At 50.1% G+C, this 72,089-nt stretch overlaps 3 protein-coding genes across 3 annotated transcripts; all 3 read left to right on the top strand.

Moving 5' to 3' along the window:
* Positions 1–13,595: 13,595 nt before the first annotated feature.
* LOC136500591 (lysine-specific histone demethylase 1 homolog 2-like) lies at positions 13,596–23,119 on the top strand. The gene is made up of 2 exons (XM_066495977.1): positions 13,596–15,217; positions 22,154–23,119. The coding sequence occupies exons 1-2, from the start codon at positions 13,678–13,680 to the stop codon at positions 22,894–22,896; spliced, it is 2,283 nt and encodes a 760-aa protein (XP_066352074.1). The 5' UTR covers positions 13,596–13,677; the 3' UTR covers positions 22,897–23,119.
* A 5,335-nt stretch (positions 23,120–28,454) lies between these two features.
* LOC136499551 (uncharacterized) lies at positions 28,455–28,994 on the top strand. The gene has a single exon (XM_066495165.1). The coding sequence runs from the start codon at positions 28,455–28,457 to the stop codon at positions 28,992–28,994; it is 540 nt and encodes a 179-aa protein (XP_066351262.1).
* Positions 28,995–47,676: 18,682 nt separating this feature from the next.
* LOC136502214 (cytochrome P450 89A2-like) lies at positions 47,677–49,470 on the top strand. The gene is made up of 2 exons (XM_066497675.1): positions 47,677–48,789; positions 48,907–49,470. The coding sequence occupies exons 1-2, from the start codon at positions 47,677–47,679 to the stop codon at positions 49,330–49,332; spliced, it is 1,539 nt and encodes a 512-aa protein (XP_066353772.1). The 3' UTR covers positions 49,333–49,470.
* Positions 49,471–72,089: the final 22,619 nt, after the last annotated feature.

The following is a 72,089-nucleotide window of genomic DNA, read 5'->3' as shown; positions in this document are numbered from 1 at the left end:
GATGCATTAGATCGAATCCATCTTCGAGTAAGGGCTGCACAGTCAAGTAATGGGACTTTCTGCTCAAAGCATCTGCCACTACATTGGCTTTGCCAGGATGATATTGCACATTCAAGTTGTAATCTTTGATCAATTCCAACCATCTACGTTGTCTCATGTTTAGCTCTGGTTGGGTAAAGATATACTTAAGACTCTTGTGATCCGTGAAAATATTGCACACATTACCAAGTAGGTAATGTCTCCAAATTTTTAGGGCGTGCACAACTGCAGCAAGTTCAAGATCATGTGTTGGATAGTTGACCTCGTGCTTTCTCAATTGACGTGATGCATAAGCTATGACTCTCCTTTCTTGCATAAGAACACAACCCAATCCAGTCTTTGATGCGTCGCAAAACACATCAAATGGTTTCTCTATATCCGGTTGTGCTAGAACAGGAGCAGTGGTCAACAGTTTCCGCAAAGTGTGGAAAGCTGCTTCACACTCCTCTGTCCACACAAACTTGTGATCCTTCTGTAGGAGACTCGTCATCGGTTTGGCGATCTTTGAGAAATCTGGTATAAAGCGACGGTAATAACCCGCTAGTCCTAAGAAACTTCTAATCTCAGGAACTGAGGTCGGTGTTTTCCAATTCATAACTTCTTGCACCTTACTTGGATCGACTGAAACTCCATTCTCTGACAGAATGTGACCAAGGAAAGGAACTTCCTTCAACCAGAATTCGCATTTGCTAAACTTAGCATACAATTGATGATCTCTAAGTCTGGTCAAGACAGTTCTCAGATGCTCTTCGTGATCTTTCTCATTCTCGGAGTACACCAGAATGTCATCGATGAATACTACCACAAACTTATCCAATTCTGGCATGAAAACTGTATTCATCAAGAACATAAAATATGCGGGAGCATTTGTCAAGCCAAAAGACATGACAAGATACTCATACAACCCGTATCTGGTGGAAAATGCAGTTTTTGGTATATCCTGTGGCCTAATCTTGATCTGATGATAACCGGATCTCAAATCTATTTTTGAGAACACCTTGGCCTTGAATAATTGGTCAAACAGAACATCAATATGTGGCAAGGGATATTTATTCTTGACGGTCACAGCATTAAGTGGCCTATAATCTACGCACATTCTCAACGTGCCCTCTTTCTTTTTCTTCACAAACAAAGCTGGACATCCCCATTCAGACTTGCTTGGCCGAATAAACCCCTTTTTCGACAAATCTTCTAATTGCTTCTTTAGCTCAGCTAACTCGTCGGGAGGCATCCGATAGGGTCTCCTTGAAATCGGAGCTGTTCCGGGGACTAACTCAATTCCAAACTCAATCTCTCTATCTGGCGGAAGACCAGGTAGCTCATCCGGGAATACGTCCGGGAATTCACACACTACCGGAATCTGATGAATAGGAGTGACTGCCGTAGCGCATGTAACACTTATAAGGTCTGTTCTTCGAGGCAATGGTACTTGGAAAGTACCCTCACCTAGGGGATCCCTAAGGGTAAGTGCTCGACCCCCAGTATCTATGACTGCTCCCCATTCCTTCATCCAATTCATCCCTATAATGACATCCAAGACTAACCCAGGCATAACTATCAAGTTCACTCGGAACTTCCTGCTACCAAATTCAAGGGTTGCCCCTCGAACCATCCGGTTGGTCAAAACATCAGCCCCTGCTGAACTTATACGGTAACCATAACCCAATTCTGTGCATAGTTGTTCATATTTCTGTGTAAATGCTTGACTCATAAAAGAATGCGATGATCCGGAATCAAATAGAACAACTGCAGGGTTTTCATTGACAGTAAACTTACCAGCAGTGACGGGCTCTCCCTCTGGAATTTCATCCACTGTTGTACTGTGCACTCTAGCATTATAAGTCTGCTGCTTCTTCTTGGGCGGGTATGGACAAAACCTCGAGAAATGACCGGGTTGATCGCAGTTATAGCAGGGTCCTCTCACTGTCCCGGCAGATCCCACAGCTCCCTTGGAACTGCCTTGTACCGCAGTTGCGGCTGCTTTGTTGGGCTGTACTGCCATCTTGTACGGCTTTTGAGGTCCACGGAAATTCTGGCTTCTTGGCTGAGGTGGCCTGAATCTAGCGCCAGGTGCCGATGGGCGATAAGGAGGACGACCTCCCATAGGTGCTCTAGCTTGAGACGGCCCACCTTCGAAGGCTCTCTTGCGTGTCTTGGCTGCGGTGCTGGCGTTGTTATTCTTCTCCTGCTTTAGACAGTCACTGATGAAATCGTTGAATCTGACGCGGTTGTTGGTACCAACATGCTTCATCATTTTTGGATTGAGACCCCTCTTAAAACTGGCTATTCTCTTAGCATCTGTGTCAACCATGTCGGGAGCATAGCGACATAAGTTGTTGAAAGCATGCAGGTATTGCGTCACGGTCTTGGTACCCTGGTTCAATGCCAGAAACTCTCCCAACTTCATCTCTGTCAGCCCGGGTGGAATATAGACTCCGCGGAAGGCCTCAGCAAACTCTCTCCAAGAAATCTGAGCATTTGGAGGGAAGGTGGTGCGATGGTGCTTCCACCACATTCCCGCCGGTCCTTGCAATTGAAGTGCAGCATACTCCGTTTTTAGCACCTCAGTCATTCTCAACACACGGAATTTATCTTCCATCGTGTTGATCCATTCCTCAGCATCAAGTGGCTCTGTTGCTTCCTTGAAGACTGGTGGCCTGGTGTCCATGAAATCTTTGAAGCTGCTATATTGGTTCACTCCCATGCCACCACCTTGATTGTTACCACGTTGAACGTTGTTGGCGATGGTTCTGAGAAGATCCTCCATGTTCTTCTGAGATTGTTCTGTGTTGCGCTGACTCCCGAGTAGCTGTGCGAGGAACATTTCGGGGGTAAACGGGGGCGGAGGTGGCAAATGCGGTTCATGGGGAGGTTCATTGTTGTTGCTGTGGTTTCCACCACCACCACCACCACCACCGGTCCCTGCACCGTTGGCACCGGGCTCAGCGGCCTCATACGTGGTTCGGCGAGTGTTTGTCATCTGCATATTTCAGCAACAAGTATGATTGAGTGAAGCTGTAATAATTGCGAGTGAGGGAAAAATTATGCCATACTGAATTTACTGGAGAGAATAAATTCATACAATAAAAACAGAGGCACAACAATCGCAATTCCAATTAAAACAACAGCACTTAATCGAGTTACTTAAACGGCAAACATCGCGTCCATACAATCACATTGCCAGTATACATACACTGGACTTTTTATGCGTTCAGATATCGCATTCGAAAATCAAGTTCCAAACACATGCCAATTCTCATACGTTCGAAGCAACATACGATAGATTACATGCCAACAAAAGAAAGGTCATCGCGACAAGACCTAGATACTAGCGCAAAGCTACTAGCCTACTCCTCGGGGCCATCGTCGGGATCGGAGACGTCACCATCGCCTCCAGGTGAAACTACAGGCTCATCCTGGTTGTCGTCGTCGATGTCCATGCTAGCGGCGTTCGGTGGAGCATATGGGCCAACCCCATTGTAGAGCGCGTGAAACTCCTCGTGCAAGTAGCCGTTGTATTCCTCTAGCTCATCGACTCTCTGCAACAGAAGGTTTCTTGCGTTCCAGGCTTCATTCCTTTCCTGAACCAACTGTCCAATCATGCGATCTGCATTGTTGTTGGCTTGAGTCAACGTATGCACTCGCTGCATAGCTCTATCACCTCTTTCAACCGCCTGATCTCGCTGTAGATTCATATCAGCCAACTGCTCCTGCAAGCTAGCTATAGCTCGAGCCTGTCTCTTCTTCTGCTTCTTCCCTTTGAGCTTATCCTCACTACGCAAGCCAGTCAAAGTCCAGTAGGTACTCTCAAGACCCTCATACGCTCTGATGGCGGCGAACATAGCACTCATTGCCTGGTTGTCGCTAGCCTGTCCCTCAGCTGGACCTCTGACCAATGCGCTTCCTTCAGGCTGAACCCAAATGGCATCGCGGGGATCATCCCTAGGAAAAGTACCAGCTAAAGCTGCTGCAAGCTCACTGGGAAATCTGCTCATAATGTCCCTGATGACACGGAAGGCTGCTCCCTCTGCACCCTCAGCTGGAGTGCGACCCTCAAACTCCAAATGCCAACCATCCCAATCTGGAGCATCACCGAGAGCAGGAACCGTGATCTCCACCACTGCAAGTCCATCATCTGCTAACTGGCTCTCATTCCAAGAGTACACCGGCTCCTGACCCTCTGGGTACCCCACATCATGGAGCACTCTCCAAAGCAAAGTCGGCATGCCAAACTTGCTCAAGAAGGTGTCCGTGGTGCGGTGCTCCCTCAGGGCCAACGGACGTCGAGGTGCTCTTCCTCCGGTGGACTTACGGGCGGTCTGCTTCGTGCGGGCCATCTGTAGCAAAAGTTCTCTTATTACCTCGGGGAAACATATTTTAGGTGATACAACTTTTATCAAAATGAGATAATCAATTTATAAGGGGAGGTATGCATGAGATGAATGAGATGCACAAGTACATGATGTATGTACGGGTCGTACGTTCTCACAAACTTAGGAAATAAATAATTTCTAACGACGAATTCGGTGGCATAACAACGATCTCTCATTTACGTAGCTAATACGTTCTACACGATAGCGTTGTTATGTACCTGCAGAAGATTCATTTCAGCCCAATTCCCAATGAATGCATAAAAGCAGTAAAATTTTATCTACACGCTCTACACGAATCCCCAGATACGTGTACAACGGTAGTAACTACCCGAATCATCATCCTAATGATGGCATCGCCTCCACAGACGGAAGACCCTCACATGAGATACCTTGGTAAAACATGCGTAGAACATGTAATTACTCCAGTATCATATAAGCATTCACCCTAGATCGGCGGTGTATCCGATCATGCTCTCACAACTCACACTTACCGAGGCGTAGAGGCAATTGATCCATTCATTACCACTCAAACAAGTGGCACTCATACAATAGCACGCCGTATGAGCGACGAAAGAGAAATATGATGCAAGAACCCCAGTCAGTACTTAATTAAGCCACCTAAAGTCCTTAACTGGGCATAAAGGATATGATCACTGGCACACTTTATAGTTTTAAAATCACGTTTTCCAATGCCTTTTTGTTTTAAATACACTTGTGAACAGTAACACGCTAAACCATGCTCTGATACCAGCTGTGACAGAACCGACCAATTATACGAAATTAAGTAAGAAAATCATCCACCAGAGCAGACGATTGAGCAAACTTAAACCCGTATAACCCGGTAGTCCGTGAAATCACGAAGGATTTCAAACCAACTCGTGTCCCAGCCATGATCGTAATAAGTTTAGCGGTCACCATCACATATTACATAAAAGTTCACATAACAGACACATCAGAGTTTCAACGTAGTTATTACAAACCAGTTCGAATAAAAAGTAGCGAAAGTCTTTTGTTCAAATCACACACACACACAGAGAGTTGAAATATAGTGCCAGCGGACGATCATCTCCAACAAAAGCATTAGATGAGACGTAAGGAATGACCATGCCCATGGTCCTAAGCATCACCCATCGCAGGATACAGGCAGTTGATACAGTAGCCATAGTACATCTGCCCATCTGCAACAAGTGGGAATAAAACCCTGAGTACGAGAAGGTACTCAGCCAGACTTACCCGACATAACCGAAAATAATGACACCAAGGATTATGAAGGGCTTTATAGTAGGGTAGCTGACTCATTTGCAAAAAAAAGCATTTTTAGCAATTCAAGAACCTGTCTAAAAGCATTATTGCCAAGTTAATTATTATTAACCTGTCAACTAGGTTTGCACCTATGCTAGAGTAAACATGTGATTAAGCAGATAATGATAACCAATGATCATTAAACAACTTCCATACTGTCATATTCACTATAACTGTCCAAGTGTTCCATAGCATTTACTACGATGAAGTAACTCAAGTCAAGTGCTCACTATCCAGGAGCGATGGCGATTCGAATCGATTCCTAACCAGCTGGTGATTTATTCCTTACACAAACCTCACTCACCCGCTAAAGTGAGATATTGATCACCGAGTCAACTTTCTAGGAATCTCGAGTTTGCCAGGAACCACATGTACCCGGGGGCCGACCGACTGCACTTTGGTCTTATCATCCCGCCCCCGTGTCCTACCACACCTGCTCCGGTACAGTGCGTTGCGGGCAATCTACTCGGCCCGAAAAATCTCCCAGCTTCGCGGTCGGAAGGTACTTTATCCGGCCAGCTAAATGTAAGGCATGCGTTCAACATGACTCGAGGCCCAACAACGGTCGGTCCTTAATCGACACAGACGGAAACACTACAGTCCAAAACTCTGCAAGTCTCCGTCCGGTCTCAACTTCATTTAACACTTAGTTATACCATGACTTCATAGTCATCCAAGCAGATCCAGGTAACCACCTATAGCTCGCAGGTGACAGGAAATCACCCGACTTCTACCGGTCTAAGCCAGCTAAGCATTGACTCGACTGCGGATACCAGGGTAACAAGGATATAGTATAACAAAGGTAAACAAGGTATAATGCAGCAACGGTTGCAAACAACTCCTGAACATAATGCATCAATTAAAGTAAAGCATTTAATTGATTAATTGCAAACCGGGAGAAAAATGCTCCGGGGCTTGCCTCTCTCGAAGGAGCTCGGACGGTGATCGGGGCACTCCGGAAGTTCCTCAACGTCCTCCTCGTCGGCTTCTGGCACTTCCTGCTGCTGCACCTCGAGCTGCTCCTCGGGCTCCTCGGGTATGACGACTGGGTTCTCGGTTTGCGATCCTGTATGATGCAATGCGTGAAAGTGATTATGCAAACGGTGCATCGAAGGAGATGAATGCAATGGATATGTTGAAATGCAAGGTAGTCAACATCATCGAAGAACTATACTACAAGCACATGTCATCTACTGCATTCTCTTCTACTACTAATATGTTAAGTTAACCTATCTTATGAAATGCTTCAAAGATACACCAAAGCTTTACGACTTTCTTAATCACACTTAAAGCGACACTGGCTTAAACCCTAGTTAATAATAGGTTTGAATAGCAACCTATGTTTCTGATGCTCCTAAAAATCTGAGAAAATTGCAGTAGCATACTACTACCCTAAACAGACTACCATAAAAATTTCATGGCATTTGGATAAGTAAACCATCCTACACAAAAATGACAAGCTATAGCATAAAAATGAGCATGAAATTACTTTGTACTATGAAAAGTGTCAAACAACAGAATTAGTATTTTTCCTAAGTTCTTAATAGCATATAGTGACTGTACAAAAATTACCACATGCATGTTTTATACAAAGTTTGCTCTCTAGCAAAAATAACAAAAATCAGTTATAAAAGGAGCTTGAACTACACCTCAAAATTTTTCCACAGCACATGCATGAAATATATTTTTCCTAAGGAGTACATGACACAAGAAGATTAACAAACTTGAAATCATATTTTTCTGAAGCCTATATATTTTTCTACATATTTTTCAAGTTATCAGCAATATTCATGATTAAATAAAGTTCTACAGAAAAGTATCTCAAAAATGACATGCATAATTTTTCCCAAGTAGATCTGGTGATAAGGAACCTAGCAAATTTTGTTTCAACAAATTTGGAACAAGTTTGATCATCCAAACATTTTTCAAACCATTCTTGATTTCAAATAACAAATAATAAATGGAAAACAATTCGCTTAAGTGTTGCTGGGCCGGCCCGAAGGAACCCGACGGCCCACGACACGACGCAGCCCAAGCCTGGCTCTCTTCAGCTCGGCGGCTGACACGCGGGACCCCCGTGTCAATGACACAAAACAGGGGAGACGGCACACGTCGGCGCGGCGATGATCGAGCTCGCCGACGGTGATCTCCCCGGCGAAACCGACGGCACCAACGTGACCTACGTGAAGAACCGCGTCGATTGGTACCCTAACCTTGCTCCCTACTGACCCCTAAGCACTCCAGCCACGGAGCGCGGCGGCTCGGCCATGGCGCACGGCGGTGCGCGGCCGCGTTCCGGCCAGACGGAGCCGGCGAGGACGGTGACACCATCACTCGAGCAATAGCGCGCGACGGAGAAGACAAAACAAGAGGTAGGGAAGGCAGAGAGAAGCTGTGCCGTGCTAGCCACGGTGAGCTCCAACTCCGGCGAGTTGCGGTGGCGGCGGGAACTCAATTAGACCACTACCTTGGGTTATCCGGCTCGACGGTGAGATGGAGTAGCTAGGGGAGGTGAAGACGGAGCTGAGCGCTAACTGGAGGCGGCAACGACACGGAGGCGAGCGAGCTGAGCAGCGGCGACTCTCCCTGCGGCAATGGCGGAAGCGCGAGCTCGGCTCGGAGGGGACTGACGATGCGAAGGAGCGCGGGCGAACCAAATAGGCCAGCTGCGGGGCGCGTGGCGATGTCGTGGCAGCGACGGTCTGACCTGCGGGGGCTGCGACGGCGTACGGACTCCACTTGGCGCACTGGGCCTGACGGCGGTCGGCCACTCGGCCTGACGAAGACGATCATCAGACCCGCGATCAGAGCCTGACGACGCCATTTGACAACGTTCTTTCTACTAAACCGTGAAGTATTAGCTCATACCATCTACACAAGAGTTGTAGCTCTAAGTACCATCTGTAATTCATCTTAAATGATCAAGACCTAATTCGCAAAGGACAGAGAGTAAAATCATGTCAAAGTCGGGTTCAAGAAACTGAAAACTGAAACTTACACTTAGAAATTTCTAAGTGTTGAAATCAACCCAAATTCTGACTTGTGGGACCATTTTGAGCATGTTGTGCACATTTTCATGACTTGGTCACAAAATAACTTTTGTTCCTTATGTAATTTGCTACAACTTTGTTTTAGGTTGCTCTGACATGTAAACATTCCAAGTGGTACTTTTTAAACAGTCAAACCAAAAAGTCCTAGGGTCAAAACAAGTCAAACCATGATTTGAAATCTTAATTGGGCAAAATGATCAACTTGAACATTGTTCCTAATGACTTTCTAAGCATAGCTAAGATGTTTAACAATAGATTTAGCTATATCACACATTGGTCATACAATAATCAAGCACATAATGCACTGAAACGATGAAAAACAATACAAATGTTATATTTGTTTCAAGGCCCTGTTTCACATGTTTCAAGTGACATATGCTCATGAATATGAAATGCAAGTGCAATTAGGCAAGAATAACACCAGGGGTGTTACAGTACCATTTGGCACTTGAGCCTGTAGTGCTTGTATCCTTCCAGCACGTTCCCAGACTGCATTGTTTGGAAAACTTAGGGAGCCATCATCGTTGTAGGTCATCTTTCTTGCAAGAAGATACCTCAACGAGCGAGCATCCCAGCCTTCAGTCTATGGTGTAACACCTTTTTGGAATAGCTCTTGTAACTTCTTCTCCCACTCAGGAACTTTCTTCGTGTACCCTTGAGAGCTGGTGCGGTGGGGGTTATCATTTCTACGGTAGTTGATGGTATTTACTTTGCTAATTCTTCGAGCTTCCTCTAAGTTCTTCCAACTGACAAAATCTTCCCAATATGGTTGCTGAGTAGGGTGCTCACTGTTTTGCCAATTTGGCTCCATTTCCTTTAACACATGTTCTTTGTACAACTCATACTTGAAATGCCTCCATTGTTTCCCATGCAGTGCATTGTCTGTTTCTTCACAATTTTTGTATCGGTGTGGTGCAAGTTGAATTCAAACAATTTTACCATTTGATCCCAACATTTTTTCTTGATTTTGTCGGTAACACACCAATCCTCTTGACCTTTCCTCTTCTTCTAGTACCTGAATTTGATTGGGACAAGTTTTCTCATAATTGCACCCTGGGTGATGTGGTACGACGCTTTCACAGTGTCAAGTTCCTTGGGTTCTCCAATGTAATCGAAGTGGTTGATGACAAGTCGGTAAGCATGCAGCTTGTTGCCACGTCGCTTGGTCCTGTGTTGAACTATTGTGTTTCGAACCTCGAGCACACCCGAATTGGTCACGGTGATGAGCCGGATCTGCACTGGCTCAGATGCACTGAGAAGGAGCAAGATCCTGAATCGAAGTCTCGAAATTTCAAGAGGAATTGCGCTCACTAGGGAGGGAGGACAGCGAAGGCGGCCTCCTAAACAACCCGAGGTCTCGCTCGCGACGAGCAAGTGAACTGGCGAGGCGCGCAGGTAGCCGCTGTTCAACAGGCAGCGAACAGGGACCGCATCGCCGTCGCGCACATGCGACGAGGGCAAGACCCGAATCCGGCGCCGACCAACGAGGCGAGTTCGTGAGGTCGCCGCGCACGGCCCCTTCAGCACAGCACCACGGCTCCGCTCCTCCCCAGTGGACCACTTGGTGCGCGGTGGCGCTGGACTCTTCTCGGGAGACGGTGGCAGCTGAGCTGAAGGTCTCACACTGTGTGAGCTGCAGCCAAGCTTCAGAACCAAATGTCCTATGGGCCCAACAGCTTGTTCGCTGGTTGGTTTCTAGACTGATAAGCCCGGCTGGTGCTAGTTTGTTGTGAGAGAAAAACACTGTATTATGGCTGATAAGCCCTGACTGAAACCAATAAGCGAACAGACTGATTATGGTTGGGCTCGACCAAAAGTCATATGGGCCAGCCCACAGAACCACAAGGCCTTTTTTAGCGATCATCATTTCTCTTCGAGTTTTTTTACAAGACCCACTGTAGACACAGGGTGTGTTTGGGAGGGTTTGTCTCACACTCCTCCAGAGGAGCCAGTGCCGTTTTAGATAGCTCCTACAAAAGAGCTCTGATTCCTTATTTTCCACTAAAAAAAGGTTCATTTTACTAAACGGTTTGGTGGGGTTTCTCCGGAAGAACCGGAGCTTGAAAGGAGTCCTACCAAACGGGACCATAGACTTTTATATACATGAACATACACTCAACTGTGTGAACACACGTATACTCTGACCATACGATGGTTTTTGTAGTTGGTGCATATTTGGTATTGATGAAAACGGGAAATTCTGAGATGGCACTCCATCCCCATTCCCCTCTTCTACTATGAGAAAAATGGCTGTTTCGTCAAAGCTTTGCAAGAAAGATATGGTCCATGTGACCATGTGTCCATCTCCGTGTAGGAGGGGGGCATCTAGAATGGCTCCCCCGTCCCTGTCCCTGTCCTGTAAGAAAAAAAAAATCCGAGTTTGCGCCCAAATTTGCGAGAAATATTTGGTCCATATGCCAAACTTTGCGTAGGGAGTAATCTCCATAGGAGATCTCTGTCTCGAATTAATACATCACGGGCATATAGATAAAAAACTTAAATTTATCTTAGCCCTCTTCGGTGGGACTTTTGTCGTGACTTTTTTTTATCAGCTTAATCAAAAGCCGTACCAAAGAAGCACATATGAGAAACAGCTTCTGAAGGCAAAACCAAAACAAAAATGGTAAAATAGAAGTCATTTTTTGCTCAAAAGCTGAAGCCACCAAAGCGTGTTTTTTCCTAGCTTCATCTTTTTTAGAAAACCCAAACATTACCAAAGAGACCCTTAGAAACAAGCAAAAAAATTTAGTACAAGTGTATAATATAACTAATGAACTGTAGTGTCTAGTTATACAATAGTTGTGTCTATTTATCTACAAACAGTTTTTAATTGCATCACACTACTTTTCACTCAATGTCTCACATTATCTTTCTTGTTTCTTCTTGCATCCACTTGTTATCATCTGGATCTATCAATGTATATATATATATAGGCTCATGTGCCTAGCCTGTTGCTTGTATAGGAGTCAAGTTCTTCTATCTATTTTTCCTTCTCTCATTTGTATGAGCAAAATACTGTGGCCTTATTCTGCTGCACTGCTTCAATAGTACTTTTCAATGAACCAATAGTGTTTTTCTCTCACAGCATTTCAGCATAAATATCATCATAAGCCAAAAATTCAGCGAAACGAATAGGGCCATTGATGAATTCAGCTATAAACTATTGCAATACATTGTCTAAGAAGAAGTTGCCACATATCTATAGGAGTAATTTTTTTTGAGAGAAATCTATAGGAGTAAATAAATTGGACACGGGTAGTCTCACCAATTATTGGACACTCACGATTTCATTGTGCACTAGAACAATGCGTGGGGTTGCCGCGCTTGAAAAGTGCCCGCACATTGTTTCAACAGGTTTCGTAGTTAGACAATATTTTAATTTAATGAAACGAAAATTGTAGGTTAACTAAAAGCTCAGTAGCAGTTGGGCTTTTGTTTCCGGCTGTTTTTCTGATTTTCTTTCTTTCTTTAATTTTTTTATAAACTAGATATATATGCCCGTGCTTTGTATCAGGGTCATGATTATTTTAAGTGAACCTCAATAATCGGACGCAAACGCGTAAGCTTCGAGGACTTCATATCGGACACAGATGCGTGGACCCGGTTTTTGCATCGGAACCGGGTAGGACGCGGACATATTGAGCTCCGAGTGGAGGATTTCGTATCGGACGAGGACACGTGAACATGAATCGATATTTGGTATCACCGGATAGATGATGACGTTAGAGTTTTTTTAGGTGTAGAGAAGTTCGCGTCTAGGTTTGCTCAGAAAGGATGAGTGGCAGTAATAGCTTGTTATATTCATCTACAGTACTTCTCTATACTTTTCTAGAGTCCACTTAACATTTTTTAAGTAGCTACAGTGCCGGTCGCGGAGTATGTATTTTTTGGTGGCGTCCGGTCGCCATACGCCAGGGGGAAGCGTATAGATTTGTTCAATCACCCTGTTCGCTTGTTGATTTCAGCCAGGCTTATTCAACTAGCCAACAATGTTTTTCTCTCAAAAAAACAAGCACCAGCCAGCCTAAATCAACACCAGCACCAACCAGCGAACAAGGGGTTTATTTACTTACCCTACCAGTAGCTCTCTAGAGTTTTCTGTATCACGAGAGGTCAAAAGGTACCGACTGTTATTAGCCTGACTCGTGCCGATAGATTGTCATCTCACGTTCAAATTTGTCAGATTACATCGCGATGATGTGGTGAAATTCTTCTTCATTAAAGATTTGTGCTACTAACGCTGTGTTTAGTTCGCGAAATTCGGAAATTTGGCTACCGTAGCACTTTCGTTTTTATTTGATAATTAGTGTTTAATCATGGACTAATTAGGCTCAAAACGTTCGTTTCGCAATTTCCAACCAAACTGTGTAATTAGTTTTTTTCGTCTACATTTAATGCTTCATACACGTATCACAAAATTTGATGTGATAAATACTGTAGCACTTTTTGAAAATTTTTTAGAAACTAAACGATCACTCAGCTTTCTTCAATTTCACCACTTCAGGCGGTGGAGCCCAACATCCACATTAGCGGCGCACCTCCACTGCGCGCATACCGACGTCACGGCATGACATGTGGGCACCACACATGGGCCCACAGCCCATTCTCATGCGCGGCGAAAAGAAGATATGGGTGCCCATCCATTGTCGTTGCCGAGCCAGGCAAAAGGCATACACTGTCAGTGGCCCCCAAAACGGAACACCCCAGTACTCCACGTCATCCGCGCAGGCGCCACTCCACGCGTTCCCACGCTGCAACTCCGGGCCCACCTGTCATTATCACGTCACGCCACCCAGCATTGAGTTCCCACCCACCTCTCCATCCCCAAAACCAAACCCAAGGCTACGCTGCGCAGCGAGCATCCACAAACACCAAAACCCCTCGCCGCCGGCGGCGCTTCGATTCCGCCGGCGATGTCGCTGTCGCCGCCTCGCCGGCCGCAGCGCCGCGCGGCGTCGACGCGCCCGGCTTCGTACGACGAGTCCCTCCTCGACGCCGAGCTGCAGGCGTTACTCGGCGACGCCGCCTCGCGCCGCGTGCGGCGGTTGCGCCGGCTGTCGGCGGAGGAGCGGCAGCGGGAGACGGAGACGGAGGCGCTCATCGCGCTGTCCCTGGGGTTCCCCATCGACGAGCTGCTCCCGGAGGAGCGGCCGCTCCTCCCGGCCCACATCGCCGACGCGCCCAACGACTACATCGTCGTCCGCAACCACATCCTCGCGTCCTGGCGCGCCGATCCGGGCGCGTCGCTGCCGCTCGCGCGCGTCCTCGAGACCGTCGCCGCCTCCTACGACCGCCTCGTCGCCGCCGCACACCGGTACCTCGCCCGCGAGGGCCACATCAACTTCGGCGTCTCCGCCGCCTTCCCCGCCGCGCCGCCCCCGGACGCCGCCACCCAGGGCGCCGCGGCCGTCCTCGTCGTCGGCGCGGGGCTCGCCGGTCTCGCCGCCGCGCGCCAGCTCCTCCGCTTCGGTCTCCGGGTGCTCGTCCTCGAGGGCCGCGCGCGCCCCGGCGGCCGCGTCTACACGGCCCGGCTAGGTGAGGACAACGCCGCTGTCGAGCTCGGCGGCAGCGTTATCACCGGTATCCACGCCAACCCGCTCGGCGTGCTCGCGCGGCAGCTTGGTCTTCCGCTGCATAAGGTGAGGGACCGCTGCCCGCTCTACTATCCCGATGGCCGGACCGTGGAGACTAGGCTGGATAGGAGTATCGATCTGGTGTTCAACACGCTTCTCGATCACGCCACCAGACTCCGGGAGTGTCTTAATGAGGCTGCAGAGAGAATCTCGCTGGGAGAAGCTATAGAGAAGCTCAGGAGGCTCTACCATGTGGCCAGGACCGATGACGAGAGAATGGTTTTGGATTGGCATTTTGCAAATCTGGAATTCTCCAATGCCGGTTGCCTATCGGAGCTTTCACTCGCGCACTGGGACCAGGACGATCCTTATGAGATGGGAGGAGACCATTGTTTCTTAGCTGGAGGGAATTATCGCCTCATACATGCATTGTCTGATGGGGTGCCGGTACTCTATGAGAAGAAGGTGTCGCGGATTGAACATGGAGGGGATGGGGTTAGTGTCACAGTGGAAGAAGGTCAGATTTTCCAGGCTGATATGGTGCTCTGCACCGTGCCCCTTGGGGTGCTCAAGAGTGGGAGCGTCGTATTTGACCCAGAGTTGCCTGAGGAGAAGCTTGGGGCAATAAAGAGGTTGGGGTTTGGGTTGTTGAACAAGGTAGCCATGGTGTTTCCCCATGTGTTTTGGGATGAGGATATTGACACATTTGGGTGTTTGAATAAGGAGAGCAGCAAGCGTGGGGAGTTCTTTCTCTTCTACAGCTACCACACTGTCTCTGGTGGAGCAGTTCTTATTGCACTTGTGGCAGGAGAGTCTGCTTTGGAGTTTGAAAAGGTTGATCCTGTTGTTTCACTTCATCGAGTACTTGGCATTCTAAAAGGTAAAATCTAGAACCAATAGTCATGTGTATTTTGGTTAGTTTAATCGCATTTTAAAATTTAATAGGGACTCCAAGAATTACAAAAATGGAAACAAATTGCTTTCCAATACACTAACTAAATGCTATCTGCCTGCTTTGCTTGGTGCATTACTAGTAAAAGTGCATTGGGATTCATAAGACGAGTGCATACTTTGTATTAGTGTGGATAACGTAATGATTAATATTAAGTGGAAGTGACTAAACAATGTATCTTATAATGTCATATGCTCACTGGATGGCTGAACAGAGTATGTCATAAGTATGTCATATGCTCACTGGATGGCTGAACAGAGTATACTTGTCTCTCACTCCATAATTAATTGAAGCACCATTTGCTGGTTTATGGTTAGGTTTAAATGATGCTACACCATATATATTTAGAATTACGGAATTGTTCACACCATAAACTATACAGTACACAGTCCATAGTTATTATTGTGGCACTTCAGCTGATTTAAGTTGAGATTCCTTATGAATGAATTAGTTTTTGTGTTTACTGAACCATTTATCCCTATTAATTTGGCATATTTTAACATTTCCTAAACAGGCCCTAATGGATAATGATCATAATGCCAGTTTAGATGAATGAACTAGCATTTGATGCATTGTATTAAGCTGTAAACTTCTGCTTATGATTACGCATATACAACAGAGCTATTAGTACAAAGAAAAATAGGCTCAGCGGAGTTTTGAGTTTTGACTATGGGATTGGCAGAGCAAACTCATCAATGATCTGCTGAGCATGTGCATGTATTTTTTGGGTCAACCACTCTTTATGATTTGGAAGCAACAAGACTAGCTTAAAGTATTAGTAACCTACAAACTAATCTACATACCTCCCTTAACAAACTTGTGAAATACCACTAGTATTAAGGTCCTTGTTATGCATATGAATTGTTATTTACCCTTTTAGTTATGTACTTGTATAATATAAAATGTGTATTACAAATGACTGCTTTGATAAAATGCTAGAGAGAAAAAGGGAGATAAATTATTCTATAAGCGCCGTTCAGGACTTAATTGCATAGCTACCTTTATAGATGAGACACATGGGTGATGAGATAAGTCTCTGTGTTGGCTGGTCTTTGTGGGGCTGCAGCATATGGTCCTTGTGGCTGTATGGTGGTCTTGCTGCCCATCAAGGACAGCATCCTTGACTGGCTAAGACAACATCTTAGCATCTAGGACAACATCTGTTTTAGGACAGCATATTAGTATCTAGCATCTTGGCATATGCTTGGCTGGCTAGCAGCCTATAAATATATATCCCTAACCCCTCAGGTTGGCATGACATTTGTGCGAGAAATAAACCAGAAAATTACCTCAACTCCTAGTGTCATCCTCTCTCGATGAGAGTAAGAATTCTACTACTACCAAGAGTAAGAATTCAGCGACTAACAAGTGGTATCAGAGCCGTACTATCATGTAGCCTGAGCATCTCCTGCTCATCTCCCTTCCCAGCCTCGCAACAGCCCCAGCTGGGAGCAGCAGTAGCTCCGGCCGCTCCTGCTCGCTCCTCTCCCTCTGCGCAGCTTGTCTGAAGCAGCCCTCTCCCCACGCAGCAGCCCCCCGGTAGCGCGTCATGTCCGCATGACAGTCTCAGCGCTCGGTCGCCTCGAGCACGCGGCGTCGGCAGGAGGCTGAACTTGCCGCGGCAGAGGAACGTGAGCGAGCGGCGGCAAGGGCATCGAAGCTGGCAGCAGCCAGAGCGGAGGCGGAAGCGGCAGCGGCGGCGGATGCAGCGCGTGCGGCGGCAGCAGAGGTCGAGGTTCTACGCGGCAGCATCAGCAGTTCCATTTTTGCTGACGACAGCGCCGACGCGGACCTCGAGCTGCTAGGGAGGGAGGCAGCGCGAGCGTGGGCGGCACGATGGCAGCCCAGACAGGCGCGGACGCGCCGGCGGCGCTCCTGGAGGAGGCGCGCACGGCGGTGGCGCTCCTGGAGGAGGCGCACACGACAACGGTGGCGGACGGGTCGATGGAGAGCGCAGGCCTTCACTAGGCAGCGTGGCTCTGTCTCCCGGATCGGTATCGTGGTTACCACGGGCTCCAGGCTGTTGTCAGGGACGTCGGCCCCGGCGGTGGGTGGCCTACCCTCACTAAGACCAACTACGTCGAGTGGGCTGCGGTGATGAGGGTAATGCTCTAGGTGCGGCACATGTGGGAGGCAGTCCGGTACGGCGACGTTGACTACGACCAGGATCGACGGGCGCTGGATGCCCTCATCGCTGCAGTCCCGTCCGAGATGCAGTTCTCGCTTACCAACAAGCGGACTGCCAAGGAGGCTTGGGACGCCATCGTTGCGGCACGCATCGGCAGCAACCGCGCCCACAAATCCACACTGCAGGCACTTCGCAAGAAGTGGGAGAACCTGGCCTTCAAGCCAGGTGAGGATGTTGATGACTTTGCTCTCCGTCTCAACACTCTGTTGCAGAAGATGGTGCAGTTCGGCGATGACACCTACGGCGAGGAGAGAGCTGTCGAAAAGCTCTTCCGCTGCGTTCTCGAGAAGTACAAGTAGATGGCTCGCTCGATCGAGTCTCTGCTGGATTTCTCCACGATGTCGATCGAGGAGGCGATAGGTCGTCTCAAGGTCGTCGACAGCGATGAGCCACAGTCCCTCTCGGGGCCCATCACCACTTGCGGGAAGCTCCTTCTCACTCGGGAGCAGTGGGTTGCCTGCCAAGGTAACTGGAAGAAGGGGGAGCCTTCTTCCGCGACAGGCGGCCGCAAGCGTGGCAAGCCGCGCAAGGCGCGCAGAGACGCCCAAGGCCGGGGCGCGAGGACGTGCCGAGGGTGATGCCCGCGGAGGCGCCCAGGGCGGCGTCACCGGCAAGCACAAGCCGACACGAGACGACACCTGCCGCAACTGCGGCCAGCTTGGCCATTGGGCCAAGGACTGTCGACAGCCACGACGCGGCTAGGCCCATGTCGCATAGGCGGAGGAGGAGCCAACTCTGTTCATGGCACATGCAAGCATCGAGCTACCTCCAGCGGCACCGGCCGCAGCGGCTCTCCTCCACCTTGACGAGCCAAAAGCACACGCCCTTCTCGGCGACGGCTCCGGCAACGACAAGACTGACGGGTGATGCCTCGACAACGGCGCCACCCATCACATGACCGGTCGACGGGGGTTCTTCACCGAGCTTGACTCTAGCGTCCGAGGCTCCGTCAAGTTTGGGGATGCCTCCTGGCGTGGAGATCAAGGGCGTCGGCTCCATCACCTTCACCGCCATGTCTGGTGAGCACAGGCTGCTCACCGGAGTCTAATACATCCCCGCGTTGAGGAACTCTATCATCAGCTTGGGACAGCTGGATGAGAACGGTTCGCGCGTGGTGGTTGAGGATGGAGTCATGAGGATTTGGGATCGCCGGCGTCGCCTTCTTGCGAAGTTAACTAGAAGCGCAAATCGACTCTACGTCCTTAACGTGCAGGTGACACAACCCCTCTCTCGCTGCTCGTCGGGATGACGAGGCGTGGCAGTGGCACGAGCGCTTCGGGCACCTTCACTTCGAGGCCCTGAAGCGGCTCAGTGCCACGGAGATGGTGCGAGGCCTGCCGTGCCTCGACCATGTGGAGCAGCTCTGCGACGTCTGCGTGTTGACGAAGCAGAGGCGACTCCCCTTTCCCCAGCGGGCGAGCTTTCGAGCCAAGGAGAGGCTCGAGCTTGTGCACGGGGACTTGTGTGGCCCGGTAACACCGGCCACACCGGGAGGACGACGCTACTTCCTGCTGCTCGTCGATGACCTCTCCCGCTACATGTGGGTGATGGTCCTCGGCAGCAAGGGAGAGGCTGCGGAACGCCATTAGGCGTGCATAGGCTGCTGCGGAGGCGGAGTGCGGCCGCAAGCTACGCGTGCTGTGCACCGACAACGGTGGCGAATTCACGGCGGCTGAATTCGCGTCGTACTACGCTGATAAGGGAATTCAGCGCCTCTACTCCGCGTTGTACAGCCCAGCAGCAGAACGGCGTCGTCGAGCGGTGCAACCAGACGGTTGTGGGGATGGCTCGGGCCCTTCTCAAGCAGAGGGGGATACCGGCTATCTTCTGGGGAGAGGCGGTGGTGTCGGCCGTCTACATCCTCAAACGCTCGCCTACCAAGGCGCTCGACGACAGGACGCCGTACGAGGCTTGGCATGGGCGTAAGCCGGCGGTCTCCCACTTGCGGGTCTTCGGCTGCCTCGCGTTCGTCAAGGAGCTTGGCCACATCAACAAGCTTGACGACAGGAGCACTCCGGGAGTGTTTATCGGCTACGCGGAGGGCTCGAAGGCCTACCTCATCCTAGACCCAAAGACACAGCGTGTGCGCACGGCGCGTGACGTTGTGTTCAACGAAGGGCGAGGATGGGCATGGGACAAGGCGGTGGACGACGGCTCGGCTCCAACGTTCGACGACTTCACTGTCGAGTACGTTCACTTCGAGGGAGCTGGGGGAGTAGGCAGCTTTTCTTCGACGAGCGCATCTACCCCAGTCCCCGAGCCTCCACCGACCCCGGTGCCTGCTACTCCGATAGCACCACGCTCTCTAGCCAGGACCTTGGCTGCGATGAGTTCTTCGCTGGCTCCACCACAGCCGGCACCCCCACGCACTCCAGCACCGACAGGCACCTCTCCGAGCACGTCTACTCCAACACCAGCTCGTGTCGAGCACAGCCCGGTTGAGCTCGCTACTCCGCTCTCTCACGACGAGGAGCACATCGACGCGTACCACGACGGCGAGCCGTTGCGGTATCGTACGATGGAGAACCTTCTCGGCGACCAGCCAGTGCCGGGACTGGTGCCTCACGACCTGGAGGCGCAGTTTGCTGACCTTCCTCGTGGCCACCGCGCAATCACCCTTAAGTGGGTGTACAAGCTGAAGAGGGATGAAGCCGGCGTCATCGTGAAGCACAAGGCTCGCTTGGTGGCACGAGGTTTCGTGCAGCAGGAGGGGGTCGACTTCGACGACGCCTTTGCTCCCGTGGCACGGATGGAGTCTGTGCGACTCCTCCTTGCGCTAGCTGCCCGGAAGGGTTGGCGTGTTCATCACATGGACGTCAAGTCGGCGTTCCTTAATGGCGACTTGAAGGAGGAGGTCTACGTGCACCAGCCGCTGGGATTTGCGATCCCCGGCAAGGAGGGCAAGGTGCTCCTCCTGCGCAAGGCCCTCTATGGCTTGCGGCATACACCGAGGGCGTGGAATGCCAAGTTGGATTCCACGCTAAAGGGGATGGGTTTCGAGCAAAGCCCGCACGAGGCGGCCATCTACCGACGGGGCAGTGGAGGAAATGCTCTGCTAGTGGGTGTCTACGTCGACGACTTGGTGATCACTGGCACCAAGGATGCGGAGGTGGCGGCATTCAAGGAAGAGATGAAGGCCACCTTCCAGATGAGTGACCTGGGGCCTCTCTACTTCTACCTGGGAATCGAGGTGTACCAGGATGACTTCAGGATCACGCTTCGACAGACCGCCTACGCCAAGCGCGTCGTTGAGCTAGCTGGGCTCACCGACTGCAACCCAGCTCTCACTCCGATGGAGGAGAGGCTGAAGCTGAGCCGCGACAGCATGACGGAGGAGGTGGACGCTACGTAGTACCAGCGTCTTGTGGGGAGCCTTTGCTACCTCGCCCACACACGGCCAGACTTGGCATTCTCCGTCGGCTATGTTAGTCGGTTCATGCAGCGACCGACGACGGAGCACCAGCAGGCTGTGAAGAGGATCATCCGCTACGTTGCGGGGACTCTCGACCACGGCCTCTACTACCCTAGGTGCCCTGGGGCGGCACACTTCGTTGGGTACAGTGACAGTGACCACGCCGGCGACATCGACACCAGCAAGAGCACTGAGCGGGATCCTTTTCCTCGGCAAGTGCCTCGTTAGCTGGCAATTGGTCAAGCAGCAGGTGGTGGCCTTGTCCAGCTGCGAGGCCGAGTACATAGCGGCCTCCACCGCTTCGAATCAGGCGCTCTGGCTCGCTTGACTGCTTGGTGATCTCCTCGGCAGAGACACTAGAGCAGTGGAGCTCAGGATGGACAGCAAGTCCGCTCTAGCCCTGGCAAAGAACCCCGTTTTCCATGAACGGAGTAAGCACATCCGGGTGAGGTACCACTTCATCCGAGGCTGTTTGGAGGAAGGGAGCATCAAGGCAAGCTACATTAACACCAAGGACCAGCTTGCAGACCTGCTTACCAAGCCTCTTAGGAGGATTAAGTTCCTTGAACTCTGCTTCAGGATCGGGATGGTTCAACTTTCCCATAAAACGAAGCACAAGACTTAGGGAAAGAATGATAGGATAAGTTTCTGTGTTGGCTGGTCTTTGTGGGGCTGCAACATATGGTCCTTGTGGCTGCACGGTGGTCTTGCTGCCCATCAAGGACAGCATCCTTGACTGGCTAGGACAATATTTTAGCATTTAGGACAGCATCTGTTTTAGGACAACATATTAGCATATAGCATCTTGGCATATGCTTGGCTGGCTAGCAGTCTATAAATATGTATCCCCAACCCCTCAGGTTGGTATGGCATTTGTGTGAGAAATAAACTAGAAAATTACCCCAACTCCTAGTGTCATCCTCTCTCGATGAGAGTAAGAATTCTACTACTACCAAGAGTAAGAATTCAGCGACTAACAATGGGGAGGTCGAACATAGATAATTCTTTTGGAGTGTGAGTATAAACTTGAGCAGAGAAAAGTGTGAAAACGTATGGAAGATAGCATTATTGTATATTACTTTGAATAATGTTTGATGGATGATTCGATTATAAAGATCACAAAAGGAATGTATCAACAAGATGATTGCATTGTACATCTCATTTGTAAGTTCAAGAATAAGCACATATGTATTATTTATGATATTTTCTTTCACTAATCATTATGGTAAACAATGAACTAACATATTACTCCTGTTATGTTTAGGTATCTATGGCCCAAAAGGTGTTACTGTTCCTGATCCCGTGCAATCAGTTTGCACGAGATGGGGTAGTGATCCTTTTTGCTCAGGTTCATACTCACATATCAGAGTTGGGTCTTCTGGTGCTGACTACGACATTCTTGCTGAGAGTGTGAACGACCGACTCTTCTTCGCTGGAGAAGCTACGAATCGTGCATACCCTGCAACCATGCATGGGGCCTTATTGAGCGGGTTAAGAGAAGCTTCCAAAATTCGCCGTGCCTCAGAGAGCTTAGCGAATTCTGACCAGAAGAAGAATTCATTGCCTAAAAGCCTCAAGCCACCCAGTGGTGCCCTTTTAGATCTGTTCTTGGAGCCAGACCTAGCATTCGGGAGATTCTCATTTATGTTCTCCTCACTGACACCCGATGATCCAGAGGCTCCAGGGTTACTTCGGATTTCACTCGACAAGCGTTTGCTTCTGCAGCACAATAATCCGGAGTTAAATGGGGATCAAAAGGATTACGGCCCTGCATCCGGGGCCTTCCATTTGTATGCCACTGTCTCTCGAGAGCAGGCAGATCGGCTACAGAAGTCAAGCGAAGATGATAGAACTAGGTTACGAGTGTTATGCAAGGATCTTAGTGTAAAGCTAATGGGTTATGATAATACATGTGATGTAGGTAGTGATCTGATTTCGAGCATCTTGAGTGCACGGAAAGCCAGGAAACTGCTGCAGCACCCAAAGAGCTCCAAGATCCCGCGTTGATGTGTACCAGTTCCTGTTTTCTTTTGTAGAACAGAATGCGTTCTTTTGTTATGTCCAGAGGACCGGCTGGTGGAGCTCAGACTTTGCTATGACGTGTACAGACTACAAACTGTGACGCTTTGGCAGGAACTGAGATCCTCTATGTTCTGTTCTTCTCTTGTAAAAATTACCGGTCATGTGACTTCAGACTTTAGTTGATTATTAGATACTGTTATGTGGATTAACTGCAGGTACAAATAGTTGGAAATTGGAATATGAATCAGACTGTAGACTTAGGCCCTATTTGGATCCACTACACTATTAGTTAGCTAGCAAATAACTATATATAAGTTAGCTAATTATTAACAGTTGCGTTTGGATCCACCTACTAATATACTAATAGGTGGTTAGTCGCCAATTAGAACCTATTAGCAGTCTCAAACTTATTAATGGAACTAATAGTTAGTTGATCTATTAGAAAATTTGTTTGGATCTACTAGTACTAATTTTAGATGCTAACTTTTTTTTTTTTTGACAACAAGCTGCTAAATGTTAGCATCAGTGGATCCGAATATGCCCTTACTCATCCTGCAGTTTCCTACTTCCATTTGAGCGCACCTCTACATTTGCAATGAGAGGATTTGATATCCAGGGTACAGTTATTACCAACTCTTATGTATATTATTCGCCAAAATCTTATTGGAGTCCAGTCTTGTAATTGAAAGGAACCCAAACAAAAATACTTGAGTTTTTGTTTTATTTTTAGTACTCACGAGAGCGTCTATACAACACACAAGTAGCTGCTATGAACGAGATGCTTTAGAACTAATTTTTACTCCATTAACTATACAACCATTAAAAACGAAAAGTTTAACTTAAAAAGGTCACATAACTCATGTGTAAACTAGTCGTGATTCCAGCATAAATTACAAAACACTTGAAATTTCTTTTGGCACAAATCTAAAGCACTGCTCCCTCCAACCTAGCATATATTTCTTTCATTCCAAATTATAAGTCGCTTTGACTTACATAGAGCTTGCTATGTATCTAGACATATGTTATATCTAGATGCATAGTAAAATAGATGCATAAAAAAAAATCAATGTGACTTATAATTTGGAAGGGGGTAGGAGATTTTTTTGTTGTCCTAAGTAAATCATCCTCAGATGTCGAAGTACTCTAAAACACTAAGTGGGGCTTAGTTTCCCCCAAAATTTTAATGAATTCGTCTATAACAAGAAAACTGGGATTTGATTACTCTCAGGGTATACACCCTCTAGAACGGGCTTTGCTGGAATAACTGCTTCTTGAAACAAGGACAATACACTGGAATTGATTTTTGGGAACTTTATAAAGCATGGAACGATTCACGAAATCCCAAATTTCTCGTCTAGAGCATATTTAGGTCCTCACTAGAAACGAAACAACAGTGTCGGTTACATACGTAGGAAAGTGTTCAAATAATCATTGGAAGAAGTAATGATATATTGACTAAATGTGCGAGATACTTTTATAAATAATCTACTAGTTGGTGAGGGAGGTATGATTGTGAATCCTAATCATTTAGATTGAGTCATTATGAACTCAAATCTGGATATTTTTTCTTCTTTATTATAATATAGAAAACGATCTAGTTTCTCTTGCAACACGGTTTATAGGAACGCGTGACGTGGAAGCAGCTCCCACAGGCAGGAGAGCTACATAACTGGGTACTCTCTCTGTCCCTAAATGATTGTCGTTTTCGCTTTCTGAGAAACAACTTTGACTATATATATATATAAATATTAATATTTACAGTACAAAATTAATATAATTAGATAGATCGTTGAATTTATTTTTATAATAAATTTATCTGGAGATACAAATGTTGCACATATTTTCTAGAGATCCAGTCAAACTTACGGCATGGAAACTATCGGGTTCATAAACCCGGGGTCCCTCGGGAACCGGCTTCCTAGTCCGGGCTTGGCCGAGGAAAACAACATAGTAGTTCATGGGTCGGCCCAAGAGTCTAAAACACAACGGGTCGGAAGGGAAGTCCAGTCGCCGACCGGAAGGTCTACCCGAAAGAACAAGCGCCCGTTCGTCAACTTCTTCGGCCCACCTCTCCGACCGGAGCACTCGCTTCGGGCACCAGCCGTCTCCGAGCGGTCTCTCCAATTGGAAGCCCTGGCCCAAAACGCTGCTTCCTACTCCGACCCCGCGACCGGGGCTCATGGGAACCCTGCTCACCGCTCTTCTCCGACCGGCGCACTCAGAGCCGACTGGAGCCATCCGACCGGGGGCACCCCGTTCGGTAGGAACCAGAAGACGTGCAGAGAAAGGCAAGGCAAGGCTCACAAGTCAAAGCACTGTACCAGGGACCATACCCTGCACAAAACAGTACTCTGCAGCCACCATCTCCCCCTACAGTATTGTAGGGGTCCGCTAAAACTCCCATACGGTAAGCCCCCCGCGTGTCTCTGGAGCATCGATCGCTGGTATGGGCACCAGGATTTGCCGTACCTGGGTGAACATAGCGCGACTCCTCACATGCCACTAGGCATCAAATAGTATTTGCAGGTACCTGGCGTCCATCCTTCCTGAAGAAGATAGCACTAACCTCCCGTGCGCATCCGACATTCTACAGCGACATCAACAGTATTGGAGGCGCCTACCATTATCCAGTCTTCATCAGCGTGGGCAACAAGGCTTAGAAACATCCGTACCCTCTCCCTCTCACCTGTAAAGCCATCCCCTTCATCTATAAAAGGGGATACGCTCCCTCCAACAAAGGGAGGTCGACTTCTTCAAGTTCAGACTCACTAGATCGATAGCTCACAACTCCTCAAGCGCACGCTCGAACATCTAGCTCGTAGCAAAGTTCCTGTCACTCTCGGAATAAAGTCACCGACCAACCCCGACTGGACGTAGGTCACATTGCCCGAACCAGTATAAATCCTATGTCATTGAGTGCTAGGCCACCTCCGATCACAACGTACATCAAAACTACAAATATTCACTAGTTGGTTACTTTCTGCACCGACAATTAGCGCCGTCCGTGGGGAGGACGTTGTACGTTCAACACTTTTTGGTCATCGAATGGCCCATTTCTTCACCACCCCCACTGTGACGGGCTCGGGTGATACGATTCGCTTCGGCTCGTTGGAGTTTCCTGCACTCTCGCCCACCGGGATGTGGATTCCACCCGTCTTCGAGTCATCCCAAACCTTCCTCTTCGGAAGTTTAGACTTCGTCGCTGACCGACTCGGCATACTCCTCCTCTACGAGAAGGCTCGCGACCCGGCACCCGTCGGAGGGACGTCCTCCATTGACTCTGGGAAGCAGCAACTTCAACGGCGTGGCATCTGCGCTTCATTCCGAGCAAACTCTCTGCTCAAACCTCGTTGTAAGTAATATGCGTACTACTACTCGCTCTTTATTTACTATCTCTCACCAATCACCCGGAGGGAATATACCGCCCACACCACAAATGCCATACGATCGGTTCCCCTGCGGCCTCACGTCCTCCGTGGACGTATATGCTCGGGGGCTCCGAAGGATGCTGGCACCATCCCCCCTCACGTCCGAGTTTGTGGGAATGGCAGGCTGTGTTCCTGCCATTTCCCACGAACTCCCGGATGGTGATGGTGAGAGCGACGGTTCCAGCATCGGTGATGTGGCACCCCACCACTGTTCGTCCCGGGAGTGCGCTATGGTGGACGCTCCGGGACAACTGCCGATGGTTGCAGAGTTCGCGCAAACTCACACCCCTCCAGACCTATGTGGGGGGGCCCTCATGTTTGCGCAAGCACACGCTAAGGAATTATGACAACGACGCAGAACCAGCTGCCACCTTCACCAGCACCGTCAGTACAGCCTGTTGCGCCCCATGCGCATGGCTCGACGGCCGACGCCTAGGGTCGCACCTGTCAGGTCCAACATGAACGATCTCCCTCAATTCGCTCAGGCTGGCCAGAACATCGTCGCTATGGCAATGCTTCTGCGCGGCGTTCGCGAGCCCGTCGACCCCTAGGAGCGGGCAATCTACCGAAACCTCCAGGTTCTAGTAGAAGCCGCCGCCATCCAACAGGCGAAAAGCTCCGCGTCGCGACTCTGACCTGTGCCCTCTCTCCCCACCAGGGGGACGAGGACGCACTAGACGGGTCGTTCCATTCACTCGCCACCACAGCCGTCAGGCTCGGCTTGGGGTGCGGCGGTCGTGCCATAGTCCAACCTGGCGCCTGCTCCACGCCGACTGCCGATACACGAGCGGCCCGATCCACATTAGGACACCTGCAGCGTCATCGACAACCGGCGTTAGGCTCGACACGATAGTGACATCCACCGTGCGGTAGCAGGCGACACGGACCCTGGCCAAACCATCGAGGGAAGTGGTGAAACGCTCCCCAGGCGTGGCCGCCAGCCAGACGACCGGAGCCCCAACCCTGAGGGCCTAGGGCCACGAGCCTTTAGCCGACGTATCCAGAGAGCACCATTCCCGCAGCGTTTCCGTTTGCCCACCAACATCACCAAATACACTAGGGAGACCAACCCAGGCATTTGGCTCGAAGACTTCTGGCTCACCTATCGGGCCATAGTAGCGGATGATGACTATTTCATCATCCAATACCTTCCCATTTGCGTGGGGGAACATGTTTGGGCATGGCTCAAATTCCTTCCACACAACAGCATCTACAACTAGACGGACCTCAAGAGGGTTTTCGTCAGGAATTTCTAGGGGACGTACGTCCGCCTAGGGAACTCCTGGGACCTCAAGAGCTGTCACTAGGAGCCCAACGAGTCCCTACGGGATTACATCTAAAGGTTCTCCCAACGATGCAACTCCCTCCCTGATGACCTCGACATAGACGTCATCAGCGTGTTCCTCTCTCAGATGAACTGCGAGTCCCTGATCCACAAGCTTGGCTGCTTGAAACCCTGTACCACCCGCAACCTGCTCGATGTCACCACCAACCATGCCTCTAGCGAGGAGGCAGTCGAAGTGGTCTTCGGCGGAGGCCAGGACAAGCTCAAAGCCAAGCACACAGACCCGGACGAAGGCCCCTCTACGCAGAGGGGCAAGAAAAATAAAAAAGATCGATGCCGGTCGGATAGCCCTGCGCTGGTCGCCGCGGCCGATCGCACGGCCAGGTAGCCCCAGCAGGGATTGCCTGACCACTTCAACAAGCTCATGGATGGCTCGTGCCCCAACCATGCCTACCCCGTCAAACACCTCTACAAGGAGTGCGATCTTCTCAAACGTTTCCTCCGATAGGCCGGCGGGCCCAAGGAGGGAGACGACAAGTTCTGGCAGCCAAGAGGGGAGGCACGGTAGGCAAGGACAGAGACGGCTTCCTTGAACCCAAAGAGTGCATCATGATCTTCGGTGGTCCAATGCCATATGGACTAAATGCCAGCATAAGGTATGCTACAGGGAGGCATGCGCTGTCGAAATGGCCATCCCCTCCTTCCTCAGCTGGTCAGAATCCCCAATCACTTTTGATTAGAGGGACCATCCCTCCTTCGTCGCAAGACCGGGACGCTACCCGCTCATCGTCGACCCCATCGTCCGCAAGAAGCGCCTCACCAAGGTGCTAATGGACGGAGGTAGCGGCCTCAACATCTTGTACATCGACACTCTTGATGCCATGCACATCCCTCGATCGGAGCTCCACCTGACAGGCTCCCCCTTCCGTGGGGTAATACCGGGAGCACAAGCATACCCGCTCAAACAGATCGATCTGCCCATCATGTTCGGCAGCCAGGCCAACTTCCGCTTGGAGGTCCTCACCTTTGAAGTGGTGGACTTTCCAGGGTCCTACCACGCCATCTTGGGGCAGCCATGCTACGCAAGATTCATGGCAATCCCCAACTACACTTATCTCAAGCTGAAGATGCCAAGACCAAACGATGTCATCACCGTGAGTAGCGCCTTCTCGCATGCCTTCGAGTGCGACCGTGAGCACTATGAGCTTGCCACTGTGGTCATCAACTCGTTCGAGCTCCCGCAGCTCGGGGAGACGTCAACCCTAGCAGTCCCAGACTGCAACAAACCAACCTCCTCGATGGCCTTCCGCCCGCTCAAGGAAACCAAGGCAGTGGGTGTCGACCCCACCGACCTAGCCAAAACGGTGTGAATCGGGACCTAGCTCCCGGCCTAATAGGAATGAGAGCTCATCGGCTTCCTACGTGATAATCGCAATGTCTTCGCATGGCAGCCTTCTGACATGCTGGGGATACCACGGGAGGTCACCGAGCACGCACTATGCCTTATCTTGGGCTCAAAGCCCACCAAGCAACGCCTGCGTCATTTCGATGATGAGAGACACAGGGCCATAGGTGAAGAGATCATCAAGCTCTTGGCAGTCGGATTCATCAGGGAGGTTTTTCACTCCGACTGGCTCGCCAATCCCGTCCTTGTCAGGAAAAAGACCAAGAAATGGAGAATGTGCGTTGATTATACTGGACTCAACAAGGCATATCCAAAGGATCACTTTCCTTTGTCGCGCATAGACCAGATAATCGACTCCACTTCAGGTTGTGAGATCCTCTCCTTTCTGGATGCCTACTCAGGCTATCACCAGATCGCGATGAAAGAGTTCGATCAACTCGCAACCTCATTTATCACCCCGTATGGTTCATACTATTATGTAACCATGCCTTTCGGCTTGAAGAACGCTGGCGCCACCTACCAAAGGTGCATGCAGCAATGCTTCGCTGACCAAATCAACCTGCCTGATTAGCCTGATCAGACCGAATGGCCTAAACCAACAATCGTCGTCTATGTTGATGACATAGTGGTCAAAATGGCTCGAGCGTGTGATCTGATCGTAAACTTAGCCGCAACGTTCATGAACCTTCAAAGGTTCAACATCAAGCTGAATCCCAAAAAATATGTTTTCAGGGTTTCAAAGGGGAAGCTGCTCGAATACATCGTATCCGAGCGCGGCATCGAAGCCAACCCCAAAAAGATTATTGCCATCTCCAACATGGGTCCCATACACAATGTCAAGGGTGTATAGAGGCTCACTGGCTACCTGGCTGCCCTAAGCCACTTCATCTCCTAGCTCAGCGAGAGGAGGATGCCACTCTACAAGCTCCTCAAAAAGACGGATGCCTTCGTCTAGACTAAGGAAGCCCAGCAGGCTCTCAAAAGCCTCAAAACATCCCTAACGTCGGCCCCAATCCTTGTCGCTCCTGAGCGGGGAGAACCCCTCCTCCTTTATGTCGTGGCAAGTAACCACATGGTGAGCACCGCCCTGGTCGTCGCGAGGGAGGAACCAGGACACCAACTCAAGGTACAATGACCCGTATACTTCATCGAAGAAGTACTTGCCAACCCCAAGGTCCGGTACCCTTAGGTGCAGAAACTCCTATACGTCGTACTGATGGCGACTAGGAAGCTCCTACACTACTTCACCGACCACGAAGTCACAATCGTCACCTCATACCCACTCAGAGACATCATCCACAACCACGACGCTGCGGGATGAATCTCCAAGTGGGCACTTGAACTCATGGGCCATGACATCAGATATAGCCCTCGCACCACTATTAAGTCTCAGGCTCTCGCAGATTTTGTCGCCGAATGGATGGAGGTCCAGCTACCGACCCCGGACGTCACCCATGAGTACTGGACAATGTACTTCGACGGGTCCATGATGACGCCCGGCTCAGGGGCCAAGGTGGTTCTGATCTCCCCAGATGGGAGTAGGCTCCACTACGCCATCCACCTCCACTTCTCGGCTTCAAACAATGCCACGGAGTATGAGGCCCTTATCAACGGGCTCCGCATCGCCGTCAAGCTCGGAGCTACATGACTCTACGTCTATGGCGACTTGGAACTAGTCATTGATCAGGTCATGAAGGAGTCCTCCTACAAAAGCCCCCTCATGACAGCATACTGCCAAGAGGTGCGCAAGCTCGAGGACAAATTCTAGGGAATCGAACTGCATCACGTCCCTCGAAGGGACAACGATGCCGCCGATTTCCTTGCAAAACTGGCCGCCAGGTGGGATCCATCCCCAAGCGGGGTCTTCATCAACGACGTTCATGAGTTGTCCGTCCACATCCTGGGAGGTCCGACCCAAACACACCCCGATGCCCCGTCGGCACTTGGGGGCTCCGCTCTAGACGCCCGACCAGCGCCTAGGGACTTTGACCCTAGTACACCAACGTCACTTGCAAACGTTGCCATACTAGCACTCGATCAAACTGACTGGCGAGTACCGCTACTCACCTACCACCTCGAGGAGGTTCTCCCACCCGAAAGGGCTGAAGCCTGACATATCGCTCAACGCGCAAAGACCTTCATCGTGCTCAGTGATGAGCTCTACAAACGGAGCCCGTCAGGAGTACTCATGAAGTGTATCCCCACCGACCAAGGGAGGCAGCTCCTCCTCGAGGTCCATGCCGGCATTTGTGGGAATCACGTGGCCCCAAGGTCGCTGGTCAGAAAAGCCTTCCGCCAAGGTTTTTACTGGCCAACCGCGCTACGAGATTCGGAGGAGGTCATCCGCAGGTGTGAAGGATGCCAGTTCTACACTCGGCAAACCCATTGAAAGGGTCGAGATGACGACTAGAGCGGGGGTGAATAGTCCTTTTTAAAACTTAATCGCGTCGGCTAACCGATATAAATGCGGAATTAAAACAATCGGTCTAGCCAAGACTACACCCCTCTATATATGTTCACTAGCACCTAGCAAAGATACTAATTATGCAACTAAGGTGCCGGGCTAGCTAGAGCTCTCCTAAATAATTCTAGGAGCAAGATCACACAAACCTATGCCACTAGTACTTTAAGCAACAAGGGAGCTCCTACACATGCTAGTAAGCAAAAGCACAAAGCTAACTACGCTCACTAGCAATGCTCAATAACAAGGCAACCAATGCCTAATTAGAGAGCGCAAATACTTAGCTACACAAACTAAGCAATGTGAATAACAAGGTTACTAAAACCAAATTAGCCACGCAAGGGGGCTACTTCTATGCTACACAAGCAAGAAGGTAATTAGCAAGCTACACGAGCTATCTAATTACAAGAGCAACTACACAAGCTTAATATGTATAAAAGTAATTACAAGCTTGTGTAATGGGGATGCAAACCAACGGGAAGAACAAGGTTGACACGATGATTTTTCTCTCGAGGTTCACGTGTTTGCCAACACGCTAGTCCCCGTTGTGTCGACCGCTCACTTGGTGGTTCGGCGGCTAATTAGCATCACCCGCTAAGCCCGCACGTCGAGCGCCGCAAGAACCTACCCCTTGAGTGAGGATAGCTCAATGACACACTTTACTAAAGTTGCTCTTCGCGACTCCCACGGGGCGAGCACAAGTGCCCCTCACAAAGCACTTCTCCGGAGCGCCGCACAAGCTTCTTGCGGGCTTAGATGGAGACCACCACCAAGCTATCTAGGAGGTGGCAACCTCCAAGAGTAACAAGCACCACTAGCTTGCAACTCGATCACCTAGTGTCACTCGATGCAACTTCTTGATGCAATCGCACTAGAATCGCTCTCTCACGTAATCGGATGATCACTATCAAGCATATGTGAGATGTAGGGCTCCCAAGCACTACTACACAAGCCACCAAGGCTCTAGTGTGCTCAGCCTTTGGCCAAAGACTGACCAAGGCTTCTATTTATAACCCCACAGGCAAATAGAGCCGTTACACCTTCACTGGGCAAAAGTCGGGCCGACCGGACGCTCCGGTCAAGTTGACCGGATGCTGGACCTCAGCGTCCGGTCGCCCGATGACAGCCACGTGTCACTATGTTCAACGACATTCTTCCAATCTCAACGGTCATCTTCTGAATGGACATAGCAGCTTCAACTGACTGGATGCTGGACCCTCAGCGTCCGGTCATTTACAGTAAGGTACCAACCTTGACCGAACGTGTCTGGTCGCACGTGATTGGACGCAGCCCAGCGTCCGGTCAAACTCCAGCTCCTGCATCATCATGTGTCAGCCTGACCGGACGTGCCCTGCCAGCGTCCGATCACTTCTAGTGTGAGCGTTCGGTGCACCCAGTGAGACTCTGTCTTTTCTGTGGAGGGCGTCGGTGGCACCGTTGGACTATCCGCACTCTACGGGCGGACACTCCGCCGGTGGAGTTTCTTCACCAAGTTGATCCACATCAACTCCAACTCCATCTCTATTTGTAAATGTGCCAACACCACTAAGTGTACACCACCATGTGTATGTGTGTTAGCTTTTCACAATCATTTCCCAAAGGATGTTAGCCACTCAACTTGCCACGCCACTCGATTCTAGCGATGATGCAAAGTTAGATCACTCGAGTGGCACTAGATGACCGATATGCAAACAAGTTTGCTCCTCTTGATAGTATGGCCATCTATCCTAAACCCAGTCATAAACTTCTCTACACACATATGATCGGTGAAATGAAATGCCCTAGGTTATACCTTTGCCTTGCACATTCCATTCCATCTCCTCCTATGTCGATGCAACACATGCAGCAACACGATCAACAATGATATGATCCACTTCATATCATCACGTGATCATATTGGTTCATCAATCTTGACTTCACTTGCTCTTCACCGTTGCCATCATCCATCGGCGCCAAGTCATGCTCAAGCTTTACCGCCACGCGGTCCATCACTCCAAAGCCTTAGACTTGCCCTTCACGCTTGCAACCGGTCCATCAAGCCAAGTCTTGTCTTGATCTTCTCCACCTTGATCACATGACTCAATGTCATGTCTCATGTGCATTTAAGCTCCTTCATCTTCACATGTGTGAGCTTTGCAGCATCTCCAAGCCATTTTCACCTTCATGGCATATGTTGCTCACACACATGTACCTGTGGACTAATCACCTATATATCTCACATAAACACAATTAGTCCACCTAGGTTGTCACTCAATTATCAAAACCAAACAAGGACCTTTCAATCTCCCCCTTTTTGGTAATTGATGATAACTCTACAAAGATATGGAAATTAAGCTCTTTTGGATTCACGTTGCTTGCCCAAGCAATTTTACCATGTGAAAATGATTTTGAACAAGTTCCACAAACCCAAAATGGTAGTATTTGCTCCCCCTACATATGTGCTAGAGTGTTTGATTTGAAGGTCACACATATGCATAGAGTAAAAATGTGGGAGAGTAAATACTACAAAATGATGCTAAGGTGTATGGAATAAACCTTTGAAGCGTGTACCAATCGGAGTTGCACCTTTAAGTTTATCCTTAGCACCATGGTTAGCTAGATATCACTTGGACATAAAAGCACTAGATACCTTGTGAGATCAATATTAAAAACAAGGTACTAGCATTACTTGAAAAGCATACCAAGTGTCTAGCTATCATCCTATGCATGCTAGTTATCAAGTCATCATTCAAGTTCTACAACTAGCATACACCACACAAGCATGCATATTGACTTTGAAAACTTATGCAATGCAAGCAAGCACATGAATATGCACATATCAAATGCAATCAATCAAAGTTCATGAGCTGGCTCCCCCTACCTGTGTGCTTCTCTTGTCCAAGAATTTTGATCCATCTCTTTTCTCCAATGTTGCTCCCTCTTTGTCCATGTTCATGTCCAACCTCTATTTTTATATTTCATCTCTCCCATTGTACAATCTCTCCTCCATTCAATCAAGCTTTCATATCTTTGTACAATCTCTCCCCCTTTGTCATCAATTTCCATAAAAGGTGTGCTTCTCATTGATGCAAAGGTATGCATTTGGGGTAGATGGTTGAGGCTTGAATCTTGCATTTTTGATGGACATCACTTGATTGTTGGAATGACACCACTTGTAGATACCACTTGTAACTCATACCACTTGTATTTTGTGTAAGGCTTCTTGAGATACCACACATAGGATCTTTGATCTTGATACCAATTTGTGTGACACCTCCCTCTATGTGATAGCATGGGTCATCCATTTGATACACTTGAGCTCTTGTAGTTGAGGGATGCATTCTTTATTTAATGATCACTTAAAGTTGAGGATCACTTGTGGAACCATCGTCTTGTATGTATAGATATCACTTGTAGGAAGTGAATACCATTTGAGAGAATCTTCTAGTATGGAACCACTTGTTTGATTTATCAATAACGACCATTTCTTGAACATTTGCTATCTTCATGAGTACCGCTTATAGGATATCACTTGTGAGTTGATCTAGACATTATTTATAGATTCTTGATAAAATACTTGAGTCTAGATACCATTTGAAACAAACTAGATATCCATTTGCATTGTTGTCTTGTGCTTGTACTCTTATCACCATCATAAGCTTTTATGATTGACTTGAACTAAATTGATTTGCCTAAGCTTCCAAGTCCGGTTTGAACCAATGACAAGCTTCTTCACACCTCTTGCAAGGGTTATCTTGCCAATGTTGTACTTGTCACTTGTTAGTAATCCAAATTGAGTCAAGTACTTGGGTTTGTACTTTGGGATGGGTTTACTAGCTCATGAACAAATTCATATACTAACCACTAGATCAAGTAATCATTCAAACAATAGTGGTAGACTATGAATTTAAACATTTCATTTGTTATGCATGATCCTATGAAGCATGTACTATATGCACTAACCTTATACTAGTAAGGGATGAAATGATCATGCACATTACAATGATACCTTTGCTATGTTGGAGTAGAGGATAGTCACATAGATTCCAATTCATTACTCCAATAGCAATGTGAAGTTCAATTATAAGCTTGGTGAAGACCAATAGATACCATGTTGAATTTCATTCTTCACCCATATGAAATAAATACCACTTATGATCAAGTGCACTTTCTTGTTGTGGTTGACTTGCTTTATCTTTTGATCTTTGCTTGCATGAGAGTATCAATTTGTGAATACCACTTGAAATATCATGACTAGCTCTCTTTTGGGTGTTGCTTGCTTTTCTTGATCAACCCTTTTGATTTCTTCAACTAAGCATCTCAAATGTTCCTCGAATCACCACTTCCATGTTAGCCTTCTAAGTACCACACTTGGTTTATCTACACATAGGCGGCAAGCCCCTACACTAGGGAGAAGTGACCTCTCTCCAAGAACCATTATTGACACTCACTTGAAATAACTTGATTGATTGATCCAAGTGATGGACTTAACTTGATGAGTAACCTTGATTCCTTCTTTAAGTCCTTTTCTTTCTTCTTGTTTAAGTTCTTTTCTTTCTACCAAATGATTTTCAATAGTCACTAGAACTTAAACTTCAACTTCATCTTGAGTTTGATCTTGATCTTCCAATTTGAGTACTGAATGTGTGCAAAGTACACTCCACAATCAAATAGCCTTGTACTCATATCTTGTCATGCTTCTAGATCATTTCAAAACCAAACTTAGGTACCTCAAACACTTGTAAACATGTTTCCAACTTGAGGACCTTTCAATCAAAGTGACTCTAGATCAATCCAACATTTGTCACTTTTCTGACAGATTTTGTACCCTTCAAAGAAATAAGCATCCAAAAGTACAAATCCAAATACCACAAAATTTGGTGGAGATGTTCTTTACAAAGTTATCTAGCAGATGTAAAGATTTGAGCTTCATTTGACTTCTAGATTGCTGCTATATATCAATTCTTCTACCACTGCTACATGCTGAAAACTGCTGCACTATAGCTAACTAGATCCACTCCAAAACTAAAGCATTTCTTATCCAATTCTCATGAAAATTTTACAGCATCTTATACCATAAGTCTAGAGCATGTACACCAATTTTCATGCCAATCCAATAAGTTTTCAATTTTCAAACATGGCTAAGTTCATAGCTAGCTCAGATTTTGCAATATAGGACATATTTCAACAATTGAGCTATTCTTCATCAAATATGAATCAAACTTGATACTAACTTGTTTGAATACTTTCATAAGACATATCCATTCAAACCACTTACTAAAAGTTATCTTATGAACTTATCCAACACAAATCAATCCAAACTTGACTACTAATCAATTATCCATTCAAACATCTCATAGCAAGCAACATTGCATATTTATCCAATTCAATCAACTCATATGCACCCAAATGAAATGTTCAACAAGAGATATACCTTGGTTAGCTCATGATCATCCAATTTACAAGCTTCAACTCAATTATTTGCAAGTCATCAAATATATCCAATGAATCACCAATAACTTAAAATTTACACTTGTATGTTGTAGCACATTTGGACTTCATTCAATTTGTCATGGCATTGGGATAATGATCATCACTTAGCAATACTTGGCTCAACTACATGATCAACAAGATGAATATCATTTGAACCAAGCCTCCAATGCCGATGGTACCTACAATCAATCATTCACTTTTTGATGGTACCCAAACAAGTTTGGGTCCTCTCAAGTTAGGTGCAACATACTTAGGCAATGCCTTAGTATGAGTAGCGGGATGTTTTGCAATTACAACCAATGAGGTACCATTGCCATCCTTCCTAAGCATAGAATCATCATCAATTGAAATAGGCTTAGGAGTGTTACCTAGGGGAAATGAATGTGACATGTGTCCCCTTTCCCGGCATGAGTAGCACTTTCTCTTTGCTTGAGCCTTCTCTTCTTTGTTCATGTGGTGCTTCTCATTGCCTTGCCTCTCATGGATTGCTTGAGCCTTCTTCTCAAGCTTGGTAGGATACTTAGAGGCAAAGTGTCCCGTACTTCCACACTTGAAGCACTTGATGTGAGCATAGACTTTCTTCTCATCTTCATTCTTGCTCATCATCTTGGCATCTTGAGTTTGCATTGGATGCCTTGCCTTTCCACCCCTTCTTGTTTTTTTTCTTCTTTATCATCAAATCACCACCATCTTCATGGTTGATCTTGATTTGAACTTGGGGTGTCTTCTCTTGCTCAACTTGTGGCTTTGGTTTAGGCTTCACTTGTTGCTTCACCAATTGCTTGGTTGGGCACATTGAGGTAAGATGACCCCAAGTGCGGCACTTGAAGCACTTAACATGCTTTAGCCTCTCTTCTTCTTTTATCTTCTTGAGCTTCTCAATGTTAGGGCAACCATTTGCAAGGTGTCCCGCTTCATGACACCGGTAGCACATGGTATGAGAGAGCTTTCTTTGTTTTAGCTTCTTCATCTTCCTTTCTCTCTTTCTTTCACCCTTTGACATCTTCTTCTTGAAGCCATGGCCACACTTGTCACCATAGTTTCTTTGAGGCTTCAACATGTGCTCAAAGGTGACTTTTGAGTTGTAGCACCTCTCTAACTTATTGTTCAATTTCTTCACTTCACTTTTGAGCACAATGTTCTCCTTCAAAATGTTAGTCTCACAAGACATAGAAGTAGAACAAGCATCTATATGTGAAGAGCATGGCATATCTAATAAATCGTCACAAGAGGTGGATACATGCTTCTTGCCTACATCACAAGGGTTAGCAATATTTTGCAATTTATCATTTGATCCATGTGATGAGCTCTCATTATTTTTAAGTTTCTTTGTAAATACTTTAATGAGAGAAGCATGTTGTTCTAATAATTCATCATGAGATGCAAGTAGTGTCTCATGATTCAATTTAAGCTCATCAAGTGAAGATTTATATGCATCAAGTAATTTCATATGTTCTTCACAACAGTTCTTTAGAAATGAGTTTTCATTTTCTAATTTCAATGTTTTAGCTTTCTCATTTTCTAAAGACATGGTCATGCTAGCAAGTCTACTAACAAGCTCATCATATGAATCAACATGATCAACCACATCATCATTTGATACCTTGGTGTCACCTTGTGACATGAGACAATGTGGTGTAGTGGATGGGCTTGTAGTAGCATCATCATGACTTGAGCATGAACCATCATCACCATCAAGTGTGCATGGGGTAGCATCGTCACTTGCAACACTTGTGGCACCATCATCAACCTTGTCAAGTGAACTTGTAATAGATTGATCATCATCATCATCACTTGACCGTGAGGTGGAGCAATCTTCCACAATCACCAAATTGTGGTTATGCTCAACACACTTATGCACCTCCTTCTTGGGTTCATCCTGCTTGAATTTACCATCATACCATGTGGAGGAATCACTGAAGGTTTTCTTGATGGACTCCCATATCTCACGAGCGGTTCCCTTGATGTTTACTTGTTTCATCAAATCAAAGCTTAAAGCATCCATTAGAAAACAACAAGCATGTGCATCAAATTCATAGAGAACTCTTTGACCTTTGGTGAGATTTCTATGATCTAAGACATGGGTGAGACCACTTGTCACAACCCACCAAAATTTAGGTCCCTTTGCATGAAAATGATCAAGCATATGATTTTTCCAAAGTGCAAAGTTTGTGCCATAAAAAATGTGTGTCTCACAAACATCTAGCCCATTAGACGCCATCCTCTCGGGTCGGTGAAGACCACAAATGAGAGACCGGGCTCCGATACCAATTGAAAGGGTCGAGATGACGACTAGAGGGGGGCGAATAGTCCTTTTTAAAACTTAATCGCGTCGGCTAATCGATATAAATGCGAAATTAAAACAATTGGTCTAGCCAAGACTACACCCCTCCATATATGTTCACTAGCACCTAGCAAAGATACTAATTATGCAACTAAGGTGCCAGGCTAGCTAGATCTCTCCTAAACAATTCTAGGTGCAAGGTCACACAAACCTATGCCACTAGTACTTTAAGCAACAAGGGAGCTCCTACACATGCTAGTAAGCAAAAGCACAAAGCTAACTACGCTCAATAGCAATGCTCAATAACAAGGCAACCAATGCCTAATTAGAGAGCGCAAATACTTAGCTACACAAACTAAGCAATGTGACTAACAAGGTTACTAAAACCAAATTAGCCACGCAAGGGAGCTACTTCTATGCTACACAAGCAAGAAGGTAATTAGCAAGCTACACGAGCTATCTAATTACAAGAGCAACTACACAAGCTTAATATGTATAAAAGTAATTACAAGCTTGTGTAATGGGGATGCAAACCAATGGGAAGAACAAGGTTGACACGATGATTTTTCTCCCGAGGTTCACATGTTTGCCAACACGCTAGTCCCCGTTGTGTCGACCGCTCACTTGGTGGTTCGGCGGCTAATTAGCATCACCCGCTAAGCCCGCACGTCGGGCGCCGCAAGAGCCTACCCCTTGAGTGAGGGTAGCTTAATGAAACGCTTTACTAAAGTTGCTCTTCGTGACTCCCACGGGGCGAGCACAAGTGCCCCTTTCAAAGCACTTCTCTGGAGCGCCGCACAAGGTTCTTGCAGGCTTCGACGGAGACCACCACCAAGCCATCTAGGAGGTGGCAACCTCCAAGAGTAACAAGCACCACCGGCTTGTAACTCGATCACCTAGTGCCACTCGATGCAACTTCATGATGCAATCGCACTAGAATCGCTCTCTCACGCAATCGGATGATCACTATCAAGCATATGTGAGATGGAGGGCTCCCAAGCACTACTACACAAGCCACCAAGGCTCTAGTGTGCTCAGCTTTTTGCCCAAGGCAGACCAAGGCTTCTATTTATAACCCCATGGGCAAATAGAGCCGTTACCCCTTCACTGGGCAAAAGTCGAGCCAACCGGACGCTCCGGTCAAGTTGACCGGATGCTGGACCTCAGCGTCCGGTCGCCCGATGACAGCCACGTGTCACCGCGTTCAACGCCATTCTTCCGATCTCAATGGTCATCTTCTGACCAGACGCAGCAGCTTCAACTGACTAGATGCTGGACCCTCAGCGTCCGGTCATTTACAGTAAGGTACCGACCTTGACCGGACGCGTCCGGTTGCACATGATCGGACGCAGCCCAGCGTCCGGTCAAACTCCAGCTCCTGCATCATCATGCGTCAGCCTAACCGGACGTGCCCTGCCAGCGTTCGATCACTTCCAGTGCCAGCGTCCGGTGCACCCAGTGAGACTCTGTCTTTTCTATGTAGGGCGCCGGTGGCACCGTCGGACTGTCCGCACTCTACGGGCGGATACTCCACCTGGTGGAGTTTCTTCACCAAGTTGATCCACATCAACTCCAACTCCATCTCTATTTGTAAATGTGCCAACACCACTAAGTGTACACCACCATGTGTATGTGTGTTAGCTTTTCACAATCATTTCCTAAGGATGTTAGCCACTCAACTTGCCACGCCACTCGATCCTAGCGACGATGCAAAGTTAGATCACTCGAGTGGCACTAGATGACCGATATGCAAACAAGTTTGCTCCTCTTGATAGTACGGCCATCTATCCTAAACCTAGTCATAAACTTCTCTACACACCTATGACTGGTGAAATGAAATGCCCTAGGTTATACCTTTGCCTTGCGCATTCCATTCCATCTCCTCCTATGTCGATGCAACACATGCACCAACACGATCAACAATGATATGATCCACTTCATATCATCACGTGATCATATTGGTTCATCGATCTTGACTTCACTTGCTCTTCACCGTTGCCATCATCCATCGGCGCCAAGTTATGCTCAAGCTTCACCGCCACGCGGTCCATCACTCCAAAGCCTTCGACTTGCCCTTCACGCTTGCAACCGGTCCATCAAGCCAAATCTTGTCTTGATCTTCTCCACCTTGATCACATGACTCAATGTCATGTCTCATGTGCATTTAAGCTCCTTCATCTTCACATGTGTGAGCTTTGTAGCATCTCCAAGCCATTTTCACCTTCATGGCATATGTTGCTCACACATATGTACCTATGGACTAATCACCTGTGTATCTCATATAAACACAATTAGTCCACCTAGGTTGTCACTCAATTACAAAAACCAAACAAGGACCTTTCACCCATTTGCCGACACAGGAGCTCCAAACCATCCCTATCACCTGGCCATTCACGGTCTGGGGCCTCGACATGGTAGGACCCCTCAAAAAGGCCTCAGGGCGGTTTCACTCACCTACTCGTAGCAATCGACAAATTCACCAGGTGGATAGAGGCCAAACCCATCACCAACGTCTGGTCAGAAGAAGTAGTCAAATTCTTCCTCGACATCATCTACCGGTTCGGTGTTCCTAACTATGTCATCACTGACCACAGGACCAACTTCACCAGAAAAAAGTTCCTAGACTTCAGCAACGGATATGGTATCATGATCGACTAGGCTTCGGTCGGACATCCATGAACTAATGGTTAGGTCAAACGGGCCAATGGCATGGTCCTCTAAGGACTTAAGTCGCGCATCTTCAACCGACTCAATAAGTACGCTGGGCGTTGGGTAGCAGAGGTTCCAGCGATCCTCTGGAGCCTAAGAATGACCCCAAACTGATCCACAGGATTCACACCCTTCTTCCTAGCCTACGGGGCTGAGGCAGTATTGCCCTCCGACCTCGACCATGGCGCACCAAGAGTGAAGGCTTTCGACCATGACCGAGCCACGGAGGCTCAACAAGACGCGGTCGACCTACTCGAAGAGGCCCACGAAACGACCGTCATCCGCTCCGCTCGCAACCAACAAACCCTCCACAGGTACCACAAAAGAAAGATTAGGGGAAGGATACTCGAAGTCGGCGATCTCGTGCTCCGGAGGACCCAATCAACGAAGGAAAAGCACAAGCTCTCTCCACCATGGGAAGGGCCCTATACGGTGATTGAAGTAATCTGATCGGGCACCTACCGACTGGAGGACGACAACGGCAACGCTCTCACCAACACTTGGAACATTGAACAGCTACATCATTTTCCCCTAAATATAGTCTAAACTGCTTTTTAGTTAAAACATGCTCCCGTAAGAGCACCCCTGCCCGAAACACTTTCAGCCTGGGTCGCTCGGGGGCTCCATATGGGTACAATATTGTATATTACCTCCTTTTTCTTTTGTCATCACATAACAAACAACCTTGTCCCCGAATGGAAACACATTCCATGTCCTTGATTACCCTACATAACTCTGTTCTTACTACGAACCGAGCGCACCCCGCCTTTCCCTACGGACACGAGCAGTCGAGCCCCGCAGGCCATGCCCCGGACTCCCAAGGTCGCACCCTACGGGACAAATGGGTAGGTACGAGAGGGAGAAAGGGTAAGAACAAAGGTTATGCTACGATATAAATAGGGAAAGCATATCATGGTTTTGTCACAAGGTTATGCTATGGACTCACCCACAAACTTAACTTTTACATTTTCTACTATTGCAAATACCACTACGACCGCCAAGGGCCCGCTCGGTTCCGCTCCCTCGGCTTTGGCAAGCACAAACGGATACCTCAAGGGCGTCGCACCCATAGATGTTCAGTAGGAGAACAGGGGATCAAGGTCCCAGGTTGGACATTTCCAACTAAAGCCCTCCGAACCCCGTCACTCCAATCGTCAAGGTAAGTACTATCAAACCCCCTCTATTTCATTATAATCATTCATACATCCATACACGCATTCATCTCATACGCCTAAACCCCCCGGACGGTTAAGGCATGAATCGCCCTAGGGGCTCAGGGAACTAAGCATCGCACGTGCAGCGAAATGCACCAAAATGCTCCGTGTTGCGCCACGAAGCGGCAGGTTGCCTCATTCGACATGAGCAAACAACAGAGCCAGGGGAGAAAACCGTAGATGAGCACCGTGCGGCCTTCGCCCGGTCTGGCAAACCAGGTCATCTCAACCTTCTCGTTCGATCCTGAACCTCTCGCCAAGCCCACAAAATCTCCATCGAGAAGAGGCCATTAGGCCACCAGGGGAGGTCATTAGGCCACCCAGGGTCGGTCTCTGGAACAACCTAGGCATCTACCAGGGTTGCAGGTAAAGGAGTAGTGGAATGCCACAAGAGGGCTATGCCGACCCCGTCACGAACGACGGACCCTGGATTCCGCTCGATCACACCCGTTAGCGAGCTCACTGAGCTAGTCTTCGAGCCCGAGCGATCAGGATAGGCGACGAAACTCAGCCCCTCCGGTTGTGAGGAATCAGATGGGGTAGCGCAAAACAACTCACAGCGACCCCCACGAAGGCCCAACAAGGCTCGGGGGCTCAAATGCCAAAAACCTTGGGACCATGACTCCAAACTCGCATTGACAAGATCTATGACATCCGGCTATGGCTGGGACCGCGACTCCAAACTCGCGTAACAGCTTCACTTCCGACTGCGCTACAAAAAAAATCCAAGGACCGCAACTCCGAACTCGCGTAACAAATTCACTTCCAACAAAAACCCTAGGACCGTGACCCTGAACTCGCGTTGACAGGATCTACGACATCCGGCTACGGCCTAGGACCGTGACCCGAACTCGTGTCGACAGGATCTACGACATCCGGCTGTGGCCTGGGACTGCGACTCCGAACTCGCATACTGGCTTCACTACTGACTGCACTCCAAGAAACCCTGACTAGGGACCACAACTCCGAACTCGCGTAAAAACTAACTAAACTAACTACCTCGGCTGCCCAGGCCGCACCAACATCAGGACCCACGGGCTCCGTCTTGTCCATCTCTAGAACTAACCATTTCAAAACCATGGCGCGCACCAACACCCCCCAGACGGTTCTGTCCGAACCACCCGGGGGCTCGGGGGCTACACCCACGGGTGCGCTCACGCGCACCCACCGACATGACACAAAACCTCTCCCACACACACGCCCACTAAAAATAAAACCCCCAGACGCTTCCGCCCGAACCGCCCAGGGGCTCGGAGGCTACACCCACGGGTGTGCTCGCGCGCACCCATCCACAAGACAAAAATCCCTCGGACGATTCTACCCGAATCGCCCGGGGGCTCGGGGGCTCCTGTCGGGTTCATAAACCCGGGGTCCCACGGGAACCGGCTTCCATGCCCGGGCTCGGTCCAAGAAAACAACATGTAATTCATGGGTCGGCCCAAGAGTCTAAAACACAACGGGCCGAAAGGGAAGTCTGGTCGCCGACCGGAAGGTCTACCCAAAAGAACAAGCGTCCGCTTGTCAAATTCTTCGGCCCACCTCTCTGACCGGAGCACTCACTTCGGGCACCAGTCGTCTCCGAGCGGTCTCTCCAATCGAAAGGCCTAGCCCAAAATGCTACTTCCTACTCTGACCCCGCGACTCCGACCCCGCGACCGGGGCTTGTGGGAACCCTGCTCACCGCTCTTCTCTGACCGGCGCACTCAGAGCCGACTAGAGCCATCCGACCGGGGGCGCCCCGTTCGGTAGGAACCAGAAGACGTGCAGAGAAAGGAAAGGCAAGGCTCACAAGTCAAAACCACTATACCAGGGACCATACCCTGCACGAAACAGTACTCTGCAGCCACCATCTCCCCCTACAGTATTGTAGGGGCCGCTAAAACTCCCATACGGTAATCCCCCCGCGTGTCTCTGGACATCGATCACGGTATGGGCATCCAGGATTTGCCGTACCGGGTGAACATAGCGCGACTCCTCACATGCCACTAGGCATCAAATAGTATTTGCAGGTACGAGCGTCCATCCTTCCTGAAGAAGATAACACGACCTCCCGTGCGCATCCAACATTCTACAGCGACATCAACAGTGTTGGGGGCGCCTACCATTATCCAGTCTTCATCAGCGTGGACAACAAGGCTTAGAAACATCCGTACCCTCGCCCTCTCACCTGTAAAGCTATCTCCTTCATCTATAAAAGGGGATGCGCTCCCTCCAACAAAGGGAGGTCGACTTCTTCAAGTTCAGACTCACTAGATCGATAGCTCATAACTCCTCAAGCGCACGCTCGAACACCTAGCTCGTAGCGAAGTTTCTGTCACTCTCGGCCCTTCCGGTCAGAGCTGACCGGACCTCTTGTACACCCCGTCTTTCTCCCTCTCGTTTGTAACCCCACTGCAAACTTTGAGCACCTGGGCTCAGGAATAAAGTCACCGATCGACCATGACTGGACGTAGGGCACGTTGCCCGAACCAGTATAAATCATGTGTCATTGAGTGCTGGTCACCTCCTATCACAACGTACAGCAAAACTACAAATATTTACTAGTTGGTCACTTTCTGCACTGACAGAAACCAAAAGGAATATTTATTTAGAGACAGAGGGAATATGTCCGGGAACAAGTCAACCGTGGCTCTGCTCCAACTGGGTCAAAAGTCAGATGGTTTACGTCAGCAAGTGTTCATTAATAGATACTCTAGTCCCAAAATAGATGATGTTATGGTATTGGTGCCGGTCAAACTTTCTCAAATTTAACTATATTTATAGAAAATATTATCAATATTTATATCCTAAATAAATTTATTATGAAAATAAATTCCACGATCTATCTAATTATGTGATATAAATATTAATAATTATATATATATATATTTAGTTAAAGTTAAAAATATTTGATTTATCGGGAAACGAGAACGACTACTGTTTTGGGAGAGAGAGTAGCCTGCTGCCAGCATGGACTTGCTCACTGCATGGTCAGCCAGCCAGCATGCTGCTGCTAATTCTGGATGGCCGGCAGCAAATACTGTACAAAATAATGGTTGCTTATTCCTGCGTCGACAAGCAAACAGCCCCGTAACTCCATAAGGCTGAGTGTATAGGCCCGTTGTTCAGAAGTGCTAGAGGCCAAGGAGCCGAAGCCAATAATCATGTAATTAATCTATGTTTAATACTCTAAATTGGTGGCTAAACATCCACAATGCAATGAGGATTAAAGTTTAGTCCGCGGAACTAAACACCCCTACATAATCTTTTCCTCTTGCTGCCCTTGACACTCTTCCTTAATGCTGCCCTCAATAAGAAGCCCTTCCTTAATGCTTGCCCAGCAGCAGGAGGTCTTCGTGACCGACTATTTCACCGCGCACCACCTCCTCTGTAATCCGTTCTAAATTTTCACGTGCAAAATAATTAGATGGACTTTTTATTATAAAAAATATGACGTTTTTAATTTTAAACTTCACGTTATTTATTATGACCATATATATATATTTCTCCTTGCTAGTATTATGGCCTTATTTATGTTGTTTATTAGGCTCAACAGTTGAATAACCACAAAAAAAGAGAGCATCGGGCTAGTTGAGAACAGCCACAACCGGCTCCATATTCACGTCTAACCCGTATAACCATAGAAAGTTGAGTGTACATGAGGATGGATGGACCATAATATTATTTTATAGTACATCTATCCTTAGGTCTTTCCGCAGTGTTGAGCTAAAGTGATGTCTGGAACTGAAAAAGAGAGTTGGGGCATCACTCGAACCACCGCAGATACCGATGCCTATGCTAAGAAAACTAGAAGCGATGCATCTACTTGCGGCGGTGCTATCTTGTTTAAAAAAATATTTTCTGCATAGCGTGTTCCAACTACCACTCAGCAAGGACGAGAGAAACATGCAACAACTCTACTCTTTTAACATATATCAGGCCACACTGCCCACACGCTGCGGCATTTGATGAGTCAAGCTAAAAACTTCTCTATGGGATCCAAATATTTTTAGGCATCACTCCACGTCGTGGAGGGCCTTATGCACATCTAACAACTGTCAGCCTGTTCACTTGCCCGTAAACGATCATAAATTTCCAGCCGGGAACAGTGTTTTTCTCTCACACCAAACCAGTCAGCAGTAAATAATCCACGATCATTTACGGCCTCCCGAACAGACTGTGTAGCGATAGGAGAACCTGGGGAAAATATATGCTCCTCTGAGGGAAAAATGCGTTTACCATCAGAGATAAAGTTGTCCAATATCCTTGCATCGGGCTAGTTGGAAACATTCACAATAACGGGACAAGAAATTAATCTGGCCGTTGGTTTATGATCTGATGGAGCAAAATTCGTGCGTCCGCAAAGCTCAGAACTTGTTCGTGCAACAAACGGTTGTTAGCCTAGTCCCCACCAAGCCGCCAAAATACAGGAATGCCACGTAGACAAACTTCTTTATACTATCATTATTTATAATGCGACGACTCTTACGAGCATTACACACAAGTGCTAGAGCTGATACAAACAACCATGCAAGACGCCCTAATCTTCCTCCTCTTGCTCCCCTTGACGCTCTCCCTCATCTTCAGCCGGCACCGGCATGCGTTGGCGCGCGAGGCAGCCTACACGCGGCTCGCCGCAGTCAAGTCGGCCGTCCTCAGGAAGCTCCCCACACTCGGTCGGCACCCGGAGGTCTTCGTCACCGACCGCTTCACCGCGCACCGCCTCCTGGTCAGCGGCGCGGCTGCCGGAGGCGCGTTCTCGGACCGACCGCCTTCCATCGTGCCCAGCGCCGTGCTCTCGCGCCGCCGGCACTACAACATCAACTCGGCGCCGTACGGCCCGCTCTGGCGCGCGATCAGACGCAACCTCACCACCGAAATCTTCCACCCGTCGCGCCTCCGGCAGTACAGCCCCGCGCGCCGCCACGCCCTCCGCGGTCTCATCGCGGACCTCGACCGCCAGTGCGCGTCCGGCGGCGTGGTGCTCGCGGCGGAGAGCCTGCGCGCGGCCATGTTCGGCCTGCTGGCCACCATGTGCTTCGGTGCGGGCGTCAACGCGGGCCTCGTGCGGGCAATGGCCGACGCCCAGGACGACCTCGTCCAGTGCTTCCTCGGACTGCGCGTCTTCGCCACGCTCCCCGCGGTCACCGGACTCATCTACCGGGACAGGTGGAGGAAGCTGCTCCAGCTCCGGCAGCAGCAGGAGGAGACGTATCTTCCACTCATCGACGCCCACCGCCGCGACGGCCGGCCCAACAACCGCCATGGCGAGCCCCCGGCGTACGTGGACACGCTCGTGGACCTCCGCGTGCCGGACGAGCACGCCGCCGCCGCCTCAGGCAGCGGCAAACGTCGTAAGCGGCAGCGGCAGCGCAGGCTCACTGATGGTGAGCTCGTGGGTCTCTGCTCCGAGTTTCTTGGGGCCGGCACGGAGCCCGCTGCCGCGGCGCTGCAGTGGATCATGGCGAACCTGGTGAAGCGTCCCGACGTGCAGCGCGCTCTCCGGAAGGAGATCGACGCCGCCGTGGGTGCCGATGCCGAGGAGGTCGGCGAGGAGGTACTTGGAAGGCTGGAGTACCTCAACGCCGTCATCATGGAAGGGCTCCGGCTGCACCCCACCGTGCCCATGGTGCTTAGGAAGGTGAGATTTATTATTATTAATAAATCAATCCAAAGTTTTTAGAGAATCAAATGTCATTGGTCTCAATCATCACGCATGCAAGCTTATAAGCTTTGTGTTATATAATTAATTAACAAGGTGATGGCCGAGGACCATGTCGTGCTGGACGGTCGGCGTCTCCCTGCCGGCACGGCGGTGCACTTTCCGCTGGCGCAGCTGGCACGTGACAAGACGGCGTGGACCGACCCATGTGAGTTCCGGCCGGAGAGGTTCCTGGCCGGCGGCGAGGGCGCGGGCGTCAGCCTGGTGGCGGCCGCGGGCAGCGCTGGGGAGATCAGGATGATGCCGTTCGGTGCCGGCCGGAGGATGTGTCCTGGCATGGGCGTCGCCGTGCTCCATCTTGGCTACTTCGTGGCCAATCTTGTGAGGGAGTTCGAGTGGGCAGAGGCCGAGGGCGAGCTCGCTGTTGACCTGCGGCCACACCTCGGGTTCTTCACGGTCATGAAGCGGCCTCTGCGTGCGCGCCTCACGCGGCTGAGAGACGTCAGCTGGATACACCGCTAATGCCTGGCTTGATATTGCCGGATTCATCTCAATCCACACGTGTTGGGGGTGGATTGGATGGAATTTAGTTTAAGTTCTACTCCAATCCACCAACGCATATGGACTGATGCAAATCCAACTACATCCAAACAAGCCCTAAAAAAGGGAATTCTATTCAACTGGCAAAATAGTTATACTCCGGTTTATATTTAGAAGTTGTTTGCGACCTCACAATTGAATATTTTAAATCTGGTTTCGACTTTTCACTTTGACTCTTTTTTTTCAGTCCTTGGATGCTGATGGAATGGTCAGTCTCTACCTCCTTTGGTCTCCTTCCACCTCTGATCATCCATGGTGTCTCCTACGAAACACCCCCACTCTGTCTGTCTACCACGTCTCTGGTGGCTCCTCACCGCCGGATCCACCCCCACCCCACCCCCAAGCTAACCTGGCTGAAACGTCACCATGACTATGCCCAACCACCTTCCCCCTACCACTCGGCTGGTGGTACCGCCATGTCCTCATCTCCCGCCATGCCTACCACCACCGCTGGTCTAGCTTTCCTCCCCCTAAATTTTCTTCTAAGCCTGCCGTAGTTGGAGAAGGAAGGCCACCCAACCGTAAAACTTAATCAAGCTAATCGAACGACAAGATATTCAATTGTGCGTTGATTAATGCCTGAAAATCCGAACATTGGATTGCTCCAAAACGCTTGAGGGTCAGTTGGCATTCTTGTATATTTATGTCTCTAGACAATAAAGAAGATAAACTAAAATAAATCTAGATCCTCTAATCACATTGTTCACTTCTGATCCATGCCCTTGAGGATTGTCTAGTTCTAATATGTCGATACTTTGACGCTAATGACTATCATTGAAGCATCACCTTTCAACCGTCCAAACAACAAGCCACAAATGTTTGAAACACCGCATGATCAACACCACGAGAACTTCCCTCGACACATATGATACATCGAAAGAGCATCGTCTGTGTCGTTGTCGAAGATGATCATAAAGACCATCAATCTGGCACCGCCAGTAATAGCCATGCTGAGAAATTGAAAGTCCGGACAACCCCCTAGCCATCATGAGATCGGATTTTGCCTCGGTTAATTTTTAATAGAGGCGATCGTCTTAATAATGCCACCTTTGTTAATGATTAACAAAGTTAGGCATCATAGAATTATTGCCTTTGTTAGTTCATTAATGTATTTATACAGGCGGGTAGCTTGATAACCTTTGGAAATGACCCATTAATGTTGACCATTTCGCAGAGGTGGTCACTGGTGGTGAGGCTGCCAGCCCCTAGAAAATGGTTTTCCGTGGTCTCTATTAGTCCATTCCGTAGTAGTGAGAGCAACTGTTCTCTATGCGTACAATTTTATTTTTCTACCTTCTTTCTATGTTTGTTGTAATCCTTGTAATTAGGTTTGAATATTTGCTCTCTCCGTTCCATATTACAGTTCTTTTAGCTTTGTTGCAAGTCCAATCCTCTAGTTTTAATCAAGTTTAAATACACAAATATACAACATTAAACTAATTTTGATATATACACAATTAAATATTTTTTATAGTGCATTTATTTGATAATAGAGAGTTAATATGGCATTCTATAAACTCAGTAGAAGTCAAACAAGTTTGACTTAGGTCAAAACTCAAACGTCTTGTAATTTAAGACGGGGGGAGTATTTCTTGCAACAAATTATTCTACAATAATTTTATCAACATTTCTCATATAAATTAACAATTTCAACATACATGTTTGTTTTTTTTCCAAATGATATGCCTCAATAAAAGAGCGTTTTAATATCATTTTTCAAAAACTATATGTGATTTGTTCCGTAAATGTAAGGTTCTAAAAAATTTTAGCACCATGAGACAATTTTCTAGCTAAACGTGCTAGCTTCCTAAGAAAATTGTTGGTTTCGGTCGATCAGGGGTGGCCTGGCCGGGGTGGGTGGCTTGGCTTCGTATGCTCAGGGTGGGCCGAGGTGGGCTCTGGTGAGGTGGGCTTCATAGGCGAAGCGGGGAGAGGAGGTCAGGACAGCACGCGCAGACAGTCCGATTTAGATGTCCCGTCCACACGCTGTTTTACTGGGCCTGCGCGGCGGACAAACCTAACAGGAGTGCTCACCTGTACATTCCTTCTACCTTTGAAAATTTTCCTCACTCGGTGTCGCGGCCTCACCGCACATCCGCTCACCCCACTCCACCCCGCCGCGCCCCCTTCCCCACCACGGCCCGTCCACCGTCGCACTGTGCTCTTCCCCCACTGCGCTGTGCCCCATCATCGGCCGGGCCCGCCCCAACCCCGTGAGCGGATGGTGTTGGACGACTATGGCGGAGCAGCAACACCAGTAGAATAGCAGCAGCATGGCCACGCCGATGGGGGCGAGCGCGCAGAGCGATGCCCCCCCTAACCCAAGCTTGCTGGCTACCACAGTTCCCCCACCAGGTAGACCGTGGCCACCGGCGACGCCATGTTTCAAGTGTTTTAAGCATTTTAGGCTTATGTTTCAAGTATTTCATCTGGATGTTGCAAAAGTATAGCTGAGATGTTGCATATGTTGCAATGACAATATACGCATGTTGCAATCGTACATTTTCAAGTGTTTCAGGTGTTTCAGACGTATATTTCAAGTGTTTCATCTGTATGTTGCAAAAATAGATCTAGATGTTGCATATACATGCATGTTGCATGAGTACACTTTCAAGTGTTTCATATCTATGTTGCAAATGTTTCATCTAGAAGTTGCATATGTTTTGCAATGGCCACACACGTGTTTTCCAAACGTATCTCGCAAGTGTTTCAGCTGTTTCGGACATATGTTGCAAGTGTTTCATCTGAGTGTTGCAAAAGTAGATCTAGGGTTGCACATGTTGCGCGTGGAAAGTGAAGGGGGATGGAGGCAGGGGCGCGGCGTGGGCGGTCCCAGGCGCGTGAAACGGGAGTTGCTAGGGCGCCATGCATGCACCAGGCATGGGAAGCGGTGGGGAACGGGCGTGCGCCCCACGTGCATGCGGGGCTGGGAGTAGAGGGGCCATTGGTGTCCGAACGGGTGGCGCGGAGGTTCCCGCGTGTGCGTGACGCGCGTGAAATGGAGTAGCAGCACCCGTGTCCGGACGTCCTGGCGCTAGGCACACCCTTTTTCCATTTGGTTCTACATAAAAAAACCAAACAACGAGCCAACAACTGAAGTTCTCAGAACAAAAAAATAAAGCCAAAACAAAAAACTGACTATTAGGTTTGGTTTTAGTTTGGCTCGGTTTGGTTTTCGGTTTTTGGCATAAATGTGCCCACCCTGACACCCTTGCCTCAAGCCGATAAAGGTGAGCGATGCCATGAAGAGGGGTAAGTCTGTGCCCTCTATTGGAGGGGCAAACTCACCATGCATCTATGCAGTATATTTCTTTCAAGGCTTGACCTATCATGCGACGCCTCAAAACCAAACATCAGCAAGGAGAGGATCGCCCCACCCCATCTATGGGCACAAAGACGACACTGAGGCCACCGGCGTGGTCCAAGCGCACCATCTGCAGGCGTGGGGGTGGAGGACGGAGGCTACCAGTGAGGCCGAGCCACGCCATCTGCGGGCATGGGGACGTAGGCTATGGGGGTATTAACCCCTATACCCTTATAGCTAGGCTTGGGCCGGCCCGGATCAGGGGGTCCGGCCCACTAGAAGACGACGCGTGGCCCGACCAACCTGTTTGGAATCCTGCGCAAGGAATCAAGGTAGATTTGGAGATCAAGCAAGATCCTGGTCGGTTAGAATAGGAATCCTTATCCAGCCACCTATGGCAATTGTAACTGGCTAGGATTAGTTTTCAGATCTGTAACCCTACCCTCCGGACTATATACGGTGGGCAGGGGACCCCTCTGAAAAACATCTCTCATTGATATACAACAATACAATCAGACGCAGGACGTAGGTATTATGCCTTTACAGCGGCTGAACCTGGATAAAATCTTGTGTCTGTCTTGCGTCACCATCTTGTTTGTAGCTTGCGCATCTGTCTGCCGATAATCTACTACCTTGGGCATACCCCTAGGTAGACTGCCGACCATATTTTGTCGACAGTGGCGCGCCAGGTAGGGGGTATGCGTACTACTCTCCAGGTGAACAAGATGGTCATCATCCCCGTTTCCATGGCTACGTCGAACGGCCTCACGTTCACCATCGGTCGGATCACCTGGACCACCGGCTCCGACGACTTCATCGCCATGACCCCGAAGGAGGTGTGGGTTCAATCTGCGCCGACCACTGCTTCACCTGCATCGGCTATGGCTCCGACCACGGTGGATCTGGCTCCGACTATGCCAGCGTTGTCTTTGGCCACGCCGATAACCCGTCGTTCGCTTCCTCGCTACAAAAGGAGGCAGATCGACAACACCGACTTGCTCGACTCCATCGATCGGGTCGGCACCAAACTTGCCGAACCCCTGGCTCTGGTAAGTTTGATTCAAAGTCAACCTAATGAGCAGGTAACTACGACCCACAACAGATCTACCTGACCAGCTCGGGCCAGTCATCCTGCACGACTCAGTACGGATCTCGTGGTCACATCTACTCCTAAAGGGCGCTCCATTCATTGCCAGCCAGCCCCTGCGACGGGTCTCCGGCTCTCCGAGTATGAAGCCTCGATGGAGAACCACCAGGTCTAGCCCTACGGCCTGCGCAACTTCGTCAACATGGTCCGAATTGAGGATTATCAAGAAGGATCGGTCCACACAGTTCAAGAGGGTGGCTCAAGCTCATCGTCCAGCATCGCATCTAATGCCTCTGTTCACACCGAGCTCCAGCATCATGACGATGAAGGCGTTGAATACGATCTGGATATCCCAGACCACGCCCTGGGATTCCCGCGATTCCCATCCTTCCCACCAAGGCGAGGAGACTTGATCAATGTTGTTAGTAATGACGAACCACCGGCAGTCGGTGAAAACATAACAAGAAAGGCTAGCACGCGAAACACGCAATATTGACCGGTTTAATCGCTGACAAATCGAAGCTAAGGCAGAAGAGGAGGCCCGACGCTTAAGGGTCCAGCCACGCGACCTTAACAATGCCTTTGACAAGGTGGGGGACAAGCAGGTCTTTAGGACTCCAAGCGCCAACGTAGCTGTTGCTATGGCGACAATGCAACGACTACCCAACACCCCAGAAACACAGGCAGTTCATGATGATATACAAGCTTACCTGACGGCTGCTATGGCCCAGACCACAGAGATTGTAAATCATGCCCAGACTCCATCCGTCTCAGTCGAATCAAGCCACAGCCGCCAGTACTCAAGTCGCTCACAGCCACCCAACCAACGTGGCTCACGTAACAACGACCCATCAGACAACCGTCAAGGCGGAAACAGTGGCCATGATGGTGGTTAGGACGACAACCGCCGTCGGGATGACAACCGTCGTGACTTCTGGGACGACAACCGCCAGGACAACCACGATAATCACCGCGATAACCATGGTCGTAGGGTTATTCAGGGTGGCAACCGAGATCATTGTGATGGCAATAACGATCTCCGCCATTACCTCAGAGAACGCGATCTGTGCGATCGCATCAACCAAAGAGCCAACGACCATGCATCCCACTGAAAGCTATCATCGTATGGAATATGATACTGCCCACGGCCCTCTGGGGTTGAAGCAGTTCACTCCGCACCTTCGCCAAGTCATATGGCCCAAGAACTTCAAGCTCGAGAGACTTCAAAAGTACGATGGCAAGGAGAACCCCGAATTATGGGTCATGCTTCTACGAAACTGCGTGTAGATCGGCCATGGCTGACGAGCACGTCATGTCTAACTACTTCCCAGTCACTGTCGGCCATGCAGGTCACCAATGGCTAGTCAGCTTGTTGGCGAACTACTTTGATTCTTGGCAAGAGCTCAAGCAAGCTTTCATCGACAACTTCATTGCTACTTGCGAGCAACCCGGCAACAAATATGATCTATAGCGGATTCAAGACCAGAAAGATGAGCCACTATGCGAGTATGTCTGGCATTTCTTCGGAGATGCGCATCAAGGTCCCATCAATCTCTGACAACTGAGGCAATCGAGGCTTTCATTACTGGTCTCCGCTTCCACGATGCCCTACTGAGACAAGCTCCTTCGCAAGAGACCTGAATCAGTCACAGCGCTTCTGGCCACTGCCAAGAAATATCCGGATGCCAACGATGCTAAAAAGATAATCATCGAAGAAGCAGCAAGGGTTCCACGCTCCGACCACCCCCCACACCACGACGACTAACGCGACAACCATGGTCAGAACTGACAATTTTGAGCTCGATGTCAAATGTCTCTATGCCTATGGAGACTCGGCTCTGGTCATCAACCAACTCAACAAGGACTGGGACACGACCTAGCGAAAAGATGGATGCATACTGCAAATCAATCAGAAAGCTGGAAGGCAAGTTCTATGGCATCGAGTACACACACGTGGTCCGGGACAAAAATCAAGCAGCAGATGCAGCTATCAAAATTAGGGTCATCCCGAGCCAAAGTCCCACATGGCATATTCAGTTCAAGACCTGCTCATGCCTTCCATCGAAGAGGAAGATCCCACGGTCGACAAGCCTCCAGACCAGCTATTGGTGGCTACGGTTCCAACGTCAAGCACCACCGAGCCACCTCCGACCACTAATGAGCCTGACTAGAGAGTACCTTTCATCAAATACCTGACAGATGGTAGCGGTTACACTGATCGGATAGAAAACGAACGCCTGATGCAACACAGTAAGCAGTATCTGCTCGTTGATGGCAAATTATGCCGCAAGAACGCAAAGGAGGAAATCTTGATGAAGTGTATAACCCAGGAGGATGGCGAACAACTCCTAGACCAAATCCACTCTGGCTCCTGTGGCAATCACGTGGCCTCGAGAACGCTGGTTGGCAAGGCTTTCCAAGCAAGGTTCTATTGGCCGTCAGCTGTAGCCGATGTAGAGAAGCTAGTCCGCCATTGTGAGGGTTGTCAGTTCTTCGCCAAGAGAATCCACGTACCAGCACACAAGATCCAGACAATACCAGCCTCTTGGCCCTTCGCATGCTGGGGACTGGATATGATCAGGCCCTTCAAACCGGCTCTTGGGAAATTTACATGTGTCTTTGTGCTGATCGACAAATTTTCTAAGTGGATAGAGTACATGCCTCTGATATAGGCATCCTCAGAAAAGGCTGTCACGTTCATCGACCAGGTCATCCACCGCTTCGGCATACCCAACAGCATCATCACTGATCTAGGTACTCAGTTCACCGGGAACGCTTTTTGGGACTTCTGTGATGAAAGGAGCATAGTAGTAAAGTACGTCTCGGTGGCGCACCCTAGAGCTAATGGATAGGTCGAGCGGGCAAATGGTATGATCTTGAATGCACTTAAGAAGAGGATGTACAGAGAAAATGACAAAGCTCTCGGAAGATGGCTCAAAGAGTTACCAGCCGTGGTCTGGGGCCTCAGGAACCCTAGCCCAGTCGCAATACCGGCGTATCACCATATTTTATGGTTTACGGTGCTGAGGCAGTGCTCCCAGCAGATATAGCCTTCAGGTCAGCAAGGGTAGAGAACTTCGACGAAGATAAGGTCAATGAAGTGCGGGAGCTAGAAGTGAATAGTGCAGAAGAGAAGCGGCTTGATTCTTGCGTAAGGTACTACAACAAGAACGTTAAGGAGCGTTTCTTCGTGGTCGGGGACCTGGTCCTGAAGTGGAAGACAAATTAGGCTAGTGTCCACAAACTCGCAACTCCATGGGAAGGGCCCTTCATGATCAAGGAAGTTACATGACCAACGTCTTACAGGTTAGCTCACTTGGACGGTATGGACGTACCCAATTCATGGCACATCGACAAGCTTAGGCGTTTCTATGCTTAACTACTAAGATATGTACTCCTCTTGTACTTTCAATTTAATTCAATAAAGCTATTATGATTTCTCCGACCACTCTAATGTGTCACTTTGAAGTCTATCGTTATCCTAACTCAACTAGTCAAAACCGACCACCATTCCTTCCCGAGTTTTTAGAGCAGGCCCTGTCTCCGGTTCCTCCCAACGCGTGCATAGGATCTGCTCTCTATGCTATGGGTGATCGGCAGGTCCCCTCTGGTTTGACTTGTCTGCATCTACGTGTGCATAGGCTACGCACCTCACACTCTGACCATAGGACAAACCAGGGCCATACAAACCTGTCAGGATGACGTGTCGACTAAACTGGTAAAACTAAATAGAACTGTCGGGGACCTAATACCAGGGTACCCCAGAAGGTGGAACCAATAACCACCGAATGTTAAAAACTTCTGGACGGATAAGGGCGCCGTTACGTCCCTTGTTCGAATGACAGGAGTTTGGTTCTGCCTCGCTCAACGCCTTTGGGATAGCTCTGCCTCACCCAAGGGCTAAGGGCTAGTCTCCGTCTCGCCCGATGCCTTTGGGGCATGCTCGGTCTCGCCCGAGGGCTAAGGGCTAGTCTCCGCCTCGTCCGACGCCTTTGGGACGGGCTCAGTCTCGCCCGAGGGCTAAGGGCTAGTCTCCGCCTCGCCCAATGCCTTTCGGGCCAACCTCGCCTCGCCCGAGGGCTGAGGGATAGACTCCACCTCAGCCTGACCCCTGAGGGGCGGGCTTCAGGTCTCGCCCAAGAGATAAGGACTAGTCTCTACTTCACCCAATGACCAAGAACGAGCCTCATCCTGCTCCATGTCTAAAGACTGGTCACATCTTACCTGACAACTTCTCCTTCATTCCCTCGTGATGATGGGTACAGAGCAAGACAAGACTGTTCGGGTCAACCATGGCTTCAAGGACCATACCCTACTGCCCCTGGCAGGAAAGGTACTGTCAGGGAACTACTGGACAGATGCTTTAGACCCTTCCGGGGCACCGTAGAGCCCAAAAGGTATTGCAGGAGCGTGCTCATTCGCCCTATAGAGTTGTTGGCGCCGCCTTTAGCTCTGGGACACAGAACCCGACGAAGATATACGACAACCACTACACTCCAGAAAAAGATTTGCTATCTCCACGAAGGACGGACCTGCCATCGCCACGATTATGGACCCAAGGGAGCGACTGCCCGCTTCCCGACCCCTTGGGTCCACCAAATCAAAGGACCTTGCCCACAGTGCTACTCCAGACCCTGACCCCGCGTCCCTCCGACAGAGACTCATAGGAGCCAGGAGGCATGCGGAGCAAGGCTAGGCAAGGTTCATAAGTCAAAACCACTATACTGCAGCCCATACCCTACACAGGGCAGTATTCTACAAACATCCTGACATTATATAGGGGCATCAACAGTATTGTAGGCGCTTATCATTCTTCGCACCCATCAGAATGAGAAGAGGCTGGGTAGACATGAGCCAAAAGACTAGGTAGAGTACGCATCCTAAGCCCTCACCCTTGTAAAGCCAGCCCCTTCATCTATAAAAGGGGATGCGCTTCCTCCAATAGAGGGACCGATCTTTGGCGGCATAATACACAACACTCACACAGTCAAGCTACAATCAAGCTCTTGGCCTCCTTTCAACCCTTCCATTAGAGACTTGGGACCAGTCCCTCTCTCGATCATTTGTACCCCCTACTATGAACCGTTCATGGTGCTAATAACACGAGCAGCAACAAACTGGACGTAGGGACATTCGGCCCGAATCAGTATAAATCTTGTGTCTTTTAGCGCACCATCCGAGCCTAACGCGCATTACTATAAATTTACTTGCCGATGCTTGTACGAAACACCGACAGTTGGCGCGCCAGGTAGGGGACTTGCATGTTCCAAATCAGGCCTCGGATGGCCACCCACGCAATCAGCTAGGCTCCGGGCGCACATGTGCATTTTGGCGACCTAGATTTCATCGTCACACTAGGAGGAGAACTGGCGCTGACTCACAAGGCCGCCCAGTCTCTCCCTTCCATCAACCTCAGCCGTCTGAGGCTTGAGGGCCCACCAGGCAACTCCCTTGGACCTCAGTTATCCAGGGAGGCCTCGCAGAATGTCGCCCCATTTCCAGAAGGCCCCGTACGAAGCGCCCCGATAGCATTTCCATTCGGTCTCTGCAACACTACGGTGACCGCTGGCCACCTTCTGGCACTACGTATGGTTCAGTCACCCACGGACATTGAGTTTGTGGGGGCGATTGAGCATGATATGGAGACTCTCTATGGGCTCCTCAACGAGGAGCCAGGGTCGTTCTCTAGCTTGGACTCTAGTAGGGGGAGCCACCACCCTTCCCGGGAATGCTTCATGGCGCAGACCCCCGAGGGGCACGTCGAAAGTGTCTCCAGGGAAGAGGTCACCCCGACAAACAACCCTGACGGTAGATCTGGGGAAGAGACGATAGCCCCATCTTGCCTAAAGATGGAGCAGCTGAGGGCCCATCAGCTAGAGATCAATGAGGTCGGGCAAGGGCTCGTCCGGGAGTACGCGGACATCAATCGCGAGATTGAACGCCGCAAAGATGGGGGGTGCGCGCGCGCCATGGCTTGCACCGTACACCAAAGGATCCTCACCGACGACGGGATCCTTCCTCACTTCGCTTGGGTGAGCCAAAACTTTGCCACAGCAACCGCCTGGCTACATGGCCTATCGGAGGCCGCGATGTCCGAGGATCACCGCACCCGTCGAGAAATTCGCACGTTGCTCGAGCATGCGGCGGTGCAGTAGGCAGAAAGTTCGCTGTATCGATGACACAAACCCAACACCAGCCAGCGCACGCCCTCAGTGTGTCCCACCAAGGATGCATCCGTTCACCAAACACCACCAGGCGACAGGCAGCCCTCCGCCGTCCCGGTGCATCAATGCCTCGGCCATGACCGCGACATACGTAGCATCATCGATGCTCGCAAACACGCCCACGGCAACCATGGAGAGGCAGCATGCCACGACTACCATCCCCGACGTGGCGGACACTACGACAGTAACGAGGACCAAAGCCCGAGCCCCGGCCTGCCAGGCCCTTAGGCCTTCGACCGACACATCCTCAACGCTATGTTCCCGCTAAGGTATCGACCGCCTACCAACATCCCTAAATATTCTGGCGAAACAAATCCCAGGCTTTGGCTCAAAGACAATCGGCTTGCATGTCAGGCCGGTGGTGCGAGTGATGACGATTTCATTTTTCGCAATCTCCCGCTGTTCTTGGCCGATTCGGCACGAGCATGGCTAGAGCACCTACCTGTCCAACGCCACAAGCTAGGACGCAGGGGTCCGTGGACTACCAAGGAACTCCTAGACATTCGCCACCAGTCACGCCTCTAGAGAGGAGGTGGTCGGAGCCATCTTCGACCTGCTCCGACGGAAAGACGAGGCAGGTACGAGGACACCGGCTGAAGGCGCCTCCAACCATCCCGCCAAAAGGAAAAATAAGAAGCAACGGCGTGCACAACTCGCTCATGGCCACTGCCGACCACAAAGGTGGCTGGAAGCCTGTGGAGGGCACTCCTGAACCACTTCGAGAAAATGCTCGAGGGGCCATGCCCAAACCACAGCCTTCTCAGCCAAGCATCTATACAAGGATTGCTGGCCTCATGCGCAAATACTTGTCCGGGGGCCTTAACAAAGAGGGAACAGGGGAAGGAGCCTGTTCCCGCCACAGACGACGCAGAGGAAAAGGACTGACGCCTTCCCAACTGCCGATCGGCGCCCTCATTGAACTTCGGAGGATCAACGGCCTACTGACTCCAAGCACCACTAGAAGGTCGTGCACCGCGAGGTCTACACAGCTAGACCAGCCACGCCTACCTTCCTCCGGTGGTCGGAATCCACCATAACCTTCGACTGGACCGACCATCCAGATGCCATCCCACACCCAGGAAGGTACCCGCTTGTCGTCGATCCGATCGTTGGTCCAAAGCGGCTCACGAAAGTACTGATGGATGGAGGCAGCAGCCTCAACATCATGTACGCCAAGACGCTCGACGAGATGGGCATCGACCGAACAAACCTCCATCCCATCCGAGCACCTTTCCATGGCGTCGTGCCTGGTAGGCAAGCCGTGCCACTAGGGCAGATCGATCTGACCGTCACTTTCGGGGATCGGTCCAATTACCGGACTGAGACCCTCACCTTCGACATAGTGGGGTTCCTGAGGACTTTCCATGCCATCCTGGGATGACCATGCTACGCGAAGTTCATGGCCGTCCCCAATTATACGTACCTTAAGCTGAAGATGACGGGCCCCCGTGGGGTCATCACCATCCGCACCTCCTTCCAGCGCGCTTATGAGTGCTGAAGTCGAAAGCTACGGACACACATCCGCAGTCATCGCCTCCGAAGAGCTCGCCACCCTCAGGGAAGAGGTCATTGAAGAGACACCCGACGCGAAGAGGTCATCCTGAGTCGTTCGAATCAATGGAAGGACCCAAGGAGGTCCTCTTGGACCCCAGCAACTCTGAGGGCAAAAAAGTCCGTATCGGGACCACGCTCTCCTCCAAATAGGAAAGCAGCGCTCATCGACTTCCTCCGTGATAACAAAGACATCTTTGCGTGGAAACCCTCGGATATGCCAAGCATCCCGAGGTAAGGTCGCCGAGCATACTCTCCAGATCCTCCCGAGCTCCAAGCCTGGTGAAGCAACGCCTGCGCCGCTTCGACGAGGAGAAACGCAGGGCCATCGGTGAGGAGATAGCCAAACTGCTGGCCGCAGGATTCATTAAGGAAGTATACCACCCAGAGTGGTTAGCAAATCCCGTTCTTGTGCAAAAAAAGAGCGGGAAATGGAGAATGTGTGTCGATTACACCTGTCCTCAACAAGGCATGTCCAAAGGATCCGTTTCCTTTGCCACGAATAGACCAAATAGTTGATTCCACCTCAGGGTGCGAAACCCTCTGCTTCCTTGACGCATACTCCGGCTACCACCAAATCGCGATGAAAGAGTCCGACCAGCTCGCAACATCTTTTATCACCCCCTTCGGATCGTTTTGCTACATTTCAATGCCGTTCGGTCTGAATAATGCTGGGGCAACTTACCAGCGCTGTATGCTCAATTGCTTCGGAGACCTCATCGGGCGAACCATTGAGGCCTATGTCGATGACATCGTAGTTAAGTCCAAGCGAGCTGACCACCTTGTCGCTGACCTTGAACAAACCTTTGTGAAACTCCAGGCAAACAGCATCAAACTCAATCCTGAAAAATGTGTTTTCAGGGTCCCAAGGGGCATGCTGCTCGGCTTCATCGTCTCCGAGCGTGGCATCGAAGCCAACCCGAAGAAGATATCAGCCATCACAAGGATGGGCCCAATCCAAAACAAAAGGGGGTTTAGCGGATCATAGGGTGCCTTGCCGCCCTCAGCCAATTCATTTCATGCCTCGGCGAACGAGGACTCCCCCTTTATCAACTCTTGAAGAAATCTGACCGCTTCGAGTGGACAACCAAGGCTCAGGAGGCGCTTGACATGGTTAAACAATTTTTAACTAAACCTCCGGTCCTAGTTCCTCCATGCAACGGAGAATCCCTCCTACTGTATATATCGGCCACCACCCAAGTGGTTAGCTCCGCCTTAGTGGTAGAGCGAGACGAAGAGGGGCACGCCTTCAAGGTGCAGCGCCCTGTATATTTCATCAGCGAGGTGTTATCCGACTCCAAAGACCGCTACTCCCTAATCTAGAAACTCCTCTACACCGTCCTCATCACCAAGAGGAAGCTGCGCCACTACTTTGAGTCACACCCTGTGACAGTAGTGACATCGTTCCCCCTCGGTGAGGTCGTCCATAGCCATGACGCTACGGGAAGAAGCACAAAGTGGGCACTCGAGCTAATGGATCAGGGCATTTCTTATGCCCCCTGAACTAGCGATCAAATCTCAGGTACTGGCTGACTTCATCGTGGAGTGGACCGATGTCCAGATGCCACCAGCAGTCGTCGATTAAGAGTACTGGACAATGTACTTCGATGGATCGCTGATGAAGAAGGGCGCTGGAGCAGGACTAGTTTTTGTATCTCCCCTCGGGGTCCACATGAGGTACATGGTTCGGCTCCATTTTCCCCTCATCAAACAATACTACAGAATACGAAGCGCTCATCAATGGCCTATGAATCGCCATCGAGCTAGGCATCTGACGCCTCGAATGTCAGGGGCGACTCTCAGCTGGTCGTCAACCAGGTCATGAAGGAGTCATGCTGCCACGACGCCAAGATGGAGGCATACTATCAAGAAGTCCTGACTACTGGAGGACAGATTCGACGACCTCAAACTCAATCACATCCCAAGGCGCCTCAACGAAGCAGCCGACATGCTCGTGAAAGCAGCGTCCGGCCGAGAGCCAGTCCCGACAGGTGTCTTTGCTAGCGATCAACACAAACCCTTGGTATGCCATGCGGGGTTGGAACAAGCCAACGATGGCCCATCTAGTCCAACCCCAGGGGCCGATCCGCCAACTGCTCCGCCCGACCCCGAGGTTATGGAGCTTGAACAGGACCTAGCAACGAAGTCTAACCCTCCCGATGACTGGAGAACGCTTTACCTCGACTACCTCCTCCACGACATACTACCGGCAGACAAGACGGAAGCCCGACGGCTCGCACGACATGCCAAGTCCTTCGTTCTTGTAGAGGGCGAACTCTACAAACAGAGTCACATCGGTATTCTGCAACTCTGTATCCCTAGCGAACAGGGGAAACTCCTACTGGGTGACATCCATGGTGGAATCTGCGGCCATCATGCCGCACCAAGAACCTTGGTTGGGAATGCATTTCGACAAGGCTTCTACTGGCCCACCGCAGTAGCCGATGCCTGAGCAAATTGTATGCACCTGCTGAAGGGCAGTCAGTACCACACGCGGCAAACACACCTCCCTGGCCCAGGCACTCTAGATAATCCCCATCACTGTGGCCCTTCGCGGTTTGGGGGCTTGACCTAGTTGGGCCACTCAAAAAGGCACCTAAGGGCTTCACCCACCTGCTTGTCACCATAGACAAGTTTACAAAATGGATTGAAGCTCGACCAATATCCACGATCAAATCCGAGCAAGCTATGCTATTCTTCCTCGACATCATCCATCGCTTTGGAGTACCGAACTCCATCATCACAGACAACAGCACGCAGTTCATCGGCTAGGAAATTCATTCGATTCTGTGATGAACAACACATCTAGGATCGATTAGGCAGCCGTCGTGCACCCTCGGACGAATGGGTAGGTCGAGCGCGCAAATGACATGCTCCTTCAAGGCCTCAAGCCTAGAAGTTTCAACCGGTTGAACAAGTTTGGCACACGCTAGCTCGCTGAGCTCCTGGCCGTGCTCTGGAGCCTAAGGACAACTCCTAGCCGGGCCACTGGCTACACACCTTTCTTCATGGTCTACGGTTCTGAGGCCGTTCTCCCAACGGACCTCGACTATGGAGCACCAAGAATCAGAGCATACGACGAATAGGGGGCCGAGGCAACTCACCAAGATGCCATGGACCAGCTAGATGAAGCCCACGACATCGCCCTCCTCTATTTGGCTAAGTACCAGCAGGCGTTGTGACGGTACCACAGCCGACGGGTATGAGGTCGGGCCTTCAACGTCGGGGACCTCATCCTTCACCTTGTGCAGAGCAACAAGGACCGCCACAAACTCTCACCGCCCTGGGAGGCACCCTACGTCATCGCGGAAGTACTTCGCCCAGGCACCTACAGGTTGAAAACTATCAACGACGAGGTCTTCACCAACGCCTGGAACATTGAGCAGCTACATCGTTTTTACCCTTAAATAAGCACATACTCTTCCTTATCAGTTTTTGTCATTACAAAACCTTGATCCTTAGTGACTTCCGACCCTTGCAAATCGTGAGGGGTCAGATCTCACTGGGGGCTGACATGAGTAATACAAGTAGTACGCTTGCAAAAACTTCCTGTGTTATATTCACAAATGTTCTCTAAGTTTCCCGTTCTTCTCGTAAACAAGTTGTGAGGACTAAGATTTCAAGAATAAATTCTGACTACAACTGGTAGGACTGCGGGATACCCACTGGCCCAGCGGTTGCAACCTCTTTGCTCACCAGCGCAATCAGAATTAATTCACCTACGTTCCTAGTTTCTTATGACTTAAACCATGGGAAGGGTCAGGAGGGCACTAAAACCAACCTCTTTGCTCACCAGCGTAATCAGAATTAATTCACCTACGTTCCTAGTTTCTTACTGACTTAAACCATGGGAAGGGTCAGAGGGCACTAAAACCGCTTCTATAAAAGGAGGAAGTTAAAAAACTGCTTGCCATGGCAAAAGATGAAAATTGTTCATTTTTGCACAAATTCACCACTTACAAAGTGTTTTCATCACAAAAAGGACTAATATACTTGTAAATTTAGAGGACTATTTACTTGGGGGCTTCCCCACAAAATTATTCAATCACAGTCTCTGCCTAGCTTTACTACAAGTACTACTGTGGCCGCCACACCACGCTCTCCATCGGCAATGCCCGGGGCATGTACACGGGCCAGTTCATCTACTACGGCCGTCGTGTCACGCTCTCCATCGGCAACGCCCGGGGCATGTACATGGGCCAGTTCATCTACTGCAGCCACCGCGCCATGCTCTCCATCGGTGACGTCCCGCCGCTCCGTAGGATCCTCGAAGGCACCGTCATCTGCAACGCCGAGCACCACACCACTGATGGTGGCGCCCCTCCACTAGGGACTATGCATTCGTCGTCAGCCACAACCCCGACAGCGATGCCTCCGCTGGGGCATCCAGGGACTACGCCATCATCGTCTACCGCAACCCTGACCATGGCATCAAGGTAGGAAACCCCTCCCGCCAAAGGAGGAACACAGCAAACGACGGCAAAGTCGACGACGTATGGCGCCCACCAGCGCTCCTTCTCCTTTGGCAGCAGCGACTCCTCAGCAAGGGCGGCACGCACCATCTCATCTACGTTGGATGACCTCCAGCTCGACATCACGCTCCAGATTCACGAGCGGATTTGTGAGTTTTCTCTCTCTAAGCATGACCCTTCCTCACTCAGGAACCGCCACGACGCACGGACGCATTCGGTGGAAAGGAAGAAGGAGGAGAGGTAGCGGCTTAGAGGCAGAAGAAGAGGACCATGGAACGATCCGACAATAGGACCTCTGTGAAGGGGAGCCCAACAAATCTCCTAGGTCGACCATGCGGCCCTAGGAAAGACGATGAACGAACGTCCAAAGAAAGATAAGCATCTCTGCCTTCTTACTTTACGCTGTTAAAATTCATTTCCTGAGCTTCCGACCCCGTCAAATGGTGGGGACACGAACATCACTCAGGGGCTGCCGAGGGTGTCTACCAGTCTAGACATCCTCCTCACCCGACCCCTCCGGACGCTTGAAACCAGGGGCACAAAATACGGGCATAAAACTTTGAGTAAAACTAGGACGAACTAGCAGACCCCACGCCCCGATAGCTACGGTGTTTCTGTTCACCAGAATAATCATACTCAACGCCACCCGCGTCTCTAGTTTCGACATCTGCCTTCTCAAAAAGGGTTCAGAGGGGTCCGCCTATAGAATCTCCCCCAAAGGAGAAGCTGTCAGGTTGCCCAAGTCAATCGAACGGCTCAGGGCCGCCACCGAGATACGAAAAATAAAGAACTAGCGATTCTTATGCAGGTTACTACAACCTCATCTCAAACATCAGGGCCCGAAACCCATCTGGTAGGAGCTTTTCCAGTCACTCATGCCACCAAGGTAACGTTACCAACCCTGCCTTTATTTCGATTAAATTATGAATTCAAACATTACATATGCAAAATGTTGCATCCCAACGCTTCGTGTCGCGTCATGAAACGGCCATCGTCCTCATTCGATATAGGATGGCAGCAGGCCTGAGGTTCGAAGGCCTGGCCCGCGAAGGGCTTGAGGTTGCCTCACGCCGAACAGAGCCTAGGGAGAAATAACTGAGATGAGCCCCAGCAGGCCCTACCCAACCCCTGCTCAGAAGCGGACAGGGACGTCTCAACCTTTTCTCGTTCGATTCTAACCCCGAGCTAAACCCACAGAATCTCCATCGAGGAGAGGCCATCGGGCCACCTGAGCCTATTGAATGGCTCAGGCATCTACCTGGGAGGCAGGGGTAAGAAGGTATGGAATGCAACCGGAGGGCTCTACCGACCCCATCAGCAAATGATGGACCCTGGATTCCACACAAACGTACCCATTAGCGAGCTCATTGAGCACGATACTCGAGCCGTCGAGGCAAGTGTCGTCTACTCAGCCCCTCCGATTACAAAAATTGAGGATGGGGTAACACGTGAAACACGGTCGATCCCTATCAGACCCTAACAGGACTCAGGGGCTCGAGCCGCTCGATGCAGGGACATAGGTTCAAAGACCCCCTTTGTCGAGCCCATAGAGTCCCCATTTAGGGAATTCTATTGGAAGGCAGGGCGGGGAGTAGTGGAACGCCATCCAAGGACTTTGCCGACCCTGTCACAAAACCACGGAGCGAGGTTCCGTCTGAACATCCCCGTTGGCAAGCTCATCGGGCACACCATCGCTCCGGTCTCCAGTAACACCCGACCCCAGCAACCCCAAGGGGTTGGATCTCACTCGGGGACTGGTAAAGGTATGGCTACCTCAGCTACCTCCCTTCCTCTTTTTGAAACAATCATTACATCAGATTCCCTCGTGTAAAAACCAAACGACCAGACGGCCACGGGCAAATGGTGAAATCAAACAAAACAAAATTACGAAGCAAAATCATGAAACTGCGTCCAGACTCAAAAATACTGACACTTGTACACATATTACATATAAGTTATGCTCAAAATTATTCGACTAACTACTCCCACGATGGGAGAACCATTTCTTTCAGATTATCCATTAGGTTTTTCGCAAGGGGAGCCACCACCTTCTCAATGGCCTCCTAGCTCATCATCCTCATAGGTAGGCAGGAAACCTTCACTCATCACCTTCAGGTTGATCTCCTTCTCGTAATGAGCATGGGCGACGGTGAAGGCCTTGGGTGATCCTGGCGTGAAAAGCGCTCTCCTCAAGCTGACCCACCCTGAGCCGTGATACTAGCGGCATGGGTCGCATGCGAACTGGTCCCCTCCTCTTGTGCCACCTGCAGGTTGTCATAGACCGCTAGAACGGCAAGGGACAGGTGATCATATTCATCACCTTCAGCTTGAAGAAGCCGCCGCACCTCGGCAAGATCGGTGCGCAAACTGGTAGAAACTTCCTTGGCATCCAACCGTTAGGTCACCTCGACTCCAAGATCCGTCTAGCATGCCTTGGCCTCCCGACACGCTTCATCAGTGCTCTCAGGTCGTCCGCTCGATCACTGTGGCATCCTGGTTCGCCTTCTCTTGCAACGTCGTGGACCTCTCCTTAGCCTTTAGCTTGAGGTCCCACTCTGTCTATAGCTCTGCCAGGAGCTCGCTGGCTTTCTCACCAGCCACGGCGTTCTTCTGTAGCAGCTCGTCTTGCCTCCTTTCGGAGCCTAGCGATCTCCTCCTCGTCTAGCTTTGTCCTCGCCGACAAGTCCTCAAACATCCCATAGGCATCCTCCACAACCCGACGCGCCTGGACCTCCTGCTGCTGGGCGGCAGCAAGCTGCACACCCACATCTCCTCGTAGCCAGGCCTCCTCGACAAGGCGATCCCATTCCGCCTTCTGTTCATGGAGGAACTAGGATTTGTTCCGACTGCGAGCAACAATGACCTAAAAAGAAGACCGGTGTCAGAAACACAAAAATACTTGGAAAAGGAGGAAAACGAGGAAGAACGAGCAAATACCTGACTAGTGGGAACGACAATTTCACGCAGGGCCCCTCTGACCTGGTCTAGGGCAGTCATCATTGTCGAAAGCTCGAAGTCGAGACTTTCCCGCTCCATGCACTCGGAATGGTCAGTCGAGCGTAAAAAGGACCGACGTTGGGTCCTGAGCATTCATCCACCGAAGCAGCGGCTCACCCTGTGCAGGGGAGTGGCTGCCTCCCGACAAGGGGGCCGGAGGCGGCTCCCTCCTGATCCTATGTGGCACCACCGCCAAGCTTGACGACCCTCTAGCCATGTCCGCCTCCATCCGGCCCGCCTCATCCGCCATGGCCTGGGCCACCAATGGCATCAACTGCGCCACCCCCTCGGACGCCATCATGGCAACATCCAGCCCCACCGAGCTTGGTACGGCCGCAGCCACTTCCACCTGGGTCTCCGGCGACATGGACTGCACTGCGCCCTCAGGCACCACCTCTGTCGGCGATACTAGACCCTCGGCCGCTATACCACGCCTGCCACAGAAGATGCCGCCTGCTCAGCAACCACCAAAGGCACGAGCGCCACCAGAGGCGCCGTCGGATCGGCCAACATGGCTCCAACATCGGCACCACTCCTACCTGAAATGGGGGTGATGCTGGGCAGCGCCATCCGTCCTGCCTGAATGGCAAGGCTCTTCTTGGGTGCTAGCCCTAGGGAGTGGCCCGTCTGCAAGAACCTACACAAAGGTAAAAGCCATTAGGTCAAAATAAAAAAAGAAGGGGATAAAAACAAGGGAATCAGTGGCTTACACTGACGCCTTCGACCGGCGGAAGCGTTTTGGGGACGGATCCCTAGATCCCTGCCCCGACTTGTCTAGGCGGGACCGTTTCGAGCCTGCCCCCTGCTCTAAGGCAGGGGGGCTCATCTCCACCATCTCAGGGGGCGCGGCACCAGAGCCACTCCCCTCCACCGTCTCATGGGGCGCGGCACCAGAGCCACTCCCCTCCACCGTCTTGTGGGGCGCGGCACCAGAGCCACTCCCCTTCACCATCACCTCGGGGTCGGCGGTGGCAGGCCCACCTTCCTCCATCCACCGATCCTCGGTCAGCACGTCATGTGAAGCGGCGGACTCTCCAGCCTCCACTGACCTCACCGATTCACTTCCCTCCGCGTGGAACGGGAAGGGTCCCTGCACGGACGGGTGGGCACTTGTTAGCGTGTCCTCATCCTCCAGGACACCCCAATCCACACCGACGGCTACCTCATCGTCATCGTCATCGTTGTCGTCGTCATCATCACTGCTCACGTCCTCTCCCCTGATCCCGTGCTTCCTGCTTCAATCATTTCTTCTTCTTCATCTGCTCCCTTGCATTCTTGTCCCGCTCGGCCGCGAGTCGATTCGCCGCCGCCATGGCCTTGTCCTTTGGCAGCAGAACCTGACTATCTTTGAAGACTAGCCCCCTCGGTTGGTCCCAACGTCACAAAAGTGAGTATAAAAAAATGGAGATTCAGGAAAAAGAAAGAGCATGGGAGGAGAAGGCTTACGAATTCGAAGAACCCAGGTTCTGGCCGCATTGGGGGATGTCCAGGGCATCGGATACACAATGTCGAGGACGCCGCCTGCGAAATCCTTCATCAGGCTTCGTCGCCTCCTTAATGCGCTGCGCCACTTCCGAGAAAGGGAGCGCCTCAGTCAACAAGCACCATCCCCTCGAATGACATCCCGGGCATCATCCGATACAAAGGAAGCGCACGCGCCATTAGCGGAGCCACCCTCCTCGCATGATAGGCTGCTGATAATCCCCGCCCTGTTCCTTCAGGACTTGGAGGGCAGAAAGAAGGTCGAAGAGGTGTTTCTTATCTTTGAACTGGATGCCCCAAGCCCATGACTCTGGAGCCTCTCCAATAAGGCGCCCGGTGTACCTCGGTAGGGTGGCACTCACATCATCCCTGACATAAAACCACTGCTGAGTGCCATCCCTTGTTAGAAGTCACCAGACGCATGAACGGGTAACCCCTCGACCGGGTATGGCGCAGATGAACACTAGCGCATCCCATCAGCACGTTCACATCGTCCCCCCCAATCTTCCTCTTTGAAAAACTGATGGTAAAGAAATACCACCACAGATCAAAATGGGGATCGATCCCTAGGAAACCCTCGCACAGGGCAACAAATGCCTGCCATATGTTGAACCCCGTTGGGAGTTAGATGCTGCAGCTCCACCTCAAAATAATCTAGCAGCCCCCGAAGGAATCTATGCGTGGGTACCGCAAATCCCCTGCTCATGGAAGATGGTGAAAGAAACAACATACCCTTTGGGCGGCACCGGCTCACCCTCGTCACTAGGTAGCAGCCACTCCTAGATGGCGGACAGTGGGTGGAGAAGGCCATGGTGGACGAGGCCCTCCAAACGCCATGAGGTGATGCTAGATCTGCCCCACAACTCCATTAAAGCAATTGGGGAGAAAGGTGGGCGTGAGCTCGATGGCGGCTACAAGGTAGGCACAAGCTTGATGGCGGCTGCAACACGGATGCAAGCCGGTCGACTGGTGGCGGTTTGGGCGCAGGAGGCTGGGGCGATTGGCGGTGGATGTTTCAGACGCAAAGGCAAGGGAGCAAAATACAGAACCTTGGGGGCGAACCCCGTGGTTTTATAGGGGCGATGGACGTGAGAAGGGCAACCGTCCGCCTCGATCTCCTGGGCCTGCCACACGCACCGCCGCGTCACATCGCGGGACACGCGCCCACAGTCCCTATCCTCTCCCACCAAAAATCATGGTGGACGGTACGCCTTCCCTAGGCGAATCTGGACTCTCTACCCACCTAGGGAACGTAGGCCACGAAGACTTTTTTCTCTTTGGCCCACCTAGGGCCTAGAAGCTCGGTGGCTGGCCCAACTGAGGACGGGTCCGTGAACGATCCGAAATCAAGGGCGCAAGTATTACTGGGATCCCGGTCCATGGTCAAGCCCCAATTTGGTCAGCCCTGAATGAGATCCCCATGAACAGGATACCACGACCCCCTCGAAAAAATATCCAGTTGACGAAAAACTAAGTCCTTCAGCCTTATCCATGAAGGGTCCGATACAACCCCCCGGGCGACCCAACTCAAATCACCCGGGGGGCTCGGGGGCTACACCCTT

Source organism: Miscanthus floridulus, chromosome 13 (genome assembly GCF_019320115.1).
Source record: "Miscanthus floridulus cultivar M001 chromosome 13, ASM1932011v1, whole genome shotgun sequence".
In the NCBI taxonomy this organism is placed as follows: Eukaryota; Viridiplantae; Streptophyta; class Magnoliopsida; order Poales; family Poaceae; genus Miscanthus; species Miscanthus floridulus.
This window is presented reverse-complemented; position numbering and strand designations above follow the sequence as displayed.

Bases quoted from the DNA above. Each gene is read 5' to 3' on its own strand.
- LOC136500591 (XM_066495977.1), top strand. From the start codon at position 13,678: ATGTCGCTGTCGCCGCCTCGCCGGCCGCAGCGCCGCGCGGCGTCGACG. The intron at 15,218-22,153 runs GTAAAATCTAGA...TGTTATGTTTAG, and splicing joins AGTACTTGGCATTCTAAAAG to GTATCTATGGCCCAAAAGGT.
- LOC136499551 (XM_066495165.1), top strand. From the start codon at position 28,455: ATGGACGGAGGTAGCGGCCTCAACATCTTGTACATCGACACTCTTGAT.
- LOC136502214 (XM_066497675.1), top strand. From the start codon at position 47,677: ATGCAAGACGCCCTAATCTTCCTCCTCTTGCTCCCCTTGACGCTCTCC. The intron at 48,790-48,906 runs GTGAGATTTATT...TTAATTAACAAG, and splicing joins TGCCCATGGTGCTTAGGAAG to GTGATGGCCGAGGACCATGT.